We start from the raw sequence: 70,244 nt of genomic DNA, 5'->3' as shown, positions 1-70,244 counted from the left end.
GCTTTCTTCAGGGACTCATTAACCTCCTGTTTCTCAGGCACATAAAGGATTGCTCGAAATAGCAGGCTATTTCAAAAGTTGGCATTGTGTAAACAAGCTAAATTTCAAAATAAGCTCTTTTGAGAGAGATTTGAAAAAAGATATGCAATTGCAAAGCGCAACTTGCATATCTTATTTTGAGTTTAGGGTGCTGTGTAGATGCACCCTAAGTATCTCAGTCCATCTCTATTTCATTTTATGCTACAATTTGTGCTTTCAAAATCTGTTTCTGTGTCTGACAGCAACCAGTTTATGAAGAACTTTTCTCAGGGATTCATTGACCTCCTTGTTTCTCAGGCAGTAGATGATGGGGTTGATCATGGGATTCAGGACTGTGCAGAAGACAGAAAATACTTTTTGCGATACTTCGGGAGTGCTGACTATTGGAACCACATAGATAGCAAATATGATCACATAGTAAAGTGTCACCACCATGAGGTGGGAGGAGCAGGTGGAAAAGGCCTTTTGTTTCCCAGTGGTGGAAGGGATTTTTAGGATGGTGGCGATGATACAAACGTAGGACGCCAGGGTCATTACACAAGGTACAAGTGTCACGATGGCAGCATCAGTAAATGCCACCAGTTGCAGAATCCGGGTGCTGCTACAAGAGAGCGGTAGCATGGATGCGAATTCACAGAAGAAATGGTCAATTTCTTTTGAATCACAGAATGTTAATTGGAAAAAGAAAATATGTACAAGGGCACAGCCCAGAAGGCTACTTATCCAGGATGCCACCACAAGCTGGATACACACCCGGCCATTCATTAGAGCAGCGTAGCGGAGGGGGTGGCAGATGGCTAGATACCGATCGTATGACATGGCAGTGAGGATCATATTTTCAATAGTTGCCAGGATACCAAAGAAATATAATTGCACCAGGCAGCCCTTAAGGGAGATGGCTCTGTCCCCAGTCAGGAGACTGACCAGCAGCCTGGGCAGGATGGTGCAGGTGTAGGAAGTCTCCAAGAAGGCCAAGTTCCCCAGGAAGAAGTACATGGGGGTGTGGAGGTGATGATCAGCCACCACTAGCGCCATGATGAGGAGGTTCCCGGTCAAAGTCACAAAGTAGATGACGAGGAAGACGAAGAAGAGAAGGGGCTGGAGTTCTGGGCCCTCCCCAAATCCTAAGAGGATGAATTCTGTGATGAGTGTCCGGTTTCTTCTTTCCACTTTCTCCATCATAGGTCTCTAGAAAAAGAAGAACATTAAATACTGAGCAGCGCACAGCTGAGACGAGTGGTCAGTTTCACTGGTAGTAATTGGGAAAAGGTAACCTGCATCTGTCAATTGGAAAAATGAAGTTGTCAATGAACCAAAGAAGACTCACATAATTAAGAGGTTGAGCTTCATATGTCAATAACTCAAGGCCTCAGAACCACTGCTGAGTTGCAGAAATGCTCCTTCTAACTCCCTTAAACTCCACTGAATTATAAAGCAATACCTTTAGGAGGGGGTTTTGAAACATCTCTTTGATACGGGTGTCTTATCAACAAATGTTGAAGACATAAAAAATAAATCAGGAGGTTGGAAATAGGAGCTAGTAAGACTTCAACCCAGGTCCATCTACCCTGCACTGAGATGTAATTCTCTATCGGTAGACATACGTGCACTGGCTGTGATCAAGCTATTAAGATAAAATTAGCAATGAGGACCCAGCAGGTCAGACAGCTGTCTCAGACAGCCAACTGTCTACGTACCTAGGGTCTCAGATGGAATTGTGTTTGGGCCACTAGTCTATGTGGTCATGCTAATAACAGCAGTATAGACTTAATAACTCAGGCAAAGGTACAGGTTGAAACTCTCTCATCCTGCACGTTTGGGATCTGCCTGGTGCTGAACCACAGAATTTGCCGGACTTCGTGAGATCGATATTGTCTGGCAGCATTACCAATGCTTCCATTGCTTGCTGGGCTGTTAGGAGACATTTAGGGGTGAATTACAGCTAAATAACAGCACAGAACCCTGAGAGCCAGAACTGGTGGCTGTATACACACTTTACGGGAAAATGGGAAACTTGCCCATAGCCATGCTAAGTTCAACCTGTAGTATTTACATGGCTATCAGAGCAGGAAATTATATTTTGTGGAGGCAGGATAGACATACCCCATACGACACAAATGAAACACTGTGAGGATTTGGTTTGGAAAAAGATCTATCCAGCTATTGCAGAAAATGCATAGAATTATGGGCCCTGTTTGATGAATGCAGCTGAGAAACAGAGAAAGGCAGACCAGAAAAGAAAAACAACCCTGTACCCTGTTTGCCTAATCTCAGATACACTCGGGTAAATTGCATCGGATTTCTGTGGACTTACACAAGTGTAACTGAGACCAGGCTGCAATCCCATCCAAAGAAGTGTAAGGAACATAAATATGAGGACTTGTCAAGAGAGAAGAAAGGAAGTCATTTTATCCAGAAGGGAGAAAGTTTCAGGGGAAAACAAAGTGAACCGAATTAGAGAAAAAGTGGAACTACAGTATATATATACTTAGAGGGGTAGCTGTTTTAGTCTGTAACTAAAAACTGGAAAGATTTAATCCAAAACCAACCTTTCCTGAATTTAGCAGCTCATTTTTACATCAAAAGCTAAGTATGGGAAACTTCCATCACACTTAATTAGACTCAACACCCATCCCATAATTAAGAGGTACTTTCCCTCCTTTCTTTTTATGTTATAAATTCTGGGTTTGTGTTATCCCTCTCCAGAGGATCTGAGGAAGTGGGTTTTGCCCATGAAAGCTCATGATGCTATAAATATCTTTGGTAGTCTCGGAGGTGGGACGGGGTTTAAGGAAAACGCTGAGAAACTGATGTATTTCAAAATTAGCAGTGTGAAAACAGAGCCAAATTTAGAAATAAGCTATTTTGAAATCAGCTATGCGATTTACGTAGCTCAAATTGTGTGGATTATTTCGAAGTACGTGCTGCTTTGCAGACGTACCTTAAGTTGCGTTTCAAAATATTGAAGAGCAATAAAACTCCCAGCATGAAAAATACAATGTGTACACAAGGAGCCCATACAGAAGAGAAGCCCACGCTTCTTGCTATGTTGTAAGTCTGAGAGCATTCCTAGGCAACATTTGCTCTCACCCATCTACAGTCATTTCTGCGCGATCCTGTTCTTTCCGACAAGGTGGATGCTTGAGCAGATACTTTTTCCTTTTCTAAACTCTTTCATTTTAACTCTGCTGCTTTCCTTTTCGCACCGATGACCTATTGCCAGCTGCCCTTTGACCGCTGAATTTCCTGAGACACAGTTATTGTCTTTGCGAAATATGTCCCATTTTCTTCTATTTCATTCTCTCGGTAAACTGAGTTTGGGGTTCCTACCTGGAAGTCTGGCTCCTACAGCTCTTTTCGGCAGAATTTGTCGTTATACCAGTTTACGGGAAATGAATGCCCCTCCTGGCTGGAATATATCTCCTTCATCTGAAATGACGTAACCCCCTTGGGTATTTCTGCTGGGGGAATTCACAATTATTGCATAGAGGACAGTCAGTGTTAATATGTGAGGGAAAAACAACAGCACTAGGAAAGTATGGTTAATAACCTCCAAGGTGAAGTCATGGAAAACAACTTTTGATTCCAATGGAAAAAGGATGGAGATGGGGGAACTGTTAATCCAAGAGACAAAACAATAGGGAAATCAATGTTGATAGATCTTCTAAGCTAAGTGAAAATCCGAGTTCATCTGTTGCATTAGATGACTAGATCTGCTAGGAACAATAGAAAAACAATCAAACACTCAAACAATGTAAATTCTATTTTATATAAGGAAGGAAATTAAGTGTTGCCAAGATAAACCAATTCTGGGCTGAGGCTCCAAGGTCAGTCTGATCTCCAGCTGCAAACCTGGATTCGATTTCAGCCCTGGTGTGTAGATGTGCCCATGGAGCTATTTATCTCATAACGTGGGACAACCAGTCCTCCAGATGTCATACTCTTTCAAATCATTTTACAAGCACTGAATCTTTACATGATGTGGATGCATCCTATAGTAAATCACTTCATCCATTTGCTTCCACTTTATTTTGACGTCTACCATGTTCTTTTGCTAATTTAACAAGAGCTGGCTGCTACCAGGGAACAGCACCTGCTACTCATACACACTGAATAATGCAGGGTCCTACAACAGTGCGGCCAGGAGTTGACTTTCTGTAGCTCCAAGACAACCAAGGGGAAGTCCTGGGAGGAGGTGGGAGCAGAGGACTCTGTCCCCACTGGCACCCTGTCTCCTGCTTCAGAACCCTGTCCCCTGCCCGCCCCCCGGCACCCTGTCCCCTTACCCCCACTGGCACCCTGTTCCCTGCTGCAGAACCCTGCCCTCTGCCCACCCTGTCCCCTACCCCAGCACCCACTAGCACCCTTCCCTAGCACCGTATCCCTTGCTCCCACCAGCACAGAACCCTGTCGCCACTGATACCCTGCCTCTGCGCTCACGGCACCATCTTCCCTCTCACCTGCCCCCAGTCATAGAACCTGTCCCCATTGGAACTTTCTCCCCTGCCTCATCACCCACTAGCACCCTTCCCCAGTACCATGTCCCCTGCTCCCATCAGCACAGTTGGGGCCACATTAGTGAGGCTTTTTTGGAGGAGTTATTTTTTTGCATCTCACTTCTGTGGCCCCAACTGACTTTTCTGAGGGTCAGTGACCCCTGACTCAAAACAAGGTCCCCGCCCTTCTCAGAAATAAAGACAATGCAGAAACTTTTTTTTTTCTGCATAACATTTTATTTCAAAATGAAGCCTGGCCAAGCCCCCTTCTGGGTCACAGCATCATAACACTCCTGTCCCCTCCTTTCCCCCAAACCCTACATCTGAGCCTCTCATACACTGGAACCTCTGCCCTGAACCCTGCACATACCCCAACCCAAATTCCTCCACCCTCACATCCACAAGCCTGTGGCTGGCTTAGTACCACAAACCTCCATCTGACCCCAACACTGCCTGGCCTGGAGCCCCCTCCCCGAGCCAACGTCCCCTTCTCCACATCTTCCTGCATCCAGATTTCCTCCAGAGCTTGCACCTCTCACCCTTTCCCACTCCCAAATCCCTCATTCCCACCCCAGAGCCTACACATCCTGGGTATGTCTACACTACAGAGTTAGTTCCAACTAACTTTAATAGGTGCTACACTAGCGCTCAGCTAGTCCGAACTTAATTCGAACTAGCGGAGCGCTTAGTTCAAACTAGGTAAACCTCATTCCACGAGGATTAAGCCTAGTTCGAACTAGCTAGTTAGAATTAAGAGCTGTGTAGCCCCTTAATTCGAACTAGTGGGAGGCTAGCCCTCCCCAGGTTTCCCTGGTGGCCACTCTGGCCAACACCAGGGAAACTCGTCTGCCCCCCTCCCGTCCCGGGACCCCTTAAAGGGGCACTGGCTGGCTACGGTGCCCATGCCAGGTGCAAGCCTGCCAGCACCCAGCCAGCAGACCCTGCACCTAGCACGGCACAGAGCCACCCACCCGATGTCCCCCAGCCCACCCCTCTTCCCGGGACCAGGCTGGAGGCTCCCGGGAGCTTGCCCGGGACCGCAAGAGGTGGGCACCCGCCTGGGCTAATCTCGTCCTCGATCTCTGCACTAGGCACAGGAAAGTGGCCGGCTTGGGCAGGAGAGCTGCCAGCCTGGCCACCCAGGAGCAGGTGTGCATGAAAATCAAGGGGGTCCACTGAGACCCCCGACCCTGAGCCCTGAGCTTACAATGGCCGTCCTGGGTCAGACCAAAGGTCCATCTAGCCCAGTAGCCTGTCTGCCGACAACAGCCAACCCTAGGGACCCTGGAGGGGATGGACCAAAGACAGTGACCAAGCCATTTGTCTCGTGACATCCCTCTCCAGCCTTCCACAAACCTTGGGCAGGGACACCACTCCTACCCCCTGGATAATACCACTCCATGGACCCAACCTCCATGACTTGATCTCACTTCCCTTTAAACTCTGTTCTAGTTCTAGCCTTCACAGCCTCCTGCTGCAAGGAGTTCCACAGGTTGACTCTTTGCTTTGTGAAGAAGAACTTTCTGTTACTAGTTTGAAGCCTGCTACCCATTCCTTTCCTTTGGTGTCCTCTAGTCCTTCTTTATGGGAACTAATGAAGAACTTTTCTGTATGCACCCTCTCCACCCAATTCCTGCTTTTAGAGACCTCTATCCTGTCCCCCCTCCGTCTCCTCTTTTCTAAGCTGAGAAGTCCCAGTCTCTTTAGCTTCTCTTCGTATGGGAACTGTTCCAAACCCCTGATCATTTTAGTTGCCCTCCCCTCTCCCAGCCACTCTCTTCCCCTCTCCCACCTCCTTTTCCCAGTCTCCCCCAGTTTTGTTCAATAAAGACAGATTCCATTTTTGAACACAATTGTCCTTTATTTTGTACATCAAGAAAAGGGGCTAGGGAAGGGTAAGTGGAAGGAGGTGAGGGAGGAATGGGGTATGAGCCCCCGATGGGGAGGACTGGGCTGGCTCTGAGGGCTTCTGGGGGTGGAAGCTCTCCTGCAGCCCCCCAATTGCTCCCTCTCCCCAGATGGCAGCCTGCGGCAAGTGCAGCCGGGCTGATGGCCGAGTGGTGTGATGTGCCCAGTGTGGGCACTCAGGGCACTCCAAGCCAGGACTGGTTTTCAAGCGGGGCACCCTTGAGAACTGTCTGTCCGGGGTGGGGGTCGGGTCCCTTTAAGCGCAGCCCTCGGCTAGCCTGAGACAGCATCTCCACGCTCTAAGTCCTCCTCTGATGCCCTGCCAGCACTGCTTCCGGCCAGCCTTAAGCCCGGTTCAGGGTCCACTTAATGTGGACATGCTAGTTCGAATTAGCAAAACGCTAATTCGAACTAGTTTTTAGTTCTAGACGCATTAGTTCGAATTAGCTTAGTTCGAATTAACTAATTCGAACTAAGTTAGTTCGAACTAACTCTGTAGTGTAGACATACCCCCTGTCTCAACACAGCAACGGTACGGACAGACTGCAGGAGTTTATCGGGATTCCAGAGATATCCCAGAAAAACTCTTCTGCATCCAGGGATGTGTTTGTTCTTCCTCTTTTGTTAGTAGAAAAGGAAACATGCTCTTTTGGTCACCCCTCTAGTCCTCTTTCCACGAGGAATAAGGGAGTTTTCAAAAGAAGAAGTTTTGGTCTAGACAGGCCAAATGTTGGAAAAACCTCTTCCTACAGAAGAATTGAAAAAAAAATAGCAGTATAAAGATTGGGGATAGCAAATGATGGAGAGGAGGAGAATAGAGAGGGAGGGGCTTTAAGGAAGGGGCGGAGTCTTGGGGAAGGATAGGGAGATAGATATTGGCTTGTTCTGTCATTTAAAAAGTGATCTTGGCTGTAAAATGTTTGGAGACTACTGCTCTTGGGTCTTTCTTTGCACAGGGCATAGGGCAATGATATGCCAAATTACTGGGCTAGTGATCCTCATAGGGATACTAAGGGCTGAGTAGCCCTGCCGGAGAACTGGGAAGCATCTACAATGCACTCTTGAACGTGCCTCCTTTACTTGTAGCTACCGACGGGTCGGGTTAGCTGTGTTACTGCATCACACGATTAAAGCAACTCTACCTGGCATTGCTCAGGTCCTCCAGGGCAGGAGGATGGAGGTGGTGGTAGTCCAGGACAGCGACACAGTAAATTCAGGATTCACTGGGGTGGCGTCCTGACAGATGTGCTCTGTCAGTGATGAGAAACCTTTGGCAACCTATGAAAACGCAGGCTCAGTATCACCTGCCAGCTCGGTGCAGAGAGCCAGCAGAGTAGATTTCATGAGAGCCCCCAAAGACCGCAGACTCAGATAAAATACAGAGGCACCTGAAACAGGTTTATTGTCAAACAAAGGACATTAATAGGTGTCGGTAGCCAGATGGCCTCCGTGCCCCTACGTATTTGAACCCGGGACAATGGACTTGGCTCAGTCAATAGTGTGGATTTCACTATCGTCCCCTAGGCCGACCAATGAGTTAAGTGAGGTCCCCCAACATTTATGAACAATCTCTGAAACGCACCGTACGTATCGTCTGATGCATGTTTAATACTACCCCTTGGACTTCCCTCCAAAGCACTCACTGTCCGATGTTCTGCTTTCTCTCTTGTTGTCTTAAATTGTTTTTATGTACTTATCTGGGTGTTCCTGTACTGCTGTAATGGCGGGTAATTTGACACGTCATGTACTTTTATCAGTGCCAGACGTTCTACTGACGAGAGACACGGATTTGCGGGCAAATATCTGCTTTTCACACAGCCTGTTAAATAAACCCACGTCCCTTCTTCTCTCCTCGTAATTCACATGCTCCAGCCCCCTCATCATTCTCTGTCCTTTTCATCCAAGAGCAGCCTGATTCAGGAAGCTACAAAATGTACACAGCTCCGTTTACACAGCCTCACATGGCCCTGCATCAGGGGACAGCCAGAGGGTGGGAAAGGCACAGAGGGGTGCAACTGGGCACATAAAGAGTAAAAAAATAACTGCAGGGCAATCATGCTAATTTCTGGCCAAAAACAGGATTGGAAAATTTGGAGGAAAAACAAAAATACCCGAGAGACTTTGTTAGGCTGTGTTCTTTAATTCCCTTTTTGGTCAAATTTTGGCGGTCAATTTCTGTCCGGGGTGAACAAGGCTCATGGGACAACATGTGAACAGGGATTTGAAACGTTGCTCAGTGTCCTTCCGTTCTCCTTTCCTGTTTGTTGCCATTCATTCGTTTGTTTTATTTGGGTGGGGACAAAGATTGGGTTGGAGGAGCTTTGAAAATTGGGACCATACATTTCATGTTTCCATTTTGTTTGTCCATATCAATAGGAATATTGATCTCACTATCCATAGAGATCTAGATAAAGAATGAACCTCTCTAATCCAGAATGCTCTGGTCCGGAAACATCCGTTGGCTGAAACGATGTGAGTTCACCAGATGTCCAATTGTCATGGGTGTGACCAAGTTTCCCGCCATCTCATAAAGTGTGTTTACAGCCTCCAGTCCTAGCTCTCAATGTTCTGTGCTGTTATTTAGCTCTGATATTCCGCTACATGTCTGCTAAGAGCCCAGAAGCAGTGGAAGTGTTGGAAATGCTGCGAGACAATACTGACCTCCCATGACCTGGAAAATTCTCTGATTCGGAATTGATCAGGTCCAGTAGCTGCCAGAGTACAGAGGTGCAGCCTGTATTTTAATGTCATCTTGACCCTTCAAAAATGTCTCATTCAGCAGGAAATTTCACACAGCAGAAAACTGAGGCTCTCAAACCTCCACAGACAGGGGACTATTTGCCCAACCACAGCTCTGTAGAGAATGCTGCCTAAGCAAAGGTCTCCACTGGGTGTTCTAGCAACGTTTATTGCCTAGGCTATGTCTACACTGCAAAGAAAAGTCAGAAAAAGGCACGCAAATTGCGAACCACAATTTGTGTCTTTTTTCCCGCTTTTTTGTTGGAAGAGGCTTTTCTGACATTTGGCCCATTTACACATGGACAAATTTAGGAAAAGCCTTCAATTTTGGAACATCCTTTCTTCCACACACAATGAGGAATACAGGGATGCCCGAAGAATGCATCTGCTTTTATGGAAACTTGTTCTAAAAAAGCCAACACGTTCCTTGGAATCGGCATAGCTGAGGTAACCCGTAAAAGTTCCTCAGTGTAGACATAGCCCAACTTTTCAGAGGTATAATTGACAACAGAGGAACCTAACAAGTGGAGAATGAATGACATTGGGTTCTATAGGAGTTGATAAGACCCAGAACATTCCAAATATGTTCAAGTCCCTGAACAATTAGAGCAGAAAAGTTTGTGTGTGGATAAATGAAGCAGAGAATGCTATTGAAAAAAGTTTTGGAAAAAAAAGATCAATTTTGTTAAAAATGGTTCAGACCGTGTCCAGCTTTACATAAAGAGATGTGCATTATGTGTATAAAAGAAGAATGCTCTAAAAGTAGCAGGCAGAAAGAAAGCAAGCAAGCAAGAAAGAGGGTAGGGTATGTCTAGACCGCATGGCTAATTCGCGATATCACAGGTATCCCAAAATCACTATCCTGCATCAACACAAGCCTCCCATTATTTCAAAATATTTTCCTAAATACTGGGCACACTATTTCACCATCCTGGTAAACCTCATTGCCCAAGAAAAAAGGGATGGCTTGAAATAGCGTGTTACTTCAAAAGTTGGCACTATGTAGATGTGCCAAATTTCAAAATTAATTATTTTAAAAGAGATTCAAAAGAAGACACTCAATTTGCATAGCACAACTTTCATACCTTATTTCGAGTTTAGGGTGCTTTGTAGACGCAACCTAAATATCTCTAGTCGGTCTCTATTTCATTTGATTCTAAAATTTGTGCTTTCCAATTCCTTTCCTGTGTCTGACGGCAACAAGTTTACAAACAGCTTTTCTCAGGGACTCATTGACCTCCTTGTTTCTCAGGCAGTAGATGATGGGGTTGATCATGGGAGTCAGAACTGTGCAGAAGACAGAAAATACTTTTTGCGATACTTTGGGAGCACTGACTATTGGAACCACATAGACAGCAAATGAGATCCCATAATGAAGTGTCACCACCATGAGGTGGGAGGAGCAGGTGGAAAAGGCCTTTTGCCTCCCATTGGATGGGATTTTCAGGATGGCAGAGATGATACAAACGTAGGATGCAAGTGTAAGTAGAAAGGGCACAACTGTCCATATGACAGCAGCAATTAGCGCCAGCAGTTGCACAGTCTGGGTGTCGCTACAGGAGAGCGGTAACATGGATGTAAAATCACAGAAGAAATGGTCAATTTCCCTGGAATTGCAGAAGGTTAGTTGGAACATGAAACTGTCCACGATGGTGCAGGTCACAATGCTAACCATCCAGGACCCTGCCACCAGCTGGCTACACACCCTGACATTCATCAGCGCAGTGTAGCGGAGAGGGTGGTAGATGGCTAGATACCGATCGTACGACATGGCCGTGAGAATTATAATTTCGATAGTTGCCAGGATGCCAAAGAAATAAAATTGTACCAGACAGCCCTTAACGGAGATGGCTCTGTCCCCAGTCAGAAGGCTGGCCAGCAGCCTGGGAAGGATGGTGCAGGTGTAGGAAGTCTCCAAGAAGGCCAGGTTCCACAGGAAGAAGTACATGGGGGTGTGGAGGTGATGATCAGCCACCACTAGCGCAATGATGAAGAGGTTCCCGGTCAAAGTCACAAAGTAGATGACGAAGAAGACGAAGAAGAGAAGGGGCTGGAGTTCTGGGCCCTCCCCAAATCCTAAGAGGATGAATTCTGTGATGATTGTCTGGTTTCTTCCTTCCACTTTCTCCATCATAGGTCTCTAGAAAAAGAACATGAAATATTGAGGAGCATATAATTGGGACAAGTGGTCAGTTTCACTGCTAGAAATCTGGAGTAGGTACCCTGGTATGACTACATCTCACCACTGGAAAAATGAAGTCTTTAGTAAACCGAGGAGGACTCACATGATTAAGAGGTTGGGCTTCCAATGTCAGTGTTCTTTGAAGGGGTCTAAACTCTTTCATTTTAACTCTGCTGCTTTCCTTTTCGCACCGATGACCTATTGCCAGCTGCCCTTTGACCGCTGAATTTCCTGAGACACAGTTATTGTCTTTGCGAAATATGTCCCATTTTCTTCTATCACAGGTATTCTTTCATTCTCTCGGTAAACTGAGTTTGGGGTTCCTACCTGGAAGTCTGGCTCCTACAGCTCTTTTCGGCAGAATTTGTCGTTATACCAGTTTATGGGAAATAAGTGCCCCTCATGGCTGGAATATATCTCCTTCATCTGAAATGACGTAACCCCCTTGGGTATTTCTGCTGGGGGAATTCACAATTATTGCACAGAGGACAGTCAGTGTTAATATGTGAGGGAAAAACAACAGCACTAGGAAAGTATGGTTAATAACCTCCAAGGTGAAGTCATGGAAAACAACTGATTCCAATGGAAAAAGGATGGAGATGGGGGAACTGTTAATCCAAGAGACAAAACAATAGGGAAATCAATGTTGATAGATCTTCTAAGCTAAGTGAAAATCCGAGTTCATCTGTTGCATTAGATGACTAGATCTGCTAGGAACAATAGAAAAACAATCAAACACTCAAACAATGTAAATTCTATTTTATATAAGGAAGGAAATTAAGTGTTGCCAAGATAAACCAATTCTGGGCTGAGGCTCCAAGGTCAGTCTGATCTCCAGCTGCAAACCTGGATTCGATTTCAGCCCTGGTGTGTAGATGTGCCCATGGAGCTATTTATCTCATAACGTGGGACAACCAGTCCTCCAGAAGTCATACTCTTTCAAATCATTTTACAAGCACTGAATCTTTACATGATGTGGATGCATCCTATAGTAAATCACTTCATCCATTTGCTTCCACTTTATTTTGACGTCTACCATGTTCTTTTGCTAATTTAACAAGAGCTGGCTGCTACCAGGGAACAGCACCTGCTATTCATACACACTGAGTAATGCAGGGTCCTACAGCAGTGCGGCCAGGAGTTGACTTTCTGTAGCTCCAAGACAACCAAGGGGAAGTCCTGGGAGGAGGTGGGAGCAGAGGACTCTGCCCCCACTGGCACCCTGTGTCCTGCTTCAGAATCCTGTCCCCTGCCCGCCCCCCCCCCTCGGCACCCTGTTCCCTTACCCCCACTGGCACCCTGTTCCCTGCTGCAGAACCCTGCCCTCTGCCCACCCTGTCCCCTACCCCAGCACCCACTAGCACCCTTCCCTAGCACCGTATCCCCTGCTCCCACCAGCACAGAACCCTGTCGCCACTGGTACCCTGCCCCTGCGCTCACGGCACCATCTTCCCTCTCACCTGCCCCCAGTCATAGAACCTGTCCCCATTGGAACTTTCTCCCCTGCCTCATCACCCACTAGCACCCTTCCCCAGTACCATGTCCCCTGCTCCCATCAGCACAGTTGGGGCCACATTAGTGAGGCTTTTTTGGAGGAGTTATTTTTTTGCATCTCACTTCTGTGGCCCCAACTGACTTTTCTGAGGGTCAGTGACCCCTGACTCAAAACAAGGTCCCCGCCCTTCTCAGAAATAAAGACAATGCAGAAACTTTTTTTTTCTGCATAACATTTTATTTCAAAATGAAGCCTGGCCAAGCCCCCATCTGGGTCACAGCATCATAACACTCCTGTCCCCTCCTTTCCCCCAGACCCTACATCTGAGCCTGTCATACACTGGAACCTCTGCCCTGAACCCCGCACATACCCCAACCCAAATTCCTCCACCCTCACATCCACAAGCCTGTGGCTGGCTTAGTACCCCAAACCTCCATCTGACCCCAGCACTGCCTGGCCTGGAGCCCCCTCCCCGAGCCAACGTCCCCTTCTCCACATCTTCCTGCATCCAGATTTCCTCCAGAGCTTGCACATCTCACCCTTTCCCACTCCTAAATCCCTCATTCCCACTACACTAGCGCTCCGCTAGTTCGAACTTAATTTGAACTAGCGGAGCGCTTAGTTCAAACTAGGTAAACCTCATTCCACGAGGATTAAGCCTAGTTCGAACTAGCTAGTTCGAATTAAGGGGTGTGTAGACCCTTAATTCGAACTAGTGGGAGGCTAGCCCTCCCCAGGTTTCCCTGGTGGCCACTCTGGCCAACACCAGGGAAACTCGTTTGCCCTCCTCCCGGCCCGGGACCCCTTAAAGGGGCACGGGCTGGCTACGGTGCCCATGCCATGTGCAAGCCTGCCAGCACCCAGCCAGCAGACCCTGCACCTGGCACGGATCGAGCCACCCACCCGATGCCCCCCAGGACTCCCCCTCTTCCCGGGACCAGGCTGGAGGCTCCCGGGAGCTTGCCCGGGACCGCAAGAGGCGGGCACCCGCCTGGGCTAGTGCAGACATCGTGGACCTCGTCCACGATCTCCACACTAGGCACAGGAAAGTGGCCGGCTTGGGCAGGAGAGCTGCCAGCCTGGCCACCCAGGAGCAGGTGTGCATGAAAATCAAGGGGGTCCACTGAGCTTACAATGGCCGTCCTGGGTCAGACCAAAGGTCCATCTAGCCCAGTAGTCTATCTGCCGACAGCAGCCAACCAAAGGGACCCTGGAGGGGATGGACCAAAGACAGTGACCAAGCCATTTGTCTCGTGCCATCCCTCTCCAGCCTTCCACAAACCTTGGGCAGGGACACCACTCCTACCCCCTGGCTAAGACCACTCCATGGACCCAACCTCCATGACTTGATCTCACTTCCCTTTAAACTCTGTTCTTGTTCTAGCCTTCACAGCCTCCTGCAGCAAGGAGTTCCACAGGTTGACTCTTTGCTTTGTGAAGAAGAACTTTCTGTTACTAGTTTGAAGCCTGCTACCCATTCCTTTCCTTTGGTGTCCTCTAGTCCTTCTTTATGGGAACTAATGAAGAACTTTTCTGAATGCACCCTCTCCACCCAACTCCTGCTTTTAGAGACCTCTATCCTGTCCCCCCTCCGTCTCCTCTTTTCTAAGCTGAGAAGTCCCAGTCTCTTTAGCTTCTCTTCATATGGGACCTGTTCCCAACCCCTGATCATTTTAGTTGCCCTCCCCTCTCCCAGTCTCTCTCTTCCACCTCACCCACCTCCTTTTCCCACTCTCCCCCAGTTTTGTTCAATAAAGACAGATTCCATTTTTGACCACAATTGTCCTTTATTTTGTACATCAAGAAAAGGGGCTAGGGAAGGGTAAGTGGAAGGAGGTGAGGGAGGAATGGGGTACGAGCCCACGATGGGGAGGACTGGGCTGGCTCTGCGGGCTTCTGGGGATGGAAGTTCTCCTGCAGCCCCCCAATTGCTCCCTCTCCCCAGATGGCAGCCTGCGGCAAGTGCAGCCGGGCTGATGGCCAAGTGGTGTGATGTGCCCAGTGTGGGCACTCAGGGCACTCCAAGCCAGGACTGGTTTTCAAGCGGGGCACCCCTGAGAACTGTCTGTCCGGGGTGGGGGTCGGGTCCCTTTAAGCGCAGCCCTCGGCTAGCCTGAGACAGCATCTCCACGCTCTAAGTCCTCCTCTGATGCCCTGCCGGCACTGCTTCCGGCCAGCCTTAAGCCCTGTTCAGGGTCCACTCAATGTGGACATGCTAGTTTGAATTAGCAAAACGCTAATTCGAACTAGTTTTTAGTTCTAGACGCGTTAGTTCGAATTAGTTAATTCGAACTAAGCTAATTCGAACTAAGTTAGTTCGAACTAACTCTGTAGTGGAGACATACTCCCTGTCTCAACACAGCAACGGTACGGACAGACTGCAGGAGTTTATCGGGATTCCAGAGATATCCCAGAAAAACTCTTCTGCATCCAGGGATGTGTTTGTTCTTCCTCTTTTGTTAGTAGAAAAGGAAACATGCTCTTTTGGTCACCCCTCTAGTCCTCTTTCCACGAGGAATAAGGGAGTTTTCAAAAGAAGAAGTTTTGGTCTAGACAGGCCAAATGTTGGAAAAACCTCTTCCTACAGAAGAATTGAAAAAAAAAATAGCAGTATATAGTTTGGGGATAGCAAATGATGGAGAGGAGGAGAATAGAGAGGGAGGGGCTTTAAGGAAGGGGCGGAGTCTTGGGGAAGGATAGGGAGATAGATATTGGCTTGTTCTGTCATTTAAAAAGTGATCTTGGCTGTAAAATGTTTGGAGACTACTGCTCTTGGGTCTTTCTTTGCACAGGGCATAGGGCAATGATATGCCAAATTTCTGGGCTAGTGATCCTCATAGGGATACTAAGGGCTGAGTAGCCCTGCCGGAGAACTGGGAAGCATCTACAATGCACTCTTGAACGTGCCTCCTTTACTTGTAGCTACCGACGGGTCGGGTTAGCTGTGTTACTGCATCACACGATTAAGCAACTCTACCTGGCATTGCTCAGGTCCTCCAGGGCAGGGGGATGGAGGTGGTGATAGTCCAGGACAGCGACACAGTAAATTCAGGATTCACTGGGGTGGCGTCCTGACAGATGTGCTCTGTCAGTGATGAGAAACCTTTGGCAACCTATGAAAACGCAGGCTCAGTATCACCTGCCAGCTCGGTGCAGAGAGCCAGCAGAGTAGATTTCATGAGAGCCCCCAAAGACCGCAGACTCAGATAAAATACAGAGGCACCTGAAACAGGTTTATTGTCAAACAAAGGACATTAATAGGTGTCGGTAGCCAGATGGCCTCCGTGCCCCTACGTATTTGAACCCGGGACAATGGACTTGGCTCAGTCAATAGTGTGGATTTCACTATCGTCCCCTAGGCCGACCAATGAGTTAAGTGAGGTCCCCCAACATTTATGAACAATCTCTGAAACGCACCGTACGTATCGTCTGATGCATGTTTAATACTACCCCTTGGACTTCCCTCCAAAGCATTCACTGTGCGATGTTCTGCTTTCTCTCTTGTTGTCTTAAATTGTTTTTATGTACTTATCTGGGTGTTCCTGTACTGCTGGAATGGCGGGTAATTTGACACTTCATGTGCTTTTATCAGTGCCAGACGTTCTACTGCCGAGAGACACGGATTTGCGGGCAAATATCTGCTTTTCACACAGCCTGTTAAATAAACCCACGTCCCTTCTTCTCTCCTCGTAATTCACATGCTCCAGCCCCCTCATCATTCTCTGTCCTTTTCATCCAAGAGCAGCCTGATTCAGGAAGCTACAAAATGTACACAGCTCCATTTATACAGCCTCACATGGCCCTGCATCAGGGGACAGCCAGAGGGTGGGAAAGGCACAGAGGGGTGCAACTGGGCACATAAAGAGTTAAAAAATAACTGCAGGGCAATCATGCTAATTTCTGGCCAAAAACAGGATTGGAAAATTTGGAGGAAAAACAAAAATACCTGAGAAACTTTGTTAGGCTGTGTTCTTTAATTCCCTTTTTGGTCAAATTTTGGCGGTCAATTTCGGTCCGGGGTGAACAAGGCTCATGGGACAACATGTGAACAGGGATTTGAAAAGTTGCTCAGTGTCCTTCCGTTCTCCTTTCCTGTTTGTTGCCATTCATTCATTTGTTTTATTTGGGTGGGGACAAAGATTGTGTTGGAGGAGCTTTGAAAATTGGGACCATACATTTCATATTTCCATTTTGTTTGTCCATATCAATAGGAATATTGATCTCACTATCCATAGAGATCTAGATACAGAATGAACCTCTCTAATCCAGAATGTTCTGGTCCGGAAACATCCGTTGGCTGAAACGATGTGAGTTCGCCAGATGTCCAATTGTCATGGGTGTGACCATGTTTCCCGCCATCGCATAAAGTGTGTTTACAGCCTCCAGTCCTTGCTCTCAATGTTCTGTGCTGTTATTTAGCTCTGATATTCCGCTACATGTCTGCTAAGAGCCCAGAAGCAGTGGAAGTGTTGGTAATGCTGCTAAACAATACTGACCTCCCATGACCTGGAAAATTCTCTGATTCGGAATTGATCAGGTCCAGTAGCTGCCAGAGTACAGAGGTGCAGCCTGTATTTTAATGTCATCTTGACCCTTCAAAAATGTCTCATTCAGCAGGAAATTTCACACAGCAGAAAACTGAGGCTCTCAAACCTCCACAGACAGGAGACTATTTGCCCAACCACAGCTCTGTAGAGAATGCTGCCTAAGCAAAGGTCTCCACTGGGTGTTCTAGCAACGTTTATTGCCTAGGCTATGTCTACACTGCAAAGAAAAGTCAGAAAAAGGCACGCAAATTGCGAACCACAATTTGTGTCTTTTTTCCCGCTTTTTTGTTGGAAGAGGCTTTTCTGACATTTGGCCCATTTACACATGGACAAATTTAGGAAAAGCCTTCAATTTTGGAACATCCTTTCTTCCACACACAATGAGGAATACAGGGATGCCCGAAGAATGCATCTGCTTTTATGGAAACTTGTTCTAAAAAAGCCAACACGTTCCTTGGAATCGGCATAGCTGAGGTAACCCGTAAAAGTTCCTCAGTGTAGACATAGCCCAACTTTTCAGAGGTATAATTGACAACAGAGGAACCTAACAAGTGGAGAATGAATGACATTGGGTTCTATAGGAGTTGATAAGACCCAGAACATTCCAAATATGTTCAAGTCCCTGAACAATTAGAGCAGAAAAGTTTGTGTGTGGATAAATGAAGCAGAGAATGTTATTGAAAAAAGTTTTGGAAAAAAAAGATCAATTTTGTTAAAAATGGTTCAGACCGTGTCCAGCTTTACATAAAGAGATGTGCATTATGTGTATAAAAGAAGAATGCTCTAAAAGTAGCAGGCAGAAAGAAAGAAAGCAAGCAAGAAAGAGGGTAGGGTATGTCTAGACCGCATGGCTAATTCGCGATATCACAGGTATCCCAAAATCACTATCCTGCATCAACACAAGCCTCCCATTATTTCAAAATATTTTCCTAAATACTGGGCACACTATTTCACCATCCTGGTAAACCTCATTGCCCAAGAAAAAAGGGATGGCTTGAAATAGCGTGTTACTTCAAAAGTTGGCACTATGTAGATGTGCCAAATTTCAAAATTAATTATTTTAAAAGAGATTCAAAAGAAGACACTCAATTTGCATAGCACAACTTTCATACCTTATTTCGAGTTTAGGGTGCTTTGTAGACGCAACCTAAATATCTCTAGTCGGTCTCTATTTCATTTGATTCTAAAATTTGTGCTTTCCAATTCCTTTCCTGTGTCTGACGGCAACAAGTTTACAAACAGCTTTTCTCAGGGACTCATTGACCTCCTTGTTTCTCAGGCAGTAGATGATGGGGTTGATCATGGGAGTCAGAACTGTGCAGAAGACAGAAAATACTTTTTGCGATACTTTGGGAGCACTGACTATTGGAACCACATAGACAGCAAATGAGATCCCATAATGAAGTGTCACCACCATGAGGTGGGAGGAGCAGGTGGAAAAGGCCTTTTGCCTCCCATTGGATGGGATTTTCAGGATGGCAGAGATGATACAAACGTAGGATGCAAGTGTAAGTAGAAAGGGCACAACTGTCCATATGACAGCAGCAATTAGCGCCAGCAGTTGCACAGTCTGGGTGTCGCTACAGGAGAGCGGTAACATGGATGTAAAATCACAGAAGAAATGGTCAATTTCCCTGGAATTGCAGAAGGTTAGTTGGAACATGAAACTATCCACGATGGTGCAGGTCACAATGCTAACCATCCAGGACCCTGCCACCAGCTGGCTACACACCCTGACATTCATCAGCGCAGTGTAGCGGAGAGGGTGGTAGATGGCTAGATACCGATCGTACGACATGGCCGTGAGAATTATTATTTCGATAGTTGCCAGGATGCCAAAGAAATAAAATTGTACCAGACAGCCCTTAACGGAGATGGCTCTGTCCCCAGTCAGAAGGCTGGCCAGCAGCCTGGGAAGGATGGTGCAGGTGTAGGAAGTCTCCAAGAAGGCCAGGTTCCACAGGAAGAAGTACATGGGGGTGTGGAGGTGATGATCAGCCACCACTAGCACAATGATGAAGAGGTTCCCGGTCAAAGTCACAAAGTAGATGACGAAGAAGACGAAGAAGAGAAGGGGCTGGAGTTCTGGGCCCTCCCCAAATCCTAAGAGGATGAATTCTGTGATGATTGTCTGGTTTCTTCCTTCCACTTTCTCCATCATAGGTCTCTAGAAAAAGAACATGAAATATTGAGGAGCATATAATTGGGACAAGTGGTCAGTTTCACTGCTAGAAATCTGGAGTAGGTACCCTGGTATGACTACATCTCACCACTGGAAAAATGAAGTCTTTAGTAAACCGAGGAGGACTCACATGATTAAGAGGTTGGGCTTCCAATGTCAGTGTTCTTTGAAGGGGTCTAAACTCTTTCATTTTAACTCTGCTGCTTTCCTTTTCGCACCGATGACCTATTGCCAGCTGCCCTTTGACCGCTGAATTTCCTGAGACACAGTTATTGTCTTTGCAAAATATGTCCCATTTTCTTCTATCACAGGTATTCTTTCATTCTCTCGGTAAACTGAGTTTGGGGTTCCTACCTGGAAGTCTGGCTCCTACAGCTCTTTTCGGCAGAATTTGTCGTTATACTAGTTTACGGGAAATGAATGCCCCTCCTGGCTGGAATATATCTCCTTCATCTGAAATGATGTAACCCCCTTGGGTCTTTCTGCTGGGGGAATTCACAATTATTGCATAGAGGACAGTCAGTGTTAATATGTGAGGGAAAAACAACAGCACTAGGAAAGTATGGTTAATAACCTCCAAGGTGAAGTCATGGAAAACAACTTTTGATTCCAATGGAAAAAGGATGGAGATGGGGGAACTGTTAATCCAAGAGACAAAACAATAGGGAAATCAATGTTGATAGATCTTCTAAGCTAAGTGAAAATCCGAGTTCATCTGTTGCATTAGATGACTAGATCTGCTAGGAACAATAGAAAAACAATCAAACACTCAAACAATGCAAATTCTATTTTATATAAGGAAGGAAATTAAGTGTTGCCAAGATAAACCAATTCTGGGCTGAGGCTCCAAGGTCAGTCTGATCTCCAGCTGCAAACCTGGATTCGATTTCAGCCCTGGTGTGTAGATGTGCCCATGGAGCTATTTATCTCATAACGTGGGACAACCAGTCCTCCAGATGTCATACTCTTTCAAATCATTTTACAAGCACTGAATCTTTACATGATGTGGATGCATCCTATAGTAAATCACTTCATCCATTTGCTTCCACTTTATTTTGACGTCTACCATGTTCTTTTGCTAATTTAACAAGAGCTGGCTGCTACCAGGGAACAGCACCTGCTATTCATACACACTGAGTAATGCAGGGTCCTACAGCAGTGCGGCCAGGAGTTGACTTTCTGTAGCTCCAAGACAACCAAGGGGAAGTCCTGGGAGGAGGTGGGAGCAGAGGATTCTGTCCCCACTGGCACCCTGTCTCCTGCTTCAGAACCCTGTCCCCTGCCCGACCCCCCCCCCCCCCCGGCACCCTGTCCCCTTACCCCCACTGGCACCCTGTTCCCTGCTGCAGAACCCTGCCCTCTGCCCACCCTGTCCCCTACCCCAGCACCCACTAGCACCCTTCCCTAGCACCGTATCCCCTGCTCCCACCAGCACAGAACCGTGTCGCCACTGATACCCTGCCCCTGCGCTCACGGCACCATCTTCCCTCTCACCTGCCCCCAGTCATAGAACCTGTCCCCATTGGAACTTTCTCCCCTGCCTCATCACCCACTAGCACCCTTCCCCAGTACCATGTCCCCTGCTCCCATCAGCACAGTTGGGGCCACATTAGTGAGGCTTTTTTGGAGGAGTTATTTTTTTGCATCTCACTTCTGTGGCCCCAACTGACTTTTCTGAGGGTCAGTGACCCCTGACTCAAAACAAGGTCCCCGCCCTTCTCAGAAATAAAGACAATGCAGAAACTTTTTTTTTCTGCATAACATTTTATTTCAAAATGAAGCCTGGCCAAGCCCCCTTCTGGGTCACAGCATCATAACACTCCTGTCCCCTCCTTTCCCCCAGACCCTACATCTGAGCCTATCATACACTGGAACCTCTGCCCTGAGCCCCGCACATACCCCAACCCAAATTCCTCCACCCTCACATCCACAAGCCTGTGGCTGGCTTAGTACCACAAACCTCCATCTGACCCCAGCACTGCCTGGCCTGGAGCCCCCTCCCCGAGCCAACATCCCCTTCTCCACATCTTCCTGCATCCAGATTTCCTCCAGAGCTTGCACCTCTCACCCTTTCCCACTCCCAAATCCCTCATTCCCACCCCAGAGCCTACACATCCTGTCTCAACCCAGCGAGGGTACGGACAGACTGCAGGAGTTTATCGGGATTCCAGAGATATCCCAGAAAAACTCTTCTGCATCCAGGGATGCGTTTGTTCTTCCTCTTTTTTTAATAGAAAAGGAAACATGCTCTTTTGGTCACCCCTCTAGTCCTCTTTCCACGAGGAATAAGGGCGTTTTCAAAAGAAGAAGTTTTTCTGACATTTGGTCCAATCTAGACAGGCCAAATGTTGGAAAAACCTCTTCCTACAGAAGAATTGAAAAAAATAGCAGTATAAGGGTTGGGGATAGCAAGTGATGGAGAGGAGGAGAATAGGGAGGGAGGGGCTTTAAGGAAGGGGGCGGAGTCTTGAGGAAGGATAGGGAGGTAGATCTTGGCTTGTTCTGTCATTTAAAAAGTGATCTTGGGTATAAAATGTTTGGAGACCACTGCTCTTGGGTCTCCCTTTGCACAGGGCATAGGGCAATAATATGCCAAATTACTGGCTAGTGATCCTCATAGGGATACTAAGAGGGCTGAGTAGCCCTGTTGGAGAACTTGGAAGCACCTACAATGCACTCTTGAACGTGCCTCCTTTACTTGTAGCTACCAACAGGTCAGGTTAGCTCTGTTACTGCAACACGATTATAGCAACACTACCTGGCATTGCTCAGGTCCTCCAGGGCAGGGGGATGGAGGTGGTGGTAGTCCAGGACAGCGACACAGAGCAAATCCGTCAGGACGTCACCCCAGTGAATCCTGAATTTACTGTCAGTGATGAGAAACCTTGAGAACCTATGAAAACACAGGCTCAGTATCTCATGCCAGCTCAGTTCAGGGAGCCAGCAGAATAGACTTTGTGAGAGCCCCCAAAGACCACAGAGTCAGATAAGATAAGAAGGCACTTGAGTCAGATTTATTGTCGGACAAAGGACATTAATAGGTGTCGGTAGCCAGATGGCCTCTCAGCCCCTATGTATTTGTGCCCAGGACAATGGACCCAGCTCTATTGTCCCGTAGGCCAGCCAAAGAGTTAAGTGAAATGAACAATCTATGATACTCACCGTACATATCGTCCAAGGCGTGTTTAGTACTTTGCCTTGGACTTTCCTCCAAGCCATTTGTGCCCGTTGTTCTGCTTTCCCTCTTGTCGTTCTAAACTGTTGTATTATGTACTTAGCTGGGTGTCCCTGTTCTGCCCAGGTGGCAGGTATTTCCATACTTTATGTGCTTTTATCAGTGCTAGCCATTCTATTACTGAAAGACTTGCAAGCCAATATCTGCTTTTGACACAGCCTGTTAAAGAAACCCACATCCAGTCGTCTCTCCTCATAAGTCACGTGCTCCAGCCCACTCATCATTTGCTGTCCTTTTCATCCGAGAAAAGCCTGATACAGATAGTGACAAAATGTACATATCTTCATCTACGCAGCCCCACGTGGCCCTGTATCAGCGGACAGCTGGAGGATAGGATGGGTGCAGAAGGGTACAATGGGTACCAAGTTTCCTGCCACCCCATGAAGTGTGTTTACAGCCACAAGATCTGGTTCTTGATATTCTGTGCTGTTATTTAGCTCTGATTTATCCCTACATGTCTTCTAAGAGCTCAGGAAGCAGTGGAAGTATTTGTAATGCTGATAGACAATACTGACCTCCCATGATCAGGAACATTCTCTGGTTCGGGATTGGTCCTGAGGGTGCCGGACTAGAGAGGGTCGACTTGTATCTTAATGTTATCATGACCTTCAAAAATGCCTGAATCAGCAGGAAATTTCACACAGCAGAATATTGGGGCTCCCAGCCCTCCACAGCCAGGAGATTATTTGCCCAACAACAGCTCTGTAGAGAATGCTGCCTAAGCAAAGGTCTCCACTGGGTGTGGTAGCAGCGTTTATTGCCTAGGCTATGTCTACACTGCAAAGAAAAGTCAGAAAAAGGCACGCAAATTGCAAACCATAATTTGCTTATTTGTTCCCGCTTTTTGTTGGAAGAGGCTTTTCGGAAATTTGGCACATTTACACAGGGTCAAATTTAAGAAAAGCCTTCAATTTTGGAACATCCTTTCTTCCACACACAATGAGGAATACAGGGATGCCCAAAGAACACATCTGCTTGTATGGAAACTTGTTCTAAAAAAGTTATCACGTTCCTTGGAATCGGCATAGCTGAGGTATACCATAAAAGTTCCTCAGTGTAGACATAGCCCTATTTTCAGAGGTATAATTGACAACAGAGGAACCTAACAAGTGGAGAATGAATGACATTGGGTTCTATAGGAGTTGATAAGACCCAGAACACTCCAAATATGTTCTAGTCCCTGAAGAGTTAGAGTGGAAAAGTTTGTGTGTAGATAAATGAAGCAAAGAATGTTATTGAAAAAAGTTTTGGAAAAAAAAAGATCAATTTTGTTAAAAATGGTTCATACCATATCCAGCTTTACATAAAGAGATGTGCATTATGTGTATAAAAGAAGAATGTTCCAAAAGTAGCAGGTGAAAGAAAGAAAGAAAGAAAGAAAGAAAGAAAGAAAGAAAGAAAGAAAGAAAGAAAGAAAGAAAGAAAGAAAGAAAGAAAGAAAGAAAGAAAGAAAGAAAGAAGGTAGGGTATGTCTACACTGCACGGTTATTTCAGGATACCACAGGTATCCCAAAATCACTCTCCTGCATCAGCACAAGACTCCCATTATTTCAAAATATTTTCCTAAATACTGGGCACACTATTGCACCATCCTGGTAAACCTCATTGCCCAAGAAAAAAGGGATGGCTTGAAATAGCGTGTTACTTCAAAAGTTGGCGCTATGTAGATGCGCCAAATTTCAAAATTAATTACTTTGAAAGAGATACAAAATAAGACACGCAATTTGCATAGCACAACTTTCATACCTTATTTCGAGTTTAGGGTGCTTTGTAGACGCAACCTAAGTATCTCAGTCAGCCTCTATTTCATTTGTTTCTAAAATTTGTGCTTTCCGATTCCTTTTCTGTGTCTGACGGCAACAAGTTTACAAACAGCTTTTCTCAGGGACTCATTGACCTCCTTGTTTCTCAGGCAGTAGATGATGGGGTTGATCATGGGAGTCAGGACTGTGCAGAAGACAGAAAATACTTTTTGCGATACTTTGGGAGCACTGACTATTGGAACCACATAGACAGCAAACACGATCCCATAATGAAGTGTCACCACCATGAGGTGGGAGGAGCAGGTGGAAAAGGCCTTTTGCCTCCCATTGGATGGGATTTTCAGGATGGCGGTGATGATGCAAACATAGGATGCCAGGGTCAGTAGAAAGGGCACAACTGTCCATAGGACAGCAGCAATTAGCGCCAGCAGTTGCACAGTCTGGGTGTCGCTACAGGAGAGCGGCAACATGGATGTAAAATCACAGAAGAAATAGTCAATTTCCCTGGAATTGCAGAAAGTTAGTTGGAACATGAAACTATCCACGATGGTGCAGGTCAGAATGCTAGCCATCCAGGACCCTGCCGCCAGCTGGCTACACACCCTGACATTCATCAGCGCAGTGTAGCGGAGGGGGTGGCAGATCGCTAGATACCGATCGTATGACATGGCCGTGAGAATTATAATTTCGATAGTTGACAGGATGCCAAAGAAATAAAATTGTACCAGGCAGCCCTTAACGGAGATGGCTCTGTCCCCAGTCAGAAGGCTGGCCAGCAGCCTGGGAAGGATGGTACAGGTGTAGGAAGTCTCCAAGAAGGCCAGGTTCCACAGGAAGAAGTACATGGGGGTGTGGAGATGCCAATCAGCCACCACTAGCACAATGATGAGGAGGTTCCCGGTCAAAGTCACAAAGTAGATTACGAAGAAGACGAAGAAGAGAAGAGGCTGGAGTTCTGGGCCCTCGCCAAATCCTAAGAGGATGAATTCTGTGATGAGTGTCTGGTTTCTTCCTTCCACTTTCTCCATCATAGGTCTCTAGAAAAAGAACATCAAATTTTGAGGAGCGTATACTTGGAACAAGTGGTCAGTTTCACTGGTAGAAATCTGGAGTAGGTACCCTGGTATGACTATATCTCACCACTGGAAAAATGAAGTCTTTAGTAAACAGAGGAAGACTCACATCATTAAGAGATTGGGCTTCCAATGTCCGTGTTCTTTGAAGGGGTCAACAAACATGTGGACAAGGGGGATCAATGGATATAGCAAAATTAGATTTCCAGAAAGCCTTTGACAAGTTCCCTCACCAAAGGCTCTTAAGTAAAGATAGTTCTCATGGGGTAAGTGGGAAGGTCCTTTTATGGACTGATAACTGGTCGGTTTTCAGATTGGAGAGAGGTAACTCGTGGGATCCCCCAAGGGTCTGTCTTGGGACCAATCCTCTTCAACTTATTTATAAATGATCTAGACTGAGAAAGGGGTGAACGGTGAGGTGGCAAAATTTGCAGATGAAACCAAACTGCTCAAGATAGTTAAGACCAAAGCAGACTATGAAGAGCTTCCAAAAGATCTAATCAAATTAAGTTATTGGACAACAAAATGGCAAATGAATTTTAATGTGGATAAATGTAAAGTAATGCATATTGGAAAAAATAACCCCAATTATAAACACATACAATATGATGGAGGCTAATTTAGCTACAACTTCTCAAGAGAGAGATCTTGGAGTCATTGTGGACAGTTCTCTGAAAACATCCACTCCATGTGCAGCGGAAGTCAAAAAAGCGAACAGAATGTTAGAAATCATTATAAAAGGGATAGAGAATAAAACATACAATATCTTATAGCGTGTATATTAAACCATGGCACGCCCACGGCTTGAATACTGCGTACAGATGTGGTTACCTCATTTCAGAAAGATATATTGGCATTGGAAAAGGTTCAGGAAAGCACAACAAAAGGAGGAGGGGTTTGGAATGGGTCCCATATGAAGAGAGATTAAAGAGCCTTGGAATTTTCTTCTTAGAAAAGAAGAGACTAAAGGGAGATATGATAGAGGTCTATAAAATGGAACAAGTGAATAAGCTGTGGATAAAATGAATAAAAAAATAATTTACTTATTCTCACAATATAAGAACTAAAGGTCACCAAAAGAAATGAATAGACAGGAGGTTTAAAGGAAACAAAAGGAAGTTTTTCTTCATTGAGCGCACAGTCAACCTGTGGAACTGCTTGCCAGAGGATGTGGTAAAGACTAGGGCTGTGTCTACATTGGCCACTTATTCCGGAAAATCAGCCGCTTTTCTGGAATAACTTGCCAGCTGTCTACACTGGCCCCTTGAATTTCCGGAAAAGCACTGATGATCTACTGTAAAATCATCAGTGCTTTTCCGGAAAAACTATGCTGCTCCCGCTTGGGCAAAAGTCCTTTTTCCGGAAAATTGCTCCAGAAAAGGGCCAGTATAGACAGCACAGATTTCTTTTCCACAAAAAAGCCCGGATCGCGAAAATGACGATCAGCGCTTTTTTGCGGAAAAGCGCGTCTACATTGGCATGGACGCTTTTCTGGAAAAAGTGCTCCGTTTTAAGCATTTCCGGAAAATCATGCCAGTGTAGATGTAGCCTAGGACTTTAAGAGGGTTCAAAAAAGAGCTAGATAGATTCATGGAGGTTAGGTGCATCAGTGGCTATTAGCCAGGATGGGTACGAATGATTTCCCTAGACTCTCTTTGTCTGGCGGTGAGTGACAGGGGAGGGATCACATGAGGATTACCTGTTGTGATCCCTCACTCTGGGGCATCTGGTATTGGCTATTGTTGGCAGAAAAGACACAGGGCTAGATGGACTGGTGGTCTGATCTAATCTGGCCGCTCTTATGATCTTCGTGAATCAAAGGCTCAGAATCCCTGTTGAGTTGCAGAAATGCTCCTTCTAACTCCCTTAACTCCATTGAACTCTAAAGTAATACTCTTAAGCTGGCGTTTTGATATCTGAGTGCTATCAACACATGTAGAAGACATAAAAAAATCAGGAGGAAGGAAATAGGATCTAGTAAGTGTTCAATGACTGGTCCATCTACCTTGGACAGAGGAAGCGTAATTCTCTCTTGATAGAGGTAAGTGCACTACCTGTGCTGAAGTTATTCAGATAAAATTATCAGTGAGGACCCAGCGGTTCAGACAGATGCCTGTCTGTAAACAAACTTTTTTGGAAAACAGGAAACTTGGCCACACCCATGCTCAGTTGACATCCAGCCAACTCACATCGTGCCGGACCACAGCTGCTGCCAGACCAGAGAGTGCCAGATTAGAGAGCTTCAAGCTGCAGTATTGACAGGTTTATGGGAGCAGGGAATTATATTTCCTAGAGGCAGCACAGACATGCCCCATAAGACACAAATTAAACACTATGAGGATTTGGTTTGGAAAAAGATCTATCCAGCTCCCTCAGCAAATTCAAAGAAAAATGGGCACCTTTTGATAAATGCAGCTGAGAAACAGACAAAAGACAGACCAGAAAAGAAAACCATAACCCCACGGTCAGGTTCCCTCATCTCAGATACACCCGGGGTAAATTGAATCACCTTCCTGCAGATTTACACAAGCACAACTAAGACCAGAATCCAACCCCCTCCAACGAAGTACAAGAAACATAAAAATGGGCACTCGTCAAGAGAAAAATATGAGGGTCATTTTTATCCAGAAGGGAGAATGTGTCGGGAGAATGTTACTCCTCCATTGCAGGAGGAGTAAGATAGTTTGAATTAAGAGCTTTAGTTCGAACTAACTAGCCCGTGCCACGTCTGGCTGCCTGCAGGTAATTCGAACTACCGGGCATTTAAAAATGGCGGTGCCCGGGAACATACAAATGAAGCCCGGGATATTTAAATCCCGGGCTTCATTTGCAAGTTCGAATGACTACATTAGACACTCTAGTCCGAACTAGGGTGGCTAGTGTAGACTAACACAGCTACCCCTCTAAGAGTATGTCTATAAGGGTATGTCTACACTACCACCCTAGTTCGAACTAGGGTGGTTAATGTAGTCATACGAACTTGCAAATGAAGCCCGGGATGTGAATTTCCCAGGCTTCATTTGCATGTTGCTGGGCGCCGCCATTTTTAAATGTCCGCTAGTGCGGACTCCGTGCCCGCGGCTACACGCAGCATGAACTAGATAGTTCGGATTAGGCTTCCTATTCCGAACTATCTGTACGTCTCGTGGAATGAGGTGTACAGATAGTTCTGAATAGGAAGCCTAATTTAAAAATGGCAGTGCCCGGCAACGTGCAAATGAAGCCCGGGAAATTCAAATCCCGGGCTTCATTTGCAAGTTCGTATGACTACATTAACCACCCTAGTTCGAACTAGGGTGGTAGTGTAGACATACCCTAACTTAAAACTGGAAAGGTGTAATGCAGAATCAGCCTTTCCTGCATTTAGCATCTCATTTTTACATCAAATGCTAAGGATGGGAAACTTCTAGCCCTCTTAGACTCATCAGTACCCATCCCACAATTTCCTGCTACCTTTCTCCCTTTCATTTTCTGTTTATAAATTTTAGTTTTCTGTTATTCCTCTCTAGCGCATCTGAGGACGTGGCTTTTGCCCACCAAAGCTCATGACACTATAGATATCTGAGCTGCTACAGGACTTCTCGTTATTTATATAGATAGAATAAGATAAAAATTACAGGTTGTGTATTTGTGTGTGTGTGTTTGTGTATGAGAGAGAAAGAGAGAGACAGAGAGAGTTTAGTTCTCCAAATATTATAAGCAAAATATTCAGCTATCTTTAAACAAATGGAACAGATTGTTTTTGCATTTAGATGCAAAAATATCTACAGCAAGAAATCTGCATTCCTTTCCTCATGTTTCTCCAACGTGTGTCTGGGACTAGCAATGGTAGACGGACACGAGTGCAGCATAAAAAAAGAAATCACAACAAACACACACAGAGAAAGAAGAGAGACTAGGGGCATGTCCACACAGCGGGGTCGTTTTGGGATAACGGACGTAATGGCATTCGCCGCATCTTAACAACATACCCATTATTCCACCGTCCTGTAGACCTCGTTGCACGAGGATTAAGGAAGACCCCACAATAGAGAATTATTTCGAAATTAGAGCTATGAAGACCATGCCAAATTTTAAAATAAGCTGTTTCAAAAGAACTTGTGTAACTTGTTTCAAGTTCTGCGCTTCTGAGTAGACGTACCTTAGGTTGTGTTTCAAAATATTTAAGAGCAATTAAACTCCCAGGTTCTAAATTACAATACATACACAAGGAGCCCATAAACGAGGCAAATTCATCGAGAATGAGTCTATCAGTGGACAGTATGCAGGGTGGGCATTATTGCTGGACCTAGCCTATGTCTGTCAGAAGCTGGGAACGCTTGGTAGCGTTGCTACACAGAATATTTGACGATTGCCTGTTCTGTTCATTCCCTCGAAAGCACCTCATGTTGGCCACTTTCAGAAGATAAGACACCGGGCTAGACGGACTCTTGGCTGGACCCACCATGCTTGTTGCTATGTTCTAAATCTGCGAGCTTTCTTGGGCAAGATTTGCTCTACATTCTTTTCCGTGCAATCCTATTCTTTCTGACATGGTGGATGCTTGAGCAGATAGATTTTCCTCTTTCTAAAGTCTTTCATTTTAACTCTGCTGCTTTCCATTTTGCACTGATGATCTATTGACAGCTGCCCCCTGACTCTGACCGTCCCTCCGATTTCTGAAGACATAGTTATTCTCTTTGCGATACATTTCCCATTTGCTTCTACCACAGATAGTCTTCCATTCTCTTAGTAAACTGAGTTTGGGGTTCCTACCTGGATGTCTGGCTCCTACAGCACTTCAGGGCGCAGTTTATCGTTATTCCTGTTCACGGAAATGAATGCCCCTCCTGGCTGGAATATATCTCTTCCATCCGCAATGATGTAACCCATCTGGGCATTTCTGCTTGGGGAATTACAATTATTACATAGAGAACAATCAGTGTTAATATGCTAAAGGAAAATAACAGCACTTGGAAAGTATCGTTAATAACCTCCAAGGTGATGTCATGGAAAACAACTGTTTCCAATGGGAAAGGGAAAGGGATGGAGATGGGGGAACCGTTAATCCAAGAGACAAAGCAATGGAGAAATCAATGCCGATAGAACTTCTAAGCTGAGTGAATATCCAAGTTCATAGATCTGCTAGGAACAATAGAAAAAACAATCAAACACTCAAACAAAGTGAATTCTATGTTATAGAAGGAAGGAAATTAAATGTTACCACGATAAACCAATTCTGGGTTAAAGCTCCCAGGTCAGTCTGATCTCCAGACCTGGAACTCCAAAGGCAGGCCAAGGACACATTTAAGACATCACATCAACCCAATTTGACCCCCCTAGTTGACATTGGCTGCCATTTTTAAATGGACCCTAGGGAGTTAGGCACCCAGCTGCCTCGGAGTTGTGTCCTGAAGCTTTTTATGTTAGTTTGAAAATCCCTGCTGGCGTAATGTGCACCCGCTATTCTTATCTTTGCTGAAAAAGGGAGGGGCTCCTCCATTCACAGTGACCATAAGAACAGCCAGACTGGCTCAGACCAAAGGCCCATCTAGCCCATCGTCAGACTGTCTGCCCACAGTGGCCAATGCCAGGGGCCCCAGAAGGATCAAACAGAGCAGGGAATCATCAATTGGTCTCTCTCCTGTCACCCTTTCCCAGCCTCTGACAAACAGAGGCTAGGGACACCATTCCTGGCCATCCTTGCTAATAGCCATTGATGGACCTAACACCTCCATGTATTTATTTAGCTCTTTTTTGAATCCTGTTAAAGTCCTGGTCTTCACAACATCCTCTGGCGAGGAGTTCCACAGCTTGACTATGTTTTGTGTGAAGAAATATTTCCTGTGGTTTGTTTTAATCCTGCCACCTATCCATGTCAGTTGACCACCCCTGGTTCTTACATTATGGGAACAAGTAAATAACTTTTTTCAGTAGGAGGGAACATGCAATGTATGCATGATGGGAAAAGCGGAGGTGGATTCCTGTACTGAAAAATGTGGACGTGGTCTGTTATGCTTCATTTTGAGCAAGGACATGGGAGACGTGGATCCTTGGATGTATCAAATATGGAGAAAATTACTGTTGCCTTTCTCCCATATGTTGGCCAGACACAAACCCCCTTGTAGTCAACGATACAGATGTTAGCTCTGCCACATGATTATTAAACCGAGGTTGCTGGCATATTTGAAGCACGTATGAGGAAAAGAATAGCTTGGTCTCTATTCTGAATCGAGTAAGTGGGTGACATATTATACATTAGGGCAGGATTTGTTGGGAATCATTGTTGGGTCATGGGCTGCTGACCCACAGAAAATCAGTTGGGGGACACACACAAGTCAGAAAGGACTCCCCCCTCCAAACTACAAAACCCCCAAACCAACTCCTCTGTGATATGGCCCCCGGCTGAGAAGGAGAAAGATGCTCCCCATGTTCCCTTCACTCACCACAGTCTGGAAGGGCTGGGCTATAGCTTTTTGATGTTCCAAGGCCATGGGGCCATGGTGAGTGGCTTTAGCAATAACACGGGATTCCCAATGCTGGGGGGAGCCCTGAGCATGAGGGGCTGCATTTGGGCAAGCCAGGAGCCACATCCATCTCCTGGCCCTTAGTTTCTTCACCCCCACTTTGAGAGGCTGGGTGGTGATGGGAAGTTGACACATGCAGTATGTCTACACAGCAGCATTATTTTGGAATAACAAAGAGCACGTCTACACAGCAAGCCCTTATGTTGACATAATGTTGAACTGGAGGACTTCTTACTTCGACGAGTACGACTCTTGTCACGAGGCCTAAGGGGAGTGGAAGGACGAGTGCAATTCTTTCGACTTCCTCCTGTGCAGACCGCACCAACAGTTGAAGTAAGCTCTTCCTACTTGAACTACGCAATTGACATCCCCAAAGTTGTGTAACTTCATTTGATTTTAGCCCTGGTGTGTAGACATACCCATGGAGCTATTGATCTGAAAACATGGGCCAACCAGTCCACCAGCACCAGATGTCATACTCTTTTGAATCATTTTACAAGTATTGCAATGTTATACAGTATGGACGCCTGGCCACCCAAATGTCAAGCAGGCCATAACTGTGAAGGCCCACTGGCTGTTCTGCTGTGGAGCTTGAAACGCCTGCCGAGAGGCCTGGGTTCCCGATCCTGCTTTGAAGCATCAATTCCCCGGAAAACTCAAGGTGCTTTGGGCTGCTCCTGCATGATGAAAAGAAGCAGGAGCAAATGGTCCAGCTAAACGGGGATTAGTTAGACTGGAAGGGCTGTGGGGCAGGGACTGGCTCTGGGGTGTCTCTTTTCACACGGAATAGACTTCCCGAGAGCCCCCAAAGACCATAGACTCAGATAAGCCATGAATACACCCGAGTCAGCTTTATTGTCGAAGGAAGTTCATTAATAGTTGTCGGTAGCCAGATGACCTCCAAGCCCTTACGTATTTGTACCTGGGACAATGGAACCAGCTCAATTAATAGTGTGGATTTCACTATCACCCCTTAGGCAGGCCAAAGATATAAGTGAGGTACCCCAACATTGATAGACATGGATACACATCAAAGATGATGTTAATAGGTAAGACCATACATATGGGGCTCGTCAACATTGGCCCCTTTTCCGGAAGGGGCATGTTAATTTCAGAGGTCATAATAGGGAAATCCGCGGGGGATTTAAATATCCCCCGCGGCATTTAAATAAAAATGTCCGCCGCTTTTTTCCGGCTTTTAGAAAAGCCGGAAAAGAGTGTCTACACTGGCCCCGATCCTCCGGAAAAAGCGCCCTTTTCCGGAGGATCTTATTCCTACTTTAAATCCCCCGCGGATTTCCCTATTATGATCTCAAAAATTACCATGCCCCTTCCGGAAAAGGGGCCAGTGTAGACGTAGCTATGGTGTGTATCCATGTCTATCAATCTTGGGGTACCTCACTTATATCTTTGGCCTGCGTAGGGGGTGATAGTGAAAGCATTCACTGCTCATTGTTCTGCTTTCCCTCTTGTTTTAAACTGTTTTATTAAGTACTTAGCTGGGGGTCTCTGTACTGTCCTGGTGGCAGGTATTTCCATACTTCCTGTGCCGTTAGCAGTGCCAGCCGTTCGACTGCCGAGAGACACAGACTTGCAGGCAAGTCTCTGCTTTTGGCACTGCCTGTTATTCCGAGTCCAACTCTTGCTTTGTTTGGTTTAAACACCAGATCCATGATTTAGGTTCCCTCCGTCACCTACAGGAGCATGCAGGATGCAGGCGTGAGGGCAGGAGGTGGGCAACGCAGGAGTCAGGGCACGGGCGGTTTCTGATGTCAATTGAAATCTCTTTCTTTATGGTAGATTAAATGAGGACATCTCTTTGAACCAGGCAGGCCTATGGCAGGCCGGGGGGAACAAAGAAGGAAGTTGCCCTGGAGCCCAGCAATTCAAGGTGCCATCACTGCTACAGGAGGGATAGGAAGGGGCAGGTTCATCTGGGTTTATCCACCTATGGTATTCCAAGCCATTGTAAGGAATTTTGTCACTGGAGGAACCTCAGTCTCTTTTTTCTTTCTGGGTGCAGAACATGTTAGTTTCTTGCGGCCTGAAAGGTTTGAGTTTCCCCACTGTACCGGGGTCAGCACATGACAACCCAGTTTTCCAGAGCAATAGCACTTCTCTCATTGTTAGGCAGCAAGTCTCATTGTTAGGCAGCATGAAGATGTCACCAATACCCCCTGCATCACTACAGCCAGGTTATCCTTTGGGATGTTCAGAGAATCCAACGGCTGGCAGAGACCTCAGGAGTCATCGAGTCCAGCCCCGTACCCAAAGGAGAACCAACCCCAACTCAATCATCCCGGTCAGGGCTTTGTGAAGTCGGGATTAAAAATCCACTAGGGATGTAGATTCCACCCCCTCACCAGGGAACCCATCCCAATGAATCCCCACCTGCCTAGGGAAAGAGTTAGTCCTAATATCCAACCTAGACCTCCCCCACTACAACTTGAGACCATTGCTTCTTGTGCCATCCGTCACTGCTGAGAAGAACCTCTCTAAATCCTCTTTGGAACTCCCACTCAGGAAGTTAAATGCTGCTATTAAAGGCCCCCTCATTCTTCAGTATACTACACAAGCCCAACTCCCTAAGTCTCTCCTCGTAAGTCATGTGCTCCAGCCCCCACTTCATTTTCTGTCCTTTTCATCCAAGAAAACCCTGATACAGGAAACTACAAAGTGTATACAGCTCCATTTACAGTCCCAGTCTGTATCTCAGTCTGTCTCTCTTTCATTTTTCGCTAAAATGTGTGCTTTTCAATTTTGTTCCTGTCTGACAGCAACCAGTTTATGAAGATTTCTTCTCAGGGGCTCATTGACCTCCTTGTTTCTTAGGCAGTAGATGTGGTTGTGTGTGTTATACACCTGAGTCTTCAACTGCTAGAACTCAAGGTTCCTTCGCAACGGGTGGCCTAGGGAAGGCCAATGGGTACCCCAAAGTTTTACTTCCGTGTCTTTAGCCACTAGGACTGAGGTCCCTTCACAGCAGGCAGCCAACAGGCTGACAGACGCCCCAAAGTTTAACGGCTGTGTCTTTGGCTGCTAGGACCAGGGTCCCTTCACAGCGGGCAGCCAACAGTCTGACAGACGCCCCAAAGTTTTGCAGGAGAGCTTATTACACCTGAGACTTTAACTGCTAGGGCACACAGTCCCTTTCGCAGCAGGCAGCCTAGGGAAGGCTTACAGGTGCCCCACGAATCTGTCCCCTGGAGGCTACACGATCCAAATGCCCAGCTCTGCTTGCGTCTGCTCCCTATGACTGGCTGGAGTTCTTTTAAATTGTGCTTGGTTCTGTTACAGCAACTGAAGGAGTCAGGTTAAAACTTAAACAGTTACAGGTTTATTAAAGAAGCTTATAAATCATATGGTTACAATGGCTATTGCTCTATTTCTGAACTGCTAGCGAATATAGATCTTAAAAATGGTTACAAAGAAAATAAAGATAGAAAATAGAAATAATGGTACCAAGTGACAGCTTAATCTTTAAAGAGCTCTAAGTCTATGTGTACACTTAAGACAAAGGACACATCCGAGATACGTCAACACAGCCGTGTTATTTCAGAACTGATGTTATTTCGAAATAAGAAAGAGCGTGTCTACACAGCAAGCTTTTATGTTGACATAATGTCGAACTGGAGGACTTCTTACGCTGACTCCTGTCACCCTTGATTCATGAGTCAAAAGGACGAGCGCTCTTTCTTCGACTTCCTGCTGCATAGTCTGCGCCAAAGTAAGCTCTTCCGACTTCAGCTACGCAGTTGACGTAGTTGAAGTTACGTGGCTTAATTCAACTGTTGCCTTGCTGTGTAGACGTGCCCATGGAGCTATTGATCTGATAACTATCTGGAACGAGGTGTACAGATAGTTCGGAATGGCTTGCTAGTTCGAACTATCTAGCCCGTGCCGCATGTAGCCGCGCGGCACGGGGTTCGAACAAGCCAGCATTTAAAAATGGCGCCGGCCGGCTTATGCAAATGAAGCCCAGGAAATTCAAATCCCGGGCTTCATTTGCACGTCCGGTATGCATATATTACCCCGCTAGTTCGCACTAGCGGGGTAGTGTAGACATACCCTCAGTGATGATAAACCTTTGGCTGCAGGCTCCCTCAATATCTCATGGCAATTCTGTGCAGGGAGCTAACATAATAGACTTCACGGGAGTCCCCAAAGACCACAGACTCAGATGAGATATGAAGGCACCCGAGTCAGGTTTATAGTGGAACCAAGTCCACTAATGTTTTCGGTAGCCAGTTGGCCTCCTACCCCCTACGTATTTGTACCTCGGACAATGGACCCAGCTCTGTCGATAGCATGGATTTCACTATGTCCTCCAGGCCAGCTAAAGAGTTAAGTGAGGTGACCCAACATTTAGAGACAGAAATGAACAATCTATGATATTCATCGTAACTATCTTCTTACACATTAACGACCTCCCCTTGGACTTTCCTCCAAAGCATTCACTGCCAACGTTACGCTTTTCCTCTTGTTGTTTTAAACTGTTTTCTTATGTACGGAGCTGGGAGTTCTTGTACTGCCCTGGTGGCAGGTATTTCCACACTTCGTGTGCATTAATCAGTGCCAGCCACTTTAGTGCCGAGACACGCAGACTTGCAGGCAAATATCTGCTTTGGACACGGCCTTTTACTCATGCAATAACTCCTGCTGACTTTGGTTTAAACATCAGGCCCATGCTTCAGGCTCTCTCTTTTGCCTACAGGGGCGTGCGGGATGCAGGCTTGGGCAACGCAGGAATCAGGGAAGGGGGAGTTTCTGATGTCAGTTGAAATCTTTCCTAATGGTGTAGGAGATGAGATCTCTTTGAACCAGGCCCGCCTATGGTGGGTTGGGGGCAACAAAGGGAGAAGTTGCCCCCCAGACTTGGGCTGTAAACTAAGGAATTTGCCCTGAATTGTTCTTTTTGGTAGTGATCCCTCAAAACCCATTTTTATTCCCACTTTTCCCTGCTTCCCTCTAGCCACTAGTGAGCTGCTCTTCAGCCCTTGAGGCCCTCAGAAAGAGGTGAGGTAGGGAAAATGCTCTGAGAGAGATCACCACTAGTGACTTGAGCCAATCTTTGGGCCATCTAGAGAAGAACCCTCAGCCTCCCAGCCCTCAGAGTCTCAACACCAGCTGGCTGTGCTTAAGGCTAAAGCTCCCCCTTTTCCTTCATCAGTTTGCCTGAAAGTGTAGGGCCCTGATGAGGCTGTTGGTCTTCTCCTGAAGCTCTTGTCCTCTAGAGCTCCCCCTCCTTGCCTCTGAGTCCTAAAGACCTTGGATCAGGGCCAGATGCTTGATAGACAATCAACGTGCTTCCCTGGGCTCTTTGCTTTCAAACGAGATCCCAGACAGAGCCCGGGCCCAGGCTCTCCTGAAAGTGACCAGCAACACCATATCACCCCTATACGGACATCCACCATCATCCACATGGACTATGACAGCTGTCGAGGTAGGTTTTCACTTGGTGCCTGTCACTGGGGTATCTGAAGGCCAAGTAGCCAGGTGCCACTTGCCATGGGGGAGGCAGTCGCTCTCCCCTCTTCACAAGAGACTAGCTTTCTGTTTTCATTTCATCTAAAGTAGCAGGAGCGCTGATGAGCACGGGCTTGTTTACGCCAGAATGCTGAACAGCTTGAGCTCTGCCTGTGAGGTTCAAATGGTACACACCCTCTACATGGACACAGGGATGTCAGCATAAAGGGGCTTTATACCGGTGTAGTAAGGGGAATAAGCTACATCGGTGTCAGTCACTTTTATGAGGCTATAATACACACACTAAAAATTGTGCTGGGACAACTACTGAGGCAGGAATACAGATATGCATCCCAGTCCAAACCAGTTCTGTAAGTACAGCAATTTATGTGGAGACCAGGCCATTAGCCATTAGGAAACACCAGAGTGAAGGTGACGAGAAGTCCTGTAGCACATTATAGACCAGTGGTCCCCAACCTTTAGATGCTCCCGGGCGCCCTGGGGATGGGGCCATTCACGCGATGGGCGCCCGGGGGTGGGGCCGCACTTCTGGGGGCACGCCAGGGGACGGGGATGCCCTTGCACCCGGCACCGGCATGTGCCCCAGGGCCGGGGCCACCCGAGCACCTTGTGTCATGGGCCCGGGGCCGGGGCCGGCGCCGCCACCCGAGCCACGCGCCTGGGGCTGGCACCGGCGCCGCTCAAGCGCCGCGCGCCTGCATGTGCCCCAGGGCTGGGGCCACCCGAGTGCCGTGCACCCGGCGCCGGTGCATGTCGCGCGCCTGGGGCCGGCGCCTCCCCTGCGCTGGGGCCGGCCCAGGTTGTTGGCGGGCGCGCACAAATGCCCCGGTGGGCGCCATGGCGCCTGCGGGCACCACGTTGGGGACGACTGTTATAGACTAATAGATTTATTGGAGCTTAAGCTTTCGTGGGCAAAGACCCACTTCGTCAGATGCATGAAGTAACCAGAGTGAAGGTTACTTGTATGACTATAGCACAGTGCCTCTCTGCATGTGTGTTGTGACAGACTCACAAGTGTTGCCTTGCGGTCAATTCACTTCCCCTCACTGCATCCATTTCCTTCAAACTACCCAGGGAAATGGTGGTTTCTCCATCTCGTGATGTCATCCAATAGACACCAAATGCCTTTCTGGGGGGTACTGTTGTCCAGATCTCACCACTGTGTCAGACAGGCCTGTGAAGTGCAGGGGAAACAGGAGATGGCCAAATGGTCTCTCCTGGCTTTAAAGTCTCTAATCCTCTTCCCAACAGAGGAGTGTGGCACATTGAGCAGTCTCTGATGTCTGACACCGAGCGAGTGCAGGGTAACAGAGTGGGAACAGCGCAAACCTCCAAAGGGGCTGGCCAGGGGCAGGACGTGAGCCCTGCACAGCCGCGGTGGGCGTGACAGCGACATCACAAGGGCCTTTTGCAGCACCTCAGCTGATTGGTCAGAGGAGGTTGGGAAGCAGTGACCTCACAGAGTGCCCATGACAATGGGAAGGTAAGAGGGGCTGCAGAGCAGGGGCAATCTCGGAGCCCCCCGTGGCTTTGCTGCAGGGAGTCTCTGACCTGAGATTGTCACCTTGAGCGCTGAGAGAGAATTCAGGCTCAGGAGCATGGGGAGGAGCCGTTCAGCAGGTGTGACGTTACTGGATTGCAATAGGAACATGCAGCTCGAAGCTGCAACCACTGCTCTAGGTTTGCAACAACCCTTGCACACTGTGTGATGAGCTGTTAATGAAAAGGGTGTAACTGGCTGGTTAGGATCACGCCCTTTGCGTGCAGGTATCGTTTTTGTACGTGAAGTTACGGACATGGGCCGTGTACTTGTATTTCACGTGGTTGCACCCAGGAGACAGCAACAGGAGGTTTGGCCAACTTTAGCATGGTGACAGGAAAGTGGAACAGAAGGACCTGACGGACAACGGTACTTGGCAGGTGCCAATCCACATATGACGTGCTTTCCTGTGCCTGGCAGCAATGGCCTCTACCTGTAAAGAACTGAGTCATGCATGGACCTGTGACACGCCCATGTGATCCACGTGCCTCTTCCCCCGAGTGCCCGTCCCGTCCTCGCTCGGTCCAAGCTGGTCCCTCTGCTGCCCTCGGTGCAGACTCTGCAGCCTGGTTGACCCCCCCTCCACGTCCAGAAAATCCCCTGCTTCGAAACCAGTCAGTTCCCAAAGATGTTGGGCCAGGCAAGTGCAACCTGTATACACTGAAATTTAAGCATCAAATCTGTATTCCCATGGATTTGTTTTAGAACAATAGTAGATTTACCCACCATTGCTCGGTCCTTCAGGGCAGGGGGCTGGAAGGTGCAGGAGTCAGGACTGGGGGTGCAGAGGGGCTCAGGGTGGGGGTGCAGGAGTCAGAGCAGTGGGTGGAGGATTCAGGGCAGAAATGTGGGGAGGCGCAGGAGGCAGGGCAGGAGGCTGGGTGTGTGGAGGGCTCAGGGCAGGAAGTGAGGGGCACAGGAGTTGGATATGGTGGGTTAGGGCAGGAGGTGGGGGGCTCAGGGCAAGGGGTGGCGGTGCAGGAATCAGGGCAGAGTTGGGAGGTGAGAGAGGACTCAGGGCAGGTTTGGGGGGTACTGAACTCAGGGCAGGGGGTTGAATGTCGGGTCTCCAGGCAGGGGGTGAGGTCTCAGGGCAGAGAGTGAGGGATGCAGCAGCTGGGGCGAGGTTTGGGTGGGGTGAGTCTCAGGACAGGGGATGAGGGTCCTCTACTGAAATCAATATCTCAGCTGGCTGGCGCGCGGGGGCCGCCCCAGGGTCTAAGCAGACGCAGTGTCAGAGCTGATCAGGGCTGCAGCTCCATTTACCTCCCCCGGAGAAATAATCGTCACATCCTGACCAGTCGTTGGAGTCAGACAGGTGGCGGGGGCCGGACAGACAGAGACGACTCCCTGACTGTGAACCACGTTGAGAACAGATTTAATTACAAAAAGAGAAAAAAAACTTTTAAAAACTATGAAACATAAACCCCTTAAATGCTTATGTAAATACGCTGCTATTCGTGTGTACACGGAGAACAGGGTCCCTGGCCAGACCCGTTCTGCATACACAGCTCTCAAGCCCTGTTCTGTATTCATGAGGGCAGAGCCCTGGGCCAGACCTGCTCTCTGTACAGAGGGCAGAGCCGTGGGCCATATCCGCTCTGTCCACACAGGACACCAGGCCAGACCCTTCTGCCCACACAGAGCATCAACAACCCCCCTTCCACGCCTCTGACTTTCCCCACGGCATAAGCCAGACAAACCGAGGGGCTGAGGCTAGTGAGTCCAGCCAGGGGCCGGAGACAAGAAGGGGGATGCGGAAAGGGAAAGGGCAGGGAAGAGACGCAGAGGGACAGGGACACTGGTGGGCTTGGCAAGGGGTCTGCCAGGACCTGTGTGATTTCTTCACATGGGGATCAGCCCACCGGAGAGGTTTATTTAGAGATGGGACCCCGTGGAGTGAAGGGAAACTGGGAAAAGGGGAATATGTTGTGTGTGTGTGTGTGTGTGTGTGCGCGCGCGCGGATGGGTGCGTGCATGCACACGCACAGGGGAGAATGCCCCATTCTGTGCTTCCCCATCTCTACCCCCCACCCTGGTTGCCTCGCTCCCTCTCCATAGGGGGAATCACCCCGTTCCACACTCCAGGTATCCCTCATCCTGCAGCTATCAAAATCCCCTCCCTGGGAGGGATCATCCCGTTCTCAGACCCCATCCTTCGCCACAAAACCCAGCTGTAAATCTCCGGTATCCTGCTGGCCCCATGAGCCATTTTGCTGCTGTGACCCACCAGAGGGCTGCTGACAGCAGAACAAGTCCAACCCCTCCAGCACCAGCACTGGAGGGCAAAGAGCTACCTTCGCACATTCTCGCCCGCGAGCTTCAATCGCTCTGCGTTCGGTAGGACACGGTAGCTGCCGCCTGGGCGCCGGGCCCCTGCGTCTTGCCATTCACCACCAGCAGGAGTGGGGTTTCCACACGGATCCCAGGGAAGGAGAAGCTCTGGAGGTACCATGAAGACAGAGAATTCACTCAGAAGGGTTGTTAACTCTGAACCCTACTGATGACAGTTTGCACATTCATGTGTTGAAATTTCCCAGCCCATTTAAGAGTCAAGGCAAATTCCACCATGGGCACTGGGGCCTACCAGTGAGGATCTCCATTTCATGTGTGCGGTTTTTAAACCTGCCTAAGGGACCTGGGTACCCAAATTTAACAAGTGTAGGAAGCTCAAATCCCCCAGGCAGCCGTAAAAAACTGGAAGAGCCAAAATCCCCACATTCCTAGATGACTGAGATGCGCTCCTGTGACAAAGTGGGGATTTTATTCCCTTTGTTACCTTGCGTGTGGTTTCGACTGTCCTGTAGTGACCCTGTGTGCCTCAGTTTCCCTGGGTGCTGCACCAATACTAGATGGGGATGGCAATTTCGGCGTGATTGCCTTCCCCATGTACACAATGGCTGATGCTCTCTGGGTGTGACCAGCAATAAACCCTCTCTAATCTACCGGCTGGCGGAGTCTATTCTGGCTGCTATGGGGGTGCAGGATCGGGGGAACCCCAACCTGCTGTCACACCCGGTGACACCTTTTGCCTGGGAAACAGGACGAAGGTGGAGCTGGCTGCAGGGCTGTGAGGGACGGACGGCTCAGTGCGAGTTTGTCTCAGCAGGCGAGGAGCACAGGTCAAGGCACTTAGCTCCGGGCCCTTCTCCCCATCATGGATTGTACTGACAGCTTCTGTGCTGACAAGTCTGTTCTACGCTGTATCCCTGTCGCCCTTCTGTTCTAGCTGCTGGCTGAGTTACATCTGAGCGCAGATGGGGGTCCAGGGCCAGTGACCCCTCCAGTGAGGGAGGAAGTGCCACATCTCCCGGCAATAGTGTGAACATGAATTTCCTCTCTAGGCACTCCTGTGCAGCTAACGGACTTCTGCTTCCCGGGACGTGGGTCGGGACACTGGGTGGGGAATCTTCCTCATCCACCTCTACTCGCACAAGGGGTCTGGGAAAGATGCATTGCCCCCGCGGTGCTGTGACACAGGCCATAGCACTCCCTGGTGCGTGGAGCCGTAACAGAGGTGGAACATCCCGTGCAGGAAGTGATGCACATAGCAGACAGGAAGTCTTGAAATAATTCCTACTTGCCACCACCCCAGGAGGACGCAACAGGTGGATGGAGGGCATGAGGAAAGGGCGAGAATTAACCCTTACACTGACAAAGGACTATGTCTACTGTCTCTAGTGACTTCCCGTGTACCTCCCACCCCAGGGCCAGGCATAGGGACCCCTCCGGCACTAAGCACGGGGCGGGCAGCACTCACCTTGCCCTGGTGCTGGACGTGGTGATGCCGAAGGTGCGGTTCGGGGATGGCCACTGAGTCGCCGATGAGCACTCCCCAGCTCTGGACCATGTTATAGACGGTGACAGCAAAGCAGGGGCCCGTGGAGTCCGCCAGGCCAAACGTGCTGCCAAGAAACCAGGCGAGAGTGTGAGCGGGGTCTGGGACAGGAGCTGCGGGGATGGACAGATGGTTAGCTACATGGAGGGCTGTGAGAATGGACGGATGGAAATGAGGAAAGATGGCTGGATGGACAGAGCTCAGGACTGACGGATGGGTAATGGGATGGATGGACAGGGCTCATGCCTGACGGATGGGTAACGGGATGGACGGATGGATGGACGGACGGGGCTGAGGCCTGACGGATGGGTAACGGGATGGACGGACAGATGGACAAGGCTCAGGACTGACAGATGGATTATGGGATGGATGGACAAGGCTCAGGACTGACGGATGGGTAGCGGGGTGGATGGACGGACAGGGCTCAGGACTGACAGACAGATAACAGGGCAGACAGATGCGTGGAGCAGAAGATGGACAGGCAGCGTCGACAGAAAGCACTGGCGATGGGTTGACGGACAGGTGTCACTCACAAGGGCACCTTCTCGTCCGTGGTGAGGCTGAAGACCACCCTGCCGAGCACTACGACCCCCGTGTTCACGCCTGGCTGCAGGGCGCTCAGCGGGCGATGCTCCAGCGCCACTTTCTGGCCCGAGGATCCCTGGTATCGCCCGTCCCCACAGGGACCCAGCTGGGATGGGCCCAGGCTTCCCAGCATGCTCTGCAGCTTCTTACCCTTCACTTTGCCCTGCGGGGGAGGCAGGGGAGCAGGGTCACTGATGGAGACATGGCTCCCTACAGGCCGGGCAGGGGGCAGGGCAGACGCTCTACCTTGTTGTCCAGGAGGCTGGTGAGTCGCTCCAGGAAATCCAGAAGCTGCTGCTGGCGCTGCCGGGGTTCGGGCCAGGCGGGGTCAAGGGCGGCCGCGCGGGAGAAGCCCTCCAGGGCCTCTGTGTAATTCTCCTCGTATTTATGGAGCTGGCCCAAGAGACACAGCACAATGCTCCGGTGACGGGGCTCGGAGCCAGCACGCCGGGGCTCCACGCAGGCCAGAGCTCGAAAGGGTCAGAGCGAGAGAGCCGGGACGCCTGCTTTCCTCTCCTGGCTCCAGGTGCTTTCTAGAGCCACTCTGGGGCACTGCCTCCTGGGGCAAGCACCCCTCCGAGCCCCCAGGCCTCCCACTTACCCCCTCTACCTCCCCTCCCTCCCACCTTCTCACCGTAGCGCGGTTGAGGTGCAGGTCTGGGTTACAGGATGCTGTAGGATCCACCTTTTCCTAGTGTGCAGAAGGAAGCAACGTCAGAGCGCCCCCTACTGGGCCTCCCGCCTGCTCCCTGCAGCGCAGCACCCCCTAGAACCAGGTGGGAGTACTGGCTCCAAGAGAAGAGCGCCCCCTAGTGGCCTCCCGCCTGCTCCCTACAACACAGCGCCCCCTACAGCTGGGCTGGAGCACTGGCGCCGAGAGAAGAGCGCCCCCTAGTGGCCTCCCGCCTGCTCCCTACAACACAGCGCCCCCTACAGCTGGGCTGGACCACTGGCGCTGAGAGAAGAGCACCCCCTACTGGGCCTCCCGCTTGCTCCCTGCAGCGCAGCACCCCCTACAGCCAGGCTGGAGCACTGGTGCCGAGAGAAAAGCGCCCCCTAGTGGCCTCCCGCCTGCTCCCTGCAGCGCAGCACCCCCTACAGCCAGGCTGGAGCACTGGTGCCGAGAGAAAAGCGCCCCCTAGTGGCCTCCCGCTTGCTCCCTGCAGCGCAGCACCCCCTACAGCCAGGCTGGAGCACTGGCGCCGAGAGAAAAGCGCCCCCTAGTGGCCTCCCGCCTGCTCCCTGCAGCGCAGCGCCCCCTAGAGCCATGCCGGAGCCAGGGCAGTACCTACCGCCTGGGCATAGGCGCTCAGGGCCTGCTGGGCAATGCCGGGGCTCTGGCCAGTGTGGAAGAACAGCGAGAGGTAGGCGTTTCCCAGCACATCTGCAGCGGAGAGACACAGCGGTCAGCGCCGGGCGCAGGGGATGGGCCAGCAGACGACGGGCTGGAGGCCGGAGGGTGGAGACTGGATGGAGGGTGACAGGAGAGGGGGAGGGAGGGAAGATCCAGCGGGCGCAGGAGGAAGGCAGGGATGGTAGAGCCGAGACGGGGGGGCTGAACGGAGGGATCCCGCCGGGGCATGTTGCCGGGCGGAGGGGCTGTGACTCACACCACGAGCGACCGTCCCGCACGTCCATCTGCACGGCCAGCTTGGCCTGCCGGACGCTGTCCATGACGTTCTGGGCGCGCTGCTCTGCGCTCTCGGCCCGCAGCTGCCGCAGCACCATGGACAGGTTCTGCAGAGAGGCCTTGTTCTTCCGCTGGGGGGGTGACGCAGAGCCAGGGTCAGCCCCTCGGCCCGGCCCCCTCTGCCCAGCCCCCCAGCTGCCACACCCGCCCCTCCTCTGCCCTCAGCCCGGCCCCCCGCTGTCACACCCGCCCCCTTCTGCCTTCAGCCCGGCCCCTCAGCCCCGTCTCCCCTTTCCAGGATCAGTCCCTGGGCCCAGGCCCCTCCCGTCTCCTGAGATCGGCCCATGCTACCCGATGCCGACGGACAATCGGCTCTCTGCCCCCTGGGTCAGCTGCACCAGCCCACCAGGATGTCGGGGGGGGAGGGGGTTCGGGACTCACATGCCCCAGGGCCCCGGAAAAGCAGGTGTGGGCTGCGGGGATGTCGCCCTTTTTCCAGTAGGCTTCGCCCAGCTGGTTCCAGGCCTCCACGAGCTCCGGGTCCAGCTTCACGGCCTTGGACAGCAGCTCTTCCGCCTGGGGGCTGTAGTCGGGCGTCACGTTCAGAGCCTTCCCCTTCAGCATCAGGGCCCGCGCCCGGCCCTGGGAACCACCTGGAGAGACAGAGCTGCCACTGGAGGGCACCGCCTGGCCTACGGCTCCCCTCCGGTCCCAGGGCAGGGGGCTGGCTGGCTTGGGGGGAGGAATGGGGCTCGGAGCCTTTCTACTCGGGGGGGGTTCAGCTCTGATCCAGCCCCATACTGGGGGGCTGGCTGGCTCAGGAGGAGGAATGGGGCATGGGACATTTCCCCTCTAGCTGCAATCCGGCCCCAGGGGTGGGGAACGGGACGCCAGCTTTTCCCCCTCTAGGCCAGGGGCTGCGTTTCCCTCCTGTACCCGGGTACCATCTATCTCGCCCATCTGCTGGAGCGTCTTCTCCATTTCCTTCAGCACGTCCTGCTGCTTCCTCCCGGCATCCCCCACGCTGTGGCTTTCGAAGTAGTGGTCCCGGAAGTAGTACAGGCCATCGACCAGCCCCTGGGAGGACGAGAGGGGCAGACGTGAGCCCGGCCCGTTGGTGAACTACGCCCTAGCAGCAGCTACACGTGAGCTACAGCTCACGGAAATCCGTGAGACCCCGAGCACGTGGGCAAGACCCGCCAGGCTGTCAGCTGGGAAACAATCCTCCGGAGACACTCGGAGCCTTCCCCACCTAGCGCCCTGTCTCAGGCCACTGGTTTGGTTTTTCCGTACACACAGTTGCAGATGGAGATTAGGGATGTAAAATCCCAGTAAAAAATTAGCTGGTTAAACAGAATCGTAATCCCGCAGCAGGGGTGGACAGAGTACCCAGCTGGGCTGCAGCTGCCCCCTCCCCGGCTCCAGCCCGGCCAGGACCAACCAGAGCACCTCCCTCCCAGTTAACTGGTTACCCCAGTAAGCATGCTGGTAAGGTGCAGGAACCCTTTACACCCTTTATGGGCCACAAAGCTTTGCAGGCCGGCTCAGAATCCCCTGCCCTCCATAAGCCCACCAAGCTCAGACTGTGTCTACACTTCGCAGTTTTAAGCTTTAATTTGAACGTGTTTGCCACAGCACCAGCACCCAGCAAGTCGCTAACTTCTGCTCCCCGCGCTGTCGCTTTGCAGCGCTGTTTGTGTGTGCGTGCACCACGCTCTGTGTGTGTGTGTGTGTGCAGAGATCGGTGTGTGTGCGTGCACCACGCTGTGTGTGTGTGTGTGTACAGAGATCAGCGTGGGTGCGTGCAGCACTGTGTGTGTGTGTGTGTGTGTGTACAGAGATCAAAGTGTGTGCATGCACCACGCTCTGTGTGTGTGTGCAGAGATCGGTGTGTGCGTATGCACCACACTGTGTGTGTGTGTACAGAGATCAGCGTGGGTGCATGCAGCACGCCGTGTGTGTGTGTACAGAGATCAGCGTGGGTGCGTGCAGCACGCTGTGTGTGTGTGTGTGTGTACAGAGATCAAAGTGTGTGCATGCACCACGCTGTGTGTGTGCAGAGATCGGTGTGTGCGTGCACCACGCTGTGTGTGTGTGTACAGAGATCAGCGTGGGTGCGTGCAGCACGCTGTGTGTGTGTGTACAGAGATCAGCGTGGGTGCGTGCAGCACGCTGTGTGTGTGTGTGTGTGTGTGTACAGAGATCAAAGTGTGTGCATTCACCACGCTCTGTGTGTGTGTGTGTGTGCAGAGATCGGTGTGTGTGCGTGCATCACGCTCTGTGTGTGCAGAGATCAGTGTGTGTGCGTGCACCACGCTCTGTGTGTGTGTGTGTGCAGAGATCAAAGTGTGTGCATTCACCACGCTCTGTGTGTGTGTGTGTGCAGAGATCAGTGTGTGTGCGTGCACCACGCTCTGTGTGTGTGCAGAGATCAGTGTGTGTGCGTGCACCACGCTCTGTGTGTGTGTGTGTGTGTGTGTGTGTGTGTGCAGAGATCAGCGTGGGGTGCGTGCACCGCTGTGTGTGTGGAGCAATGTTTGTGAGTGCGTGCCCGGGGCTCGGGCCGTGCGTTCATGGTGTGTGTCGCTGTGTAGCGGGGCGCACTGCGGGCCGCGCGGAGATCAGTGTGGGTGTGTGCAGGGGGCACGCGGGGGGGGGGGGTCGCAGCCCGGGCAGACGCACGATCCGCCCCCCGCCCGGCCGGCCCTGGCCCGGTACCTGCAGGGTTTGCAAGGCCTGCTGGCTCCCGTCTCCCTCCTCGGCCATGGCTGGCGAGCCCCGCCCCGAGCTCGCAGCGGGGCCGGACCCAGCGGGGCCATCTACGGGGCAGGCGGGGGAATGCGGCGCAGGCTCGCTCCGCCCCTGCGCTGCAACACGCCCCGCAACGCCCCCCCCCCCCCCCGCACTGCTCTGCACCCCCAGCCCCTTTCTTGCAACCCTCCCACTAATACACAGCGTCTGCATTGCAACCCCCCTCGCCCCCGCATTGCAACCCCTCCCCAAGCACACAGCCCTTGCATTGCAATGCAGCGCCCGTGGGGGGGGGGGGGGGGGGGAGATGTGTGTGTGTCCACACTCCACAGCCCCTGCATTGCTTTGCGCGCGCGCACACACACATACAGCCTCTGCATTGCAACCCACTGTCCTCAGCCCCTGCATTGCAACCCACCAGCCCTGTATTGCTTGACACACAGCCACAGCCCCTGCAGTGCTTTGTATACAAACATACACACACACACACAACCCCTGCAGTGCTTTGTATACAAACATACACACACACACACAGCCCCTGCAGTGCTTTGTATACAAACATACACACACACAACCCCTGCATTGCTTTGTATACAAACATACACACACAGAGCCCCTGCATTGCTTTGTATACAAACATACACACACACACAGCCCCTGCAGTGCTTTGTATACACACACACACACAACCCCTGCATTGCTTTGTATACAAACATACACACACAGAGCCCCTGCATTGCTTTGTATACAAACATACACACACAGAGCCCCTGCATTGCTTTGTATACAAACATACACACACAGAGCCCCTGCATTGCTTTGTATACAAACATACACACACACACAGCCCCTGCAGTGCTTTGTATACACACACACACACAACCCCTGCATTGCTTTGTATACAAACATACACACACACAGAGCCCCTGCATTGCTTTGTATACAAACATACACACACAGAGCCCCTGCATTGCTTTGTATACAAACATACACACACAGAGCCCCTGCATTGCTTTGTATACAAACATACACACACAGAGCCCCTGCATTGCTTTGTATACAAACATACACACACAGAGCCCCTGCATTGCTTTGTATACAAACATACACACACACACAGCCCCTGCAGTGCTTTGTATACACACACACACACAACCCCTGCATTGCTTTGTATACAAACATACACACACAGAGCCCCTACATTGCTTTGTATACAAACATACACACACAGAGCCCCTGCATTGCTTTGTATACAAACATACACACACACACAGCCCCTGCAGTGCTTTGTATACACACACACACACAACCCCTGCATTGCTTTGTATACAAACATACACACACACAACCCCTGCATTGCTTTGTATACAAACATACACACACACAGCCCCTGCAGTGCTTTGTATACACACACACACACAACCCCTGCAGTGCTTTGTATACAAACATACACACACACACAGCCCCTGCAGTGCTTTGTATACACACACACACAACCCCTGCTTTGCTTTGTATACAAACATACACCCACACAGCCCCTGCAGTGTTTTGTATACAAACATATATATACACACACAGGGCCCCTGCATTGCAACAGACACACACCCAGCCCATGTATTGCAACCTCCTCCACACAAACATACAACCCCTGCCTGGCTCTGCACGCACACACAGCTCCTGCATTGCACCCCTTGGGGCCCCTACATTACTCTGCACACACAGCCCTGATGGTTCCTCCTGCACAGGGTCCCACAACCCTTGCATTCCTCTGCTTTCCACACACAAACCCCCCTCTATACTGCACTGCTCACACACACCCACACACACCCCTCTACACTGCACTGCTCACACCCACACACCTGACCTCAGTTGACCTCAGTTTACCCCCCACCTCACACCATGCCACTCAGCTCCCTCCTTCCTGGAACTCATACTTACAGACCCACACCCGGCCTGCTCTCCCCACTCTGCCGCCCCCACTACAGGGAGACAGGATCCAACAAGAACGAGAGACTAAGATGCAAAAGATCAAATTTTCCTTCTTTTTTCCCCCCCCTAATTGTATTTCTGGGAGAATGAGCAGCCTATTTACAAAGGTCACTTGATACAGTGCACAAATCCATGGGCTGTGAGAGATCAGAGGCGACCCTGCCTCTCCCACTGCAGGGCGCAAACATTATAAATCCTGGTGAAAGCGGAGGGTAAATAATGAGTGACAGTAACACAACTGAATTTTAAGTGGCCCGGGGGGGGGGGGGGAATAACAGCAAAGGTAGGACAGAATGGAATGTACACAGTTGATAACACTGAGAAGCACTCGCACTCGTGAACACAAACATAGCTATAGAAGCAAAAACACACCTACCAGAGCTATGCATGTATGCACCTTCTGACATTCAGAGATAAACACACACACGGCAAGTGACACTCACCCTCGTATATATCTGTGTGCATACACAAGAGTGAAAGATACACCAACATACAGATTCAAATACATCCTGACTTACACATGTGGACAACACACAATATCTAGATTTATACAAACGCATGAATAGCTTGACCTGCATCCATGCACAAAGGCAAACACACAACAGGATACACACTTAGGGTATGTCTACACTACCACCCTAGTTCGAACTAGGGTGGTTAATGTAGGCAACCGAAGTTGCAAATGAAGCCCGGGATTTGAATTTCCCGGGCTTCATTTGCATCTTGCCGGGCGCCGCCATTTTTAAATGTCCGCTAGTGCAGACTCTGTGCCCGCGGCTACATGCGGCACGAACTAGGTAGTGGCACGTGGCACGAGGTGTACCGGTAGTTCAGAATAGGAAGTCTAATCCGAACTACCTAGTTCATGCCGCGTGTAGCCGCGGGCACGGAGTCTGCACTAGCGGACATTTAAATGGCGGCGCCCGGCAAGATGCAAATGAAGCCCGGGAAATTCAAATCCCGGGCTTCATTTGCAACTTCGGGTGCCTACATTAACCACCCTAGTTCAAACTAGGGTGGTAGTGTAGACATACCCTTACATAGATTTGCATGCATTCATAGAGACACATACACCCATACACTCACACACAGGCATAGATCCTCTCTCACACAGGGAAAACATTGATACATTTGTAGCCCATTAAGCAGAGTACAATGGAGCCAGGCCCAGATCTTCAAAGGCATGTAAGTGCCTTTGAGGCTCATCTCCATCCAAGTGTTATGGGGCACTACAATCACAGGATGTCAGTTTCACAATCTGAGAGGGACCATCCAAGGATGGGAGAGGTTTACCGACTGTTGGTGACAGGTCAGGACAACGGAATTGACAATCAGACTTCGATCAGACCTGTAGACAGGGAAGTACAGACTAGCATGAGAGGGCAAGACAATCTGCGGTAACAATCAGAGGGCTATTGCATTACAATAGAAACACCCCAATTCTGAGATGAATCGCAGCCCAGACAATTAGCGTTTTCGTTCTTTCCCCAATCGACAGAAGGGCTGAATTTCCAAAGGCAGCTACATCCTCTTCATTTTGTAGGCCCTGCTAGCTCCAGGATGTGGCTCCAACTCATTGCTGGGAGAGGCGAAGGTGAAGAAGCTGTTGCTGGATTCGCCCGCAGGCGGGGATGTGGCAAAGAAGGGTTTGAAGTGGAAGTCTCCCTCCCCACACCTGCCCCGGACAGGTGTGGTGTCCCCGGGGAATCTGGAAGCATTACCTAGGAAGGGGAAGTCAGAGAGTCAGTTGGATGCTGGATTCCCTATCAGGACAGACATCCGTGACTACCTTAGTGTGACAATCTGGGAATTGAGCAAAGAGTCTCCAAATCGAAGACCATGTGTGACCACGGTTTGATTTAAATGCGGGGGCTAAGTTTGGAATTGTCACAAGAAATGGTGAGATTTGGAGGCCTGACCCCTTTAGGCCTAATTCTATGAATCTGGATTCGTAAACCTTTTAATGATGAGAGAGCCACTAGAGGGAAACAAACGCCAATGCTCAAGATTCCTGCCCTACACATTCATGAGATTTGCTTACAAAATCATGGGGTTCTTATACAGCAATTTTCCTTCTGAATCTGTAGCATTTATGGCCATTGTTTCCCTCTTTTCTGTGAAACCTTGAAAAATGTACCCATTTTTAAAAACACAGCAAATTACCCAGAGACTAACAGTAAAGTTTGTGGGTTGGTGACACCACACTGCTAAGACTGGAGAAACCCACAAGGGATGTTCAAAGCTTTGGGATTTGGAACATCAATTAATCCATGTTCTGCAGAAATCTAAGCGGGGCGAGAAAGAATCTTAATCTCCATGGCCCATTCAGTCCTTGGCTTCTCTGCTGAGGATGCCAAAGAGGGGGGCTGTTAGCACGAGAGGGGTTTGTAACATGGACAATCATCCCAACTGAGAACCTAGGACTTAGTCTCACACAGTCATCTCCAATCAAATATTTCACAGTATTTGGAGGTTACTGATGTGGCAGCATTTGGAGACTGCTCCGTGGGAAGCTCTCCCTTTCCAGACACATACACGTGGCTCGTCCTGCCCTATGGCATGAAAAAAGAGTTCAGTCTCTATAGCCAACTAAATCCTTGTTCCCTCCCCAATGTAGTGTCTTCTTATGGCAGCTTTTGCGACCTCTGTGTGTAGCGGAACAAGGAACACCCCTAGGTCTTACCCAGTGGGAAGCCAAAGACAGCAGGCTGAGGCATCATGGGAGGCTCGTGGGCAGCCTCCTCATTAGCCAAAGCAATGTTGCGCAGGCGGAGGCTGTCGTAGAGACCCTGGAGTTTCTGGTACTGGCGGTTGCGCTCCATGAGCTTCTCAGAGAGCTCGCTGAACTTCCTCTTGTACTCCTCCAGCACCTTCTTCAGGGAGGAGACCTCACTCTTCATGGAAGTCAGCTCCACATCCTTGCTCTGCAGCTGCTGGGTGTACACCTTCTCCATCTGCTTCAGGTGTCCCTCGGCCTTGCTGTAGGCGTATTCCTGGTACAGGCGTTCCTGGTGAACCTGTGGGAATTATGCAGGTGTGACAAGCTTCTTGGATTGTCAAAAGGAAAGTCAAGTTTCTCCACTTGAGATATAGTAGCATGATTTACAGAGCTGATTTTCAGATGGGCTTAACTATGCCACACTCCAGCTGAAGCTGGTAAGAGCTGTGGGATGCAAAGCATCGCTGAAAATCAGGTCATCTGGCTCTCATGTTGAACACTTAAATGGGAGGCACCTAAAATGGATGCTGAAAAATGTTGCTTTAATGTCTGTACCTCAATTCCCTGCACATAGAAATAGTAATACTGGCCCATTGCTTACAGGACTGAGAACAATTTATGAACGTTTGTGAAGTGTTTTGACACTGTTGTGACATGAGGAAGGAAAGAAGGAACGTGTAACAAACATAGTCGGCAAAGATGGAGAGAACCTTCCTTGGTGACAAGTAAGGACGACAAGAATACAGCGATGATGTTTTACTATGACAGCTGGATAGAGAAGGAGGGAGGGGAAAGTGCCAATGCCACACTCTGATGATTCTGAACCCGGAGGTGAGGGGCAAATTTCTCATCAAACAATGGGATTTCCTAATCCTATTCCACTCCCTTTGGCTTCTTCCACATTTTCAGGCCCAAAAACATAACAAGGTGGCCCATTAGAGTCTCAAAGGTGTCAGTTCTGCCCTCCATGCATGAGGTACAGACAGCCATAAAGACTGATTTGGGGATCTTTCATTCCTTTAGCAAACAGAATCTCTTCTCAGTTATATATCCAGAGACACTTGAGCAGGTATCTAGCTAACGTAGGACATTGTGTTGAAGCCCTGCGTGAGGTGGATTTACCTGGTATGTCCAGAAGGCCAGTGCGCGGGAGCTGATGTCCAGCACAATCTCCGGCCGCAGTCCAGCCAACACCATGGCCTTGTATTCCTCAGAGGGACTTAGCTCGGTGCGCACAATGTCTAGCTTGCCCGAGAGGGCGCTGTTGCAGGCAGGACAGACTGCTGGGGAACGGCTGAATTCCCCACTGCCATGCTGGTCACAGAAGATGTGCGAGCAAGCCGTGACCCACGCATAGCCCGAGAGCTTGACGCGGCACTTGCGGTAGTTGCACAGCATCATGTCCTCACACACGGACATTTTAATGGAGCCAACGGCAGCGGTCTTGCCGCCAAAACAAACACCACCTGATGAAGGAGAATCCGCCACTCACCGCACCAAACCTAGAGAGCAAAATAAACATGCAGGCTGGGATTCTCTAAGGAGCTTATGAGAATTAGGGGCTTAGCTCCCATTGAATTATGGGATTCAGGCATCTAACTCCCTTATGCTGCTTTGCAAATTCATCTCTAAAGACCAAAGTGGGAACACTGGCATTTTTATGTTGCATCAGAACAACCAGTTAGATATTTTTTCTTGAGAAACCTCCTGCCTCTGGGATTTAAAAAAAAAAAAAAAAAAAAAAAGACCCTATTTTCAAAAGTGGTAGCCACCAAAATCTCCCATTTTGGACAATAAAATGGATAAAGTTTCCCCAAAATAGTCTCTGAAGTCACCTAAATGTCAATTCTCATCCCCATTTTTCCAGTAATAACATGCTGTGACACATTTGTGTTTTTATATCTGTTTTGGTAAGCAAGGAGTTTTTTTAAGTGTGGTGAAACTTGGGGCAACACAAGACAGATCAGATTCCCGAAAGGGATACAGTAACCTGGAAAGGCTGAGAGACATTGCTGTTGTGTACCCATGCAGGTTTGGCTTGTATTAACAAGAGGTTAGAGAAGGGTGGAACTGGGAGTTAGGACTCCTGGCTTCTGTTCCCATGGTGGGAGAGAACTGGAGGCCTGTGATTAGGAGTTCTCCTACTTTCTATCCCCTCTTTTGTGAAAGCAGCAGCCTCAAGGGGGCTGGGAGGCAGGACTCTTGAGGTTTAGTCCCAAATCTGGAGAAGACTGTTAGCTAGTGATTAGAGCGCATAGCACTGATATTAAGGCTCCTGCAGTTCTGCCGTAGATTCCCTTTGCAGTGTTGTTGTTGCCGTGTTGGCCACAGGATTTAAGAGACATAAAGTGCGAGAGCTCTTTTATTGAACCAACTTCTGTTGCTGAAAGAGACAATGTTTTGAGCTTGGCCCTGGTCAGGTCCAGAAGAAAAACTTAGTATCTCTCAAAAGTTTTTCTCTTCCATCAAAAGAAGCTGGTCCCGTAAAAGATATCACTTCACCCACCCTGTCTCTCTAGAGATTCATTTTGCGATCTCGGGCTAGTCCATTGTGTGTGTACGTTTTGACAGGGAAGTAGAAGGTGATTAAAGCAACTAGTCCTAAAGTGTATTTGCAGTTTTCTGCAAGGCCTTCAGTGCAGGTTTTTGGGTGCACCAATGGCAGCTTCACAGGTGCAAACAGAGGGATTATTTGCCATTGTAGGCTATGCCATGTCCAATACAGATTTCTGCTGTCCCACCAACACCGGCTTAGCAGACACCAGCGATGTCTGTTCGCACGTCAACACAGAATTCCTTGCTTTGGCCGATGCACCTATTGTCAATGCAACTGTGCAATGTTTCCCTGCCATTGAGCATTTGGTGTTTGCCTATAGAGTATGGCATGAGACCATAGAGCGGGTTTTTATATGTCCAATGGGGTTTGTCAATGCTGGGACATCGTGTGTGTTACCATGACACCAGGGAGTCCTTAAAGTGACCTCGTTAGGACACAGTATTGTCTTCAAGTCGTCATTGTCAAGTCTAAGTCGAGTCTCAAGTCACTACAGTTCAAGTCTCAAGTCGAGTCTTGAGTCCCTAAAGCCACTTTTGAGTCAAGTCGTAAGTCGAGTCTCAAGTCCTCATTTAAAAAATGTCAAGTCGCTTTTGTACAAGCCATCAATATTGGCATTTTCGAACAATTTTTTCAACAAGTCAATTTCACAAAATTAGCGTCTCAAGTCAAGTCTCAAGTCACAAACAATGAACCCGAGTCGAGTCTCAAGTCGAGTCACCTCGGTGACTGAAGTCGGACTTGAGTCAACAACTCTGTTAGGACAGCTGCCCCCCCGGGCTTGGCACGAGCCAGCAGCGCCAAATTTGGCTGCGCGTAAGCACGCCGGGCGCCCAAACGGGAGCCCCGCTGCCTCGCTCTGCCCCAGTGTGGTGTGGAGGGCAAATAGGCTGGTGTTTTTAGGAGTGTGTGGGGAGCAAGGGGGGGTGGCCCCAGTGAGTCGGACAGCGCCACTGAGTCACCAACGGCCCCTCACCACAATGGGGACCGTGCCAGGCCTGAGGTGAATTTGACACAGGTTCAGATTTGGGGGGGGGGGGGCGAGACTGACATGGGGCATGGGGAGGGGTTAGTATCCCTCCCCTCAGAAATATGGGGCTGGGCTCACTTTGGACGGGCTTTTTTAAACCTCGCAGCCGTTAAAAACGGTTACAGAGGGGGAAAGGGCGGGAAAATGAGCAACCGCTCCTGGCGCGCGTCGGGGGCTTTCTCTCTGCGCATGCGCGGCTGCTGCTTCAGCGCGCGCTTCCCCTTCGCTCGGGAGCGCTCCGGCCCCGTCCTCCCCCGCTAACGGCCGCGGCGCCGCCTACTGTCAGCGTCTCGCGCCCCCCGCCCGCGCCTTTTCGAGGAGGGAGGGGGACGGAGGAGGAGGGGGACGTACCATTATGGAGAACGGGGGGGGAGTGGGAGGGAGGAAGGAGAGGGGCCCTGCAATCCATCTGGCGCCGCAGCGTTTGCAACGAAATATAGTTTAGCTTGAGGCTGGTCTCGCATCCCCAAAGGGCCCAGCTTGCGGTGTAAACGCAAACACCCCCCCCTTCTGCGGAAATGGTTGGGTCCAACCGTTCCTCTCTGGCTTCGGGCCAGCACAGGCTCCGTGGGGGGGGGGGACAGTTTGGTGAGCTGCCTCATTTCAAAATGGCCTCCACCCACCCATTCCTAACCCACAGGAAAATGGCACCCATAAGTTCCCAGTGTAAACAGCACCCACATAGCCCCCCAACATGGCACCTGCCCACCCACTGCTGATCCACAGGAAAATGGCACCCGTGGGTTCCCAGTGTAAACAGCACCCGCACAGCCTCCCCCCCAACATGGCACCCACCCACCCACTCCTGATCCACAGGAAAATGGCACCCATGAGTTCCCAGTGAAAGCAGCACCCACACACCCGATTCTCAATCCACCTCAATAGGGCACACTTATTCCTGATCCACAGGAAAATGGCCCCCCAGGGGTTCCAAGTATCAATACCCCTATGCCCACTCCCTGGCCTATGTCAAAATGGCCTCCATGGGATCCCAGTGAAAACAGCACACACTAGTCCATTTCCTAATGCACATCGCAATGGCACTATTCCCCCAAAAAGCTGTTCGACTGTTACCTAGATGCCCACTGTAATATATATCAAAGTGGTAGAGAAGGCACCCTATTTTACTCTTCCAGCTGTGAGCCTTCCCCCCAAAAAACCCCCAACAACCATTCTCATACTGAATTCTGTGCAGTCCCCATTCTCATCCCTCTCCACCCACACTGTTGGGGCTGGGTGCATGTCTTCATTTCCCCAACCCTATTATTTGTCTCAGAGAAGCGATTCAAGATGCCAAATGTTAATACGACACAAAAATTAGACAGGGCCAATGTGAAGGGCTTAAGGGCATCTATAACCCGTTCTTCAGTCTATAGTGAGTTATTTATCTGCAGCTGTGCTAAACTGCTGGCAAGGGTTCCATGTGTCCATCCATTTCTTTCCCCTCTTCCCCCCCAAAATCAACAGGTTCCTGGCTCTCAGCACGTGAACCATTCCCTGGAAAAAATGTAAATCGTTATGTAATGTGCTTACTTTTGAACACAGCATGTACAAAGACACAGAAATGCTACCAAATTGAGTGACACCTTCCCCCACGGGGAAAAAGGCAGGTATTATGGCAGAAGATGGAGTTTTAAGTTTTTAAAAAAATTCAACTCTGCTTTGAAGTTAGACATGATTTTGAATACGTGTTTCCTGTGTTTAGCTGAACCCCCACAAGCTGATGACCAAACCAATCATGTTTTCTAGCATGGCCCTGGTTTGGCAATCCAGTTTGACATCTCTGCTCATAACACTGCAAATCTGTCCTGACTTTCTTATAACCCCCAGGACTATCTAATTCAAAACCACACATCGCTAAATTCAGTTTACACATCCCTGGTGCTCAACTCCATCTCTCTTTCTGCCTCCCAGCTGCTCAGCACAACATTGTAAGAGACAGCAGGTCTCCAGTGGTAGCTGCCTGCTCACTGGGAAAGGATCTACATTGTTTATTTGGGTGAAGAGGATAGAAGGCGCCAATATTCAAAGCACAAAATAGGAGTCTGAACTGGTGTGCAAGAACTAGTGCGTAGCTGTTGGGTGGGGGAGATGTGGTTTAAATAGATGTAGGTTAAGGATTTTCAAATATGGGAATCGCCTGTTAAGTTTATTCATTTTTTTAAATGGAAACTGAATGTCCGAAACCTGAGTGCATTTGAAAAAAACTCAGTCTAATCTACACCAGGTTGGTAGTAGAAAATGGATAGTGGACACAATGGAGCAAGGTCACATTGGAGTGGAAAGTAACTCTGGACCCAGCTGTAAACAGGCCAATATTGATTAATCCTATTGAGGCTCAATTTAGTACAAGTCCAAGGATACTACAGTGACTAGGAGCTTTACAATTATCTGTCCAGGTATTTTTACCTCAGATATGAGAACACCCTAGTTCATTTCACAGAAAGGGTAACCGAAAAGCCTTCAGACAGCAATGGCTTAGGAATGGGATTGTCATAAGACACCTGAAGCATTATGGCATCTTGCTCCCTCATGTCACCTGCTAAAATCCCAGCCACAGCTGAAGTAGGCTGAAATCAGACCAGTGGATTGGAATTAAGAAAGATCCATTTTCCTCCTCAGTTCTACCACCATCTGTTTTGTACAAAAGCCACTCAACTCTTACACATCCCTTCTAGTTTTATTATTGATCCTGTTTTTAGCATAGCCTGGGCATGACTTCAGAGTCCTTTGTAATGCAGATCAAAGACGCTGCAATTTTTTTAAGTCTTCAAGCTCCAAATTCTCTTTTACTGATGATGCTGGTGGAGAGAAAGATCCATTTTCCTCGAACGCTCATCTCAAATCACCCCTGGAAAGATAAGAGACCTCAGGATTGAAGACACACAGTTTGTTACCTCTTGCAGTTAAGCTAACGCCTCCCAGATGAGGCCAGCACACCTTCTAATACTTCGGCTCAGGCTGTCTCTCTCAGATCACATTGTAAAATTGCCATCTGGTTACTATAGCTCACAGCCTGAAGTTCAGAGAACTACGTACAGAGCTGGTGGTTTTCATGGCCCCTTTCTGTCCCTGAAAGTCTCCTTTGAGTGTCTGACCCCGCAAAATTCAGAAGGTGCCACCGGACGGCCAACCCATCCAAGGACACTCTGAGTGAAGAAAGGCCACGTTTAATCTGCGATGACACAAAATCCTGCTGCCCATAGCTCATGGCAGCAAGAGGAACGGTCATCACGGCCGCTCTCCCTGAAACGAGCAGCTCTGAGAACACCCCATGAATTTCCCCATAAAGGAATCTTTTCCTAAGCCCTCTTCTCTCTCAAGTCCTGCAGCAGGAAGTTCCCATGCACGTGTGACGACAGGTACGGCTTTCTGCAAGCACCTGTGACGGCTTTCTGCAAGCATCACTGAACGGCAGCCTTGGCAGTGTTTGGAAGATCAGTTCACAGACTGTCACTGAATGGGGAATGCATGGCATGCTCTACACCAGATATTTGTTAATTTCTATGTCTGCTACAGTGCCACTTTCTTGGCCCATGCCCTCCCCTCTGCCTGATTACATTGGCCAGGGTACCAATAAGGGGTCACGCTAAGACACTGGATGTATACAAACTACCAGCAGCTCTTACTTGGATTCTGTATAGGAATCACAGATGTAAGTCAGGAGAAGCAAAACCAGCCAATCTTGTCTCAAGAGTTCCTGCCCCTACAGAAACAAGAAGGAAATATCTCCAGGTCATGACAAAACGAGAAAAAAGAAGCTACCAACTGCATGGAAAACGATTCCTTGCATCTACCTCCCTCCTCCACGTGCACAGAAATCAGATCCATGTTCCTGACGATGAACATGTGAAATTCGCTGGCCCGTGTTAAACAGAGCTCAATCTAGGGCCTAGGCAATCTAATGATTCCTTCCGGCTTTCAGTAAGGGTATAGGATCTGCTACTTCTCCCTACTGTCTGGGACATTGGTCTGCTCAGGGCATGTGTGTAATCAGGGTAGATCAGGTGAAACACGGACTGAACATGCGGTTCATCACTGCAGACCCTGCAGGGGGCTATGTTGTGTGCACCTCCCTCCCCCCAGAAACCACCAAAGGGGTTGCGAATTTTAGCTGCTTCCTCACCCAACTTCCTGGGGCTCCAACGTGGTCTTCCAGGCTTCTCAGCTTCACCTGCAAAACAGATAAAACCCAGGCCTGCATAAACAGGGGAACAGTCAGATGAAGCAAGGAGGTGATTTTATCCCTGTGTAAGGTGCTGGTGAATTGGATACCGGACTATGGTTTCTAGTCTTGGTAGTCAGATTTTAAAATGGATGTTGAACAATTGGAGACAGATGCCTTTCTAGTAGGGATGCTTCAAGGCAGCACAAATTAGTGGCATCACTATGTGAAATTCGCTGGCCCATGTTAAACGGAGCTCAGTCTAGGGCCTAGGCAATCTTTCAGTAAGGGTATAGGAGCAGCTTTTAAGGCAGGCATCATTTCTGATTGGGGGCGGGGCCACTCCAAGATTTTAGAAAGTGGTCAACAGCTGCATTTCTCTACGGAGAGGGTGCAGGGTCTGGAACGGAGGGCGGGTGCAGAAGGGAGCTTGGGATGGCAGAGAAACAGGCTGCTCCGTGCTGATTTCTGGCTGCTTCCCAGTCCCCGTCCCCCCCTTCCTCCCAAGAGATCAGAGCAAGCCCGGAGACGCCCTTTCTGCAAGGCCCTCCACAGCTGCAGCCCCTTACCCCTCTGTCCTGGGTGCCCAGGGCCGGGATGTTTCACAGCCGCCCATTTTCAAGATTCAGTCGCTCCACGGATCCACTTCAGCCCCAATCGTTGTGTGGGGGCGGGGAGTCCCTCTCCATCGTCTGAAACAGGCAAAGGAACATTGGTAAGAGCGTGTCCAACCCAGCCTCTTCCTATGCCCTGCTGCTGAGATCACAGCTGGTATCTAAGCCCAGGCCCCCAGCCCGCTCCCTGGGGATGTACCTAAGCAGAGAGCTCACGCTACCCAAGGCAGCAGGACTAGCCGGAAGTCACTCTGGGGTGCAGAGAGGCAGCCAGAGCAAAGGGCAGGAGGAGAAGGGAGGGGAACATTGTAGCAGACACCCGGACAAGGCCCATGTCTGCAAGAGTTTGCCTGGTCTTCTGGGTTCGCATCACCCTTCCCTGAGCCCGTTACTGCCCTGACTCAGCCGCCGGAGGGTCTCCTTGCAGCTCCAAGCCAGGGCCGGGCAGGGACTCCCTCTGTGGGAGCAGGGCTGCGGGCAGCCCATAACTTGCTTTCCCCCTAGGACCTCTCACCCCAGATTTCAGAGCATTTTGTAATTAGCCAATCACGCCTTGCACGCGTCCTAGGACCGATCACTCACATGGGGCAGTGGGGAAACTGAGGCAGGAGCGAAGTGCCTTGCTCGAGGTCACTCCGGGGACAGGTCAGAGCTAGTGACGGCCCGTTGCCCTGACTCCCGGCCCACTTGTGAAAAAGGGGGGCTGGACGGCATGTGGGGCAGGGCCTAGGGGCACTATGCAGGCAGGCAGGAGGCCAAAAGGGGTTCAGGGCAGCCCCCGAACTCAGCACGTGTGTCAAAGCCGCTGCACTTCCCCTCTGGTCACCGAGCCTCTGCACATCACCACGCGGGGAGAAAACCGGAGCAAAACGCGCCCCAGCCCCAGAGACTGGGCCACTGGACCCTTCGCTGCAGCCGCCTCTCTGAACCCCCAGTCCAGCCCCTCCCAGCAGAGCGCCCCTCCCTCCCCTGCCCTGTGGGGCGCACACAGCCCTGCGCACAACACACCCGCTGTTGAACTGGGGTGGGTGCAGCAGGAGGGGGGGTCCCAGGACTCTGCCCGCCCCTCCCGAGCTGGGAGCAGGATCAAGGCGATTGCAAGGCAGCATCAAAGCCCCCAGAGCCCTCTGGGTGCACAAGGCACCTGGGGGGGAAGCAGCGATCAATTTCCTGCAGGCAGGCTGCAGACCAGGCATCTCGGAGCCCACCAGCCCGGTGCACCCGGGGCCTCTGCCTTGAGTGGGGGCTTCGCACCCCACAGCCCAGGCTGAGTTCACAGCCCATCCCCCCTGCCTTGGCTTAAAGGGCTGGGGGGGGGTCTGAATCCAGCAGCCCCAGGGCCAACCCCCATGCAACCCCCCCCGCAGCAGGTCCAGTTTGGCCACATTCATTCCAGCCCCCGCACAGGAGCGGATGCGCAAAACGAAACCCCGATGCGCAAAGGATTCGCGCAGCGCTTGCAACTCACCCAGCTCGCTGCTCGGAGGGGCCCTGGCAAGAGGCAGGAAGCAGCATGGCCAGGTGAAAAGACACAAATGAGAGGAAGGGGGAGGCGGGACCGGAAGGAAAGCCGCTTTGCAATTGGCCAAGAGCCTAGCTCAGCCTCTCTCATGTGCCTCAATCAAGACCGGATGCAGAGGCCTCAAGCCAAGTAGCAGAAGTGGCTGTAGGAAAATGAGACACAGAAATAGACCAGAGAGATCCTGATTGCATAGGGGCAGTCCAGACATGGGAGGTTTTTTCTTGTCTAGGCACTATTCCCCCTTCCCCACCTCGCTGTTTAGCAATTGCTCAGCCTAGGGAGAAGTCAGGGCCTTTCTGTGAAACCTCTCTGCCTTGGGAATGCAATCCTGGGCGCAAAGTTTACAAAGCACAGCTGGGATTTTCCCAGTTACTGGCCGGACATTTCTAAAGGGGCCCGCCGGGTCCAACATTCCTAGAAATCAGCCTGACTTAAGGGGCAAAATCAGAGTTTAGAAACCCAACTTCAGGCGCTTGGTTCTGAAAAATGAGGCCTGGAATTTTGGAGTCATTTTGATCCGCTCCCAGCTCGTTACAATTAGTATAATGTCAATAAAAAAATTCACCTTTATCTAGTCATAGGTATTTTCTACATTCTGAAGTCTGGAAAATACACAGCGACTCTGGCAGTAGAGAGCCACACGTCTAAAGGCCGTTTAAGTGCCTAAAGATGCTGAAAAGCACTTTGTGCGTTTTTTTCAAGTGCCTAAGTACCTAATTTCCATAGTTACCTCGTTCCCTTACATACCTCACAGAAGCAGTCAGTACCATCTTGGAGAGAGGGGGCTCGGAGCTAAGGACTCTGCCCCTCATCCGTGCCCCCAAGCCAGCAAAGACTCACTCACACACTCAGCAGCACTAATAAACTCACACACTAATAAACCATCTTGTTAGTCTTTAAAGTGCTACATTGTCCTGCATTTTGCTTCAGCTACCCCAGACTAACACAGCTACATCTCTAACACTCAGCAGCCTAATCCCACCCTGCAGCCAGCCCCTCCTCCTACTTTTGCATCCTAGGCAAAAGGTGTCAACTGGTCTCACCCCCCTCCCAAGCTCAGGTTACGAAGGGCCTCCACCATTGTGTACATGCACCGAAATTCCCATTGCCATCTCACTATTGGTGCGCTGCCTAGGGAAACTGAGGCACGTCCACACAGGGTTACTCCAGGCCGGTAAAAACCACACCATCAAGTGCACCATAGCAAGGGGAATGAAATCCCCACTTGGTCACACAGCAGGGCTGGAACGTAGCCACTGAGGTGGAGATTCCGTCAGCCTAACCCCACCGCCCAATGAGAAAAATCGATGTATGGTTGTACCAGCTGAGCCAAGGCAAGGAAAGCATCTTGTTTTGTTGCAACTTGTAATTCGACAACAATCCCATTCTTCCTGCTGAGATCCCCCTGCCGCTTTCTAACCAGTGATCTGAAAGGGGGACCCCTAGGAACACCTCAGGGTCTATTTGCAGCCTTGTGGAATTGCTCAGAATTGGGGCAATCAGAGTTGAGCGCTGGGGAATAGTTAGGCCTAGTGCCTGATAGTTGCCTGTAATGGGCTGGCACTCACCTCTCCCGGGCACCGCTGTTTGGTCAAGCAGTCTGATCGCTCATCAACCTGTCTGGCTACTCAGCCCCCCAGCTGAGTCTCACTCCTGTGTGAAATCACCAGGGCTCGATGATCGCGGCGAAAGCCGCTCGCCAGCCCCGCACTGTTCATGCGCATGCCCCGAGTAGATTCAATACTTTGTCAAGCCCTGGAAATCACAACCCCTTGCAGGGTGCACACTTAACAGGAGCCCATCCCAGTGCCCTCTGCTGGTGTCTCCCAGTCTCTTTCCCCCACTTGGAGAGAGTGGTGCCTCATAGGGTGTGTCTATACTACAGGGTTTTGTCGACAAAAGTGGACTTTTGTCGACAAAACTATACCTGCGTCCACATTGCCTTTGAGTTATGTCGACATAACGACGACAAAACTCAGCAGTTCTGTCAACGTATGTAAACCTCATTCTACGAGGAAGAACGCCTTTTGTCGACAGAGTTCTGTCAATAGAAGGCATTATTGCATCTACACTGTCCTTTGCGTCCACACTGTTATGTCGACAAAGTTGCTTGCTTTGTCGACAGAACTGGATGTAGTCTAGACGCTCTTTGTCGACAGAAGCTTTGTCGACTGTATCTGTCGACAAAACTTCTGTCGACAAAACCCTGTAGTCTAGACATACCTTTAGAGACAACATCCTCAGCCAGCCACACAGTCCGCTCTCCTTGGCTATGTCTACACTGGCAGGTTCTTGCACAAGAACCCGCAGAGCGTCCACACGGCCCGCCTGGTCTTGCGCAAGAGAGCGTCCACACTGCCATGGATGCTCTTGCGCAAAAGCACATGTCTGTGTGGACGTGTTCTTGTGCAAGAGTTCTCGCACAGGAACTTTCGCACAAGATATTCTTGAGCAAGAACCCGCCAGTGTACACATACCCCTTGAGCTCTGCCCTGCACTGACTGCTGCTCTGCTTTGCAGCTCCCTGGCCCCCCATTGGCCTTCGTAGGCCTTCCTGGCCCTTGATTGGCCAGTTCCTTCACTGCCACTCTTGCCAGCTTGGAGTACCTGTGACGGGGTGCAGTCACAGATGACCCCTTGGGGGTGCCTCCCGGGGTGCTGACATGGCCACTACCACTCACCTTCCCGCTCTCTGTGGCTCCTCACCACCTGTTACTGCTGGGCCAGCTCCTCTGGTCTCCCCTAGCCAAGGCCCCAAGCTGAGGTCCCTGCCCCCACCAAGAAGCAGCACAGCCACTGAACTTCTTCACGTCCAAGGAGAGTGCAGGTTAGGGCCCCGCCTCCTGAGATACCACTCCCCAGATGGGATCAAACCCCAAAGAATTGGGTGAGATCCCTTTAACATTGAAAAGGTTGGCCCCCCGGTAACAATCACTTACACTGGGTTTGATAGAAAATAAAAGTGATTTTATTAAATACAAGCAGTAGGATTCAAGTAGTAATAAGTGAGACCAGGCAGAGCGAAATAGGTTACAAATCAAAAGAAATAAAAACACTTGGCTAATTCTGCACTGACACCTCAGTGCAAACTTAAACTCACCCTAAAACCTCTTTTCCAGCTGCCCCTCCAAACCAGGGCTGTCTCCCCACACTGAGGTCTTCTGCTCCTTCCTCCAGGTGCAGCCCAGCCAAAAGACCAAGGCCTCTGCCTTCCTATTCTCTTTGTTAAAGAATTGAGGCCCCTCCCTACCAATCACTGCTAGGACTTAAGGGCAAAAGTTGCTCATCAAGACTTTGAAGGTAACACCCTCCATGTCTCTCATTCATACTTTGAAACCCACAAAGTGTTCCCTGATCTAGATGTTTAGTTTTACACCCAAAAATGATACATACACCAAAGTAAGCTTAAACAGAACCAGCGAATCATGCCACGAAGATTGGTGGGTTACACGAAATAATTCGCTAAGAGCACCTTTGAGTTACCGTAAAATTTCGAGTATAATGCACACTTTTTTCCCGTTTTTTTTAGCTTCAAAGTTGGGGTGTCCATTATCTATAGGAGGTTTTTAAAAAAATTTAAACTCACCCTCAGCAGGCATGGACTGGGCTGGGCTGGGCTGGGCTGGGCTGGGGAGGAAGGGGGCCGGCAGGCGTGAGCTCGGCACGCCAGCAGCTGAGCGAGGGAAGTTCCCACGTCAGGCGCGAGCTCGGTGCACCGGCAGCTGAGCAGGTGAGACGCCCCCCAGCAGGCGTGAGCTCAGCTGAGTAGGGGAGACCCCGCGGCAGGCATGAGCTCGGCTGGGTAGGGAGCCCTGTGACAAGCACGAGCCCCTTCCTTCCTATGCATATCATAAAATCTCGAGTACAGTGGGGGTGCTCATTATAGGTAAGAGGTTAGTTTATTCAAGAATTCTGACCTTTAAAAGGCAGATGCACATTATACAGAGGTGTGCATTATACTCGAGATTTTACGGGTATGTAAATTCATGCCCGGGAGGGAGGGGGGGTGTCCGTCACAGGAACTCTCTATGGTTTCTCTGGGGCGGGGTGTTACCAGACCACCCAGTCCCGTAACTATATGGGGTTTGCAGTGCAATCAATGTGTGCAGTGAGACCCAGTCTGCTCCCAGGGACAACAGCTGGGATTATAAGTAGGGTGACCAAATTCACAGTCTGTTTCAGTCTTTTCCACAGTCATAGGATTTGAAAAATTGTAAATTTCATGATTTCAGAAATGTAAATCTGAAATTTCACAGTGTGGTAACTGGAGGCTCTGATCATAGAATCATAGAACACTAGGACTGGAAGGGACCTCGAGAGGTCATCGAGTTCAGTCCCCTGCCCCTATGGCAGGACCAAATACTGTCTAAACCATCCCTGATAGACATTTATCTAACCAACTCTTAAATATCTCCAGAGATGGAGATTCCACAACCTCCCTGGGCAATTTATTCCAGCGTTTAACCACCCTGACAAGTAGGACGTTTTTCCTAATGTCCAACCTCAACCTGCCTTGCTTCAATTTAAGCTCATTGCTGCTTGTCCTGTCCTAAGAGACCAAGGAGAGCCATTTTTCCCCCTCCTTGTGACACCCTTTTAGATACCTGAAAACCACTATCAAGTCCCCTCTCAGTCTTCTCTTTTCCAAACTAAACAAGCCCAATTCTTTCAGCCTTCCTTCATAGCTCATGTTCTCTAGACCTTTAATCATTCTTGTTGCTCTTCTCTGGACCCCTCCAATTTCTCCACATCTTTCTTGAAATGCGGTACCCAGAACTGAACACAATACTCCAATTGAGGCCTAACCAGCGCAGAGTAGAGCGGAAGAATAACTTCTCGTGTCTTGCTCGCAACACACCTGTTAATGCATCTTTGACGGGCCGGCGGCGGCTCGCATTAGAACAGGGCGGGCTGCTGCCCCGGCCCCGGCCCCAGCTGAACGCCCGGGAGGGGCTAGCTCGCCAGCACACCACCAGGAAGCCACGCCAGCCGAACGCTGCTGGGAGCGGAGCCTTGCGGCTGCGGGGAATAGGGCCAGCCGGCAGGCCGAGCGGGACGTGCGTGGCCCCGGCGGAACACGCCAGGGCATGACTCCGCCCCCTGCGTCCCAACGTGGGAACGTCAGTGACGGCGGGGGCAGGGGCGGGAGCGGGAGACCCGACGTGACCTCCGGCGGGAGATTCAAAAGGAGGCCGCAAGCCAGGGCCAGAGGAGGGATGCCCAAGCGACAATCCCTCCCCCCCCCCCGGTGGTTCTGGACGAGCGGGACTCTGGGGGAGCGGCAGACCAGAGACCCCGGCACAGTGGACGACGAGGTGAAGACTGGCGGCTTGGACACGGGGGCCACGGCCGCAGGGCCGGCTAGGAAGCAGTCTGGGACAGGGCCCTTTTGGCGCCCGTGGGCTGGCGCGCTGCGGGTCGGAACCCTGTTAGCTGGGTGAGGGACCAGTACCCAAACCCTCAGGGTCCCGGGCTGGGACCCGGTGGAGAGAGAGGGCCTGGGTTAGGCCCCCCAGCTCACTCCGTAGGGCAACCCCAATGGGGGCGGAAGAGGCATAAGGGAGACGGGAGATAGTCCCACAGCGCAACTTGGGAGGTCGGACGGAGGCCCCTAGGAGAGGGGAGGTGAACGCCGGGCTCGCAGGGCCCTGCCTCCCCCCCTCCTTGGGGGTGGGAAGGGGCTGGCAGGAACTCGCGCCCATCAAAACACTGTAAACCTAGGGGATAGACGGAGGGCTCGCTGGGCTGTGACCCCAAGGAGGGGGGGTACAGGCTCGCGCCCGGAACTAGAACTGTCACAGCATCCCAGAATCATGTTTGCTTTCTTTGCAACAGCATCACACTATTGACTCATATTCAACTTGTGGTCCACTATGACCCCTAGATCCCTTTCTGCCGTACTCCTTCCCAGACCGTCGCTTCCCATTCTGTGCATGTGAAACTGATTGTTCCTTCCTAAGTAGAGCATTTTGCATTTGTGTTTATTAAACTTCATCCTGTTTACCTCAGACCATTTCTCTAATTTGTCCAGGATATTTTGAATTATGACCCCTATCCTCCAGATTAGTTGCAAACCCTCCCATCTTGGTATCATCTGCAAACTTAATAAGTGTACTTTCTATACCAATATCTAAATCGGTGAAGATATTGAAGAGAGCCAGTCCCAAAACAGACCCCTGCGGAACCCCACTTGTTATACCTTTCCAGCAGGATTGTGAACCATTAATAACTACTCTCTGAGTATGGTTATCTAGCCAGTTATGCACCTTCCTTATAGTAGCCCCATCTAAGTTATATTTACCTAGTTTATTGATAAGAATATCATGCGAGACCATATCAAACGCCTCACTAAAGTCTAAGTATACCACATCCACCGCTTCTCCCTTATTCACAAGACTCGTTATCCTATCAAAGAAAGCTATCAGATTGGTTTGACATGATTTGTTTGTTATAAATCCATGCTGGCTGTTCCCTATCACCTTGCCACTTTCCAAGTGTTTGCAGATGAATTCCTTAATTACTTGCTCCATTATCTTCCCTGGCACAGAAGTTAAACTAACTGGTCTGTAGTTTCCTGGGTTGTTCTTATTTCCCTTTTTATAGATGGGCACTAGAGTTGCCCTTTTCCAGTCCTCTGTAATCTCTCCTGTCACCCATGATTTTCCAAAGATGATAGCTAGAAGCTCAGATACCTCCTCTATCAACTCCTTGAGTATTCTAGGATGCATTTCATCAGGCCCTGGTGACTTGCAGGCATCTAACTTTTCTAGGTGATTTTTAACTTGTTCTTTACTAATTTGATTTCTAACTTGATCCAGAAGGGAGTGTGTGTGTGTGGGGGGGGGGGGGGGGGTAGGTTACAGAGTTATTGTAAAGGGGTCACAGCATTGCCACATGTGAAGGAGTTTAGAGAGGAGGGCTTGGCTTTGCAGGGGTTAAAACAAAGTCTTTTGGCCCAGCTAGCCCCACCCTGCTTTGCCTGCAGCCAATGCCAGGCCTGGAGGGAGGATAAAAGGAAGGATCCTGGGTCAGTTAGGGGCTGATCAGCCCAGAGACAGGAGTGTGGTTCTGTTGCCTGTAGAACAGAGGCCAAAGCCTGTCCAACCACAGACAAAAGTAAGCCTCCAACCCCGCCCTCTGGGACAAAGGGGGAAACATGCTAGAACCCTTGCTAAGGGGATTATCTGGACTCTTGGGCTGTGACCACACTGGTGCGTTCTTGCACGAAAACGTCCGCTCTTGCGTAAAAACATGCCACCTATCTACATTGGCCATGCGTTCTTGCGCAAGTAAACTGACGTTGTACTGCAGAAAATCAGGGCTTCTTGCGTGAGAACTGTGACACTCCCTCTCAGGAATACGCCCTCTTGTGCAAGAGTTCTTCCAGAAGAGGCCAGTGTATACAGGCAACATGAATTTCTTGCGCAAGAAGCCCCTATGGTTAAAATGGCCATCAGAGCTTTCTTGCCCAAGAGAACGTCTACACTGGCATGGATGCTCTTGCGCAAAACCACATGCCAGTGTAGACGCGCTCTTGTGGAAGAGTTTTTGCACAAGAACTCTTCCACAAAAGAGTTCTTGCACAAGAAGCTACCAGTGTAGATGTAGCCTTGGGGCCATGCCCCAAATTTAAGGACTGTACTCATATACTGGGC

General features: G+C 49.7%; 3 protein-coding genes and 2 non-coding genes across 7 annotated transcripts; all 5 read right to left on the bottom strand.

The window, feature by feature from the left end:
* Positions 1-255: 255 nt before the first annotated feature.
* Positions 256-1,218, bottom strand: LOC102454447 (olfactory receptor 5AP2-like). Its single transcript, XM_006117859.3, has one exon. The coding sequence runs from the start codon at positions 1,216-1,218 to the stop codon at positions 256-258; it is 963 nt and encodes a 320-aa protein (XP_006117921.3).
* A 39,329-nt stretch (positions 1,219-40,547) lies between these two features.
* Positions 40,548-48,110, bottom strand: TTC5 (tetratricopeptide repeat domain 5). The gene is made up of 10 exons (XM_075911974.2): positions 47,964-48,110; positions 46,190-46,322; positions 45,687-45,898; positions 45,226-45,376; positions 44,908-44,999; positions 44,250-44,306; positions 43,862-44,008; positions 43,564-43,778; positions 42,953-43,097; positions 40,548-41,634 (listed from the first exon to the last, which is right to left on the bottom strand). The coding sequence occupies exons 1-10, from the start codon at positions 48,009-48,011 to the stop codon at positions 41,515-41,517; spliced, it is 1,320 nt and encodes a 439-aa protein (XP_075768089.2). The 5' UTR covers positions 48,012-48,110; the 3' UTR covers positions 40,548-41,514.
* Positions 48,111-50,987: 2,877 nt separating this feature from the next.
* Positions 50,988-62,763, bottom strand: CCNB1IP1 (cyclin B1 interacting protein 1). Of its 3 annotated transcripts, XM_075912013.2 has the most exons (8): positions 62,536-62,727; positions 61,023-61,145; positions 60,415-60,462; positions 59,918-59,994; positions 56,367-59,139; positions 53,827-54,206; positions 52,669-53,002; positions 50,988-51,706 (listed from the first exon to the last, which is right to left on the bottom strand). In XM_075912013.2, the coding sequence occupies exons 6-8, from the start codon at positions 54,121-54,123 to the stop codon at positions 51,507-51,509; spliced, it is 831 nt and encodes a 276-aa protein (XP_075768128.1). In that variant the 5' UTR covers positions 54,124-54,206; positions 56,367-59,139; positions 59,918-59,994; positions 60,415-60,462; positions 61,023-61,145; positions 62,536-62,727; the 3' UTR covers positions 50,988-51,506. The 3 variants fall into 3 exon arrangements, with proteins under 3 accessions (XP_075768128.1, XP_075768129.1, XP_089630455.1); XM_075912014.2 differs by lacking the exon at positions 60,415-60,462 and having other exon boundaries at positions 62,536-62,763; XM_089774329.1 differs by lacking the exons at positions 56,367-59,139; positions 59,918-59,994; positions 60,415-60,462; positions 61,023-61,145; positions 62,536-62,727 and having other exon boundaries at positions 53,827-54,439.
* Positions 59,376-59,522, bottom strand: LOC112544917 (small nucleolar RNA SNORA79). The gene has a single exon (XR_003088280.1). It is a non-coding gene; the product is annotated as a small nucleolar RNA SNORA79 (small nucleolar RNA).
* On the bottom strand, positions 60,258-60,335 carry LOC112544275 (small nucleolar RNA SNORD126). Its single transcript, XR_003087594.2, has one exon. It is a non-coding gene; the product is annotated as a small nucleolar RNA SNORD126 (small nucleolar RNA).
* Positions 62,764-70,244: the final 7,481 nt, after the last annotated feature.

The sequence above is a fragment of the Pelodiscus sinensis genome, chromosome 30 (assembly GCF_052426305.1).
Source record: "Pelodiscus sinensis isolate ZL-2025 chromosome 30, ASM5242630v1, whole genome shotgun sequence".
Classification (NCBI taxonomy): Eukaryota; Metazoa; Chordata; order Testudines; family Trionychidae; genus Pelodiscus; species Pelodiscus sinensis.
The sequence above is the reverse complement of the archived record's forward strand: the minus strand, read 5'-3'. Positions and strand labels throughout refer to the sequence as shown.

Excerpts from the sequence above, each read along its gene's own strand:
- CCNB1IP1 (XM_075912014.2), bottom strand. The coding sequence starts at position 54,123 with ATGTCCGTGTGTGAGGACATGATGCTGTGCAACTACCGCAAGTGCCGC. Across the intron at positions 53,003-53,826 it reads TGGCCTTCTGGACATACCAG|GTTCACCAGGAACGCCTGTA; the intron begins GTAAATCCACCT and ends TAATTCCCACAG. Across the intron at positions 51,707-52,668 it reads TGTCTTTGGCTTCCCACTGG|GTAATGCTTCCAGATTCCCC; the intron begins GTAAGACCTAGG and ends TCCCCTTCCTAG.
- LOC102454447 (XM_006117859.3), bottom strand. The coding sequence starts at position 1,218 with ATGGAGAAAGTGGAAAGAAGAAACCGGACACTCATCACAGAATTCATC.
- TTC5 (XM_075911974.2), bottom strand. The coding sequence starts at position 48,011 with ATGGCCGAGGAGGGAGACGGGAGCCAGCAGGCCTTGCAAACCCTGCAG. Across the intron at positions 45,000-45,225 it reads GCGGGACGGTCGCTCGTGGT|ATGTGCTGGGAAACGCCTAC; the intron begins GTGAGTCACAGC and ends TCTCCGCTGCAG. Across the intron at positions 43,098-43,563 it reads ACGGACGAGAAGGTGCCCTT|CACGTTTGGCCTGGCGGACT; the intron begins GTGAGTGACACC and ends GTTTCTTGGCAG.